The sequence below is a fragment of the Equus caballus genome, chromosome 4 (assembly GCF_041296265.1).
Source record: "Equus caballus isolate H_3958 breed thoroughbred chromosome 4, TB-T2T, whole genome shotgun sequence".
Lineage (NCBI taxonomy): Eukaryota > Metazoa > Chordata > Mammalia > Perissodactyla > Equidae > Equus > Equus caballus.
In genome coordinates, this window is record NC_091687.1 from 75,469,368 (window position 1) to 75,541,456 (window position 72,089).

General features: G+C 37.3%; 2 long non-coding RNA genes across 2 annotated transcripts in view; both read right to left on the reverse strand.

Moving 5' to 3' along the window:
- Window positions 1-9,246: 9,246 nt before the first annotated feature.
- LOC138923816 (uncharacterized) lies at window positions 9,247-31,047 on the reverse strand. Its single transcript, XR_011437960.1, has 3 exons — window positions 30,894-31,047; window positions 16,112-16,148; window positions 9,247-12,211 (listed from the first exon to the last, which is right to left on the reverse strand). It is a non-coding gene; the product is annotated as an uncharacterized lncRNA (long non-coding RNA).
- A 36,246-nt stretch (window positions 31,048-67,293) lies between these two features.
- LOC138923817 (uncharacterized) overlaps window positions 67,294-72,089 on the reverse strand; it is a 9,562-nt gene continuing 4,766 nt past the window's right edge. Inside the window, exon 2 of the long non-coding RNA XR_011437961.1 lies at window positions 67,294-72,089. This exon is cut by the window's right edge and continues 1,024 nt beyond it. This is a non-coding gene — a long non-coding RNA (uncharacterized lncRNA).

The following is a 72,089-nucleotide window of genomic DNA, read 5'->3' on the forward strand; positions in this document are numbered from 1 at the left end:
TTGACTCAATACTTGTTTTTTTCACTCTAGGTCTTGCCCTGCTACCTAATTGGCTGGAGAAGGACACTGATCAGAAACATGTCATGCCCCACCTGGGGAACTGTTTGCAAGTAAATGGTTCTGCAGGATTTAATCTTAAGAAAGCAAGTGTGTTATCCACAGGTACCAAAACTTGCTCTGAAACAGAGGGTTTTTTCCCCCTTAATTAAATTATATTTAGGATACGGATTTGTCCATCACTGAAAATCCTCTTACTATCTCAGGTAAGTTGATTTTTTAAAAAAAGTATTTTGACCAACATATTGTTAAGTAGCTATGTAAATATGTCTCTTAATTCTCTACCAATTAATGTTAAACCGATGTTCTTATCCAAAATATCTGCTTTATATCTTTCTCATTTCTCTGTAACATCATTCACCCACTAGCTAATATCACATCACATTTATTTACAAACATGTTTTAAGTACCTGCAATGTGCCCGTGACTTTTTCCGGTGCTGGAAATACACCAGTGAACAAAACAGACAACACAGACCAAAAAATCCAATAGAATTTACATGTTAGTGGGGAACATAAATGGTAAATAAATTGTGATAAGAATGAGAAAACAAAGTATGCAAAGAAAATAGATAGTTGGAGGATGCAAACTGTAAATTCTACTGACGTATAGCAGAAATGCAGAAAAGTGCACCAATTATAAATGCACGGCTCACTAAACTTTCACAATATGAACACACTTAGTAAGCATCATCAACTTCAAGAAGCAGAATGTTAGGATAATTCCAGTAGTTCCTCATGGCTACCTGCCCCAAAGGTAGCACTATCTTACATTCATTCTAAAGCTCTGCTACACTGGCAAGAGCTATATGCCATGACTCTTGGTAGGAAGAGAACATTCTATTTGAGATCCCAAGTGAGATAAGATTTTCTCACTTTATGAATGCCGTGTTGTTTTTCTCATTATATAGCAATATTAAAATTCCAATCTCCTAGCCTCTTAAGATCTCGGGACTTAACTGTTTCATAACCAGTATAAAGACTTAGTTTTAACTAAGTGCCAATGTAGTTATGTAATCACAAAATGACCCAATGGAGTAGGGACTATTTATAATTATTCCACATTTTAGAGTTGTGGGAACTGAGGATAAGTAAGTTACTTGGCCAAATTCTCAGTGTTAATAAATGGCAGAGTCAGGATTAGTACCCAAATTAGTCTGATTCTAAAGTGCAAATTCTTAACCACAAGTCTATTCTCACACTCTCCCAAAGATATCAATAATATCTGTGATGTTATTAAAACACTTTCCTCTACTTTGCCTCAATTGTTTAACTATTAAAATCATATGAAAACTTCCTCTTAGTTATTATGTTTGGATTCAGGAATAACCATTTCATACGAAAGTCGTGTATTGTATCTTTTTTAACTTTTTTTATCAATAAAGTTTACCTAGAACTAGATTCTTAAGTTTTCATGGCATACTTTATTTATATTTAAAGGTTTAAAATCAAAACTCTTTTAAAATGTGACCATCTCTTAATCTATGAATGTAGGAATTCCAAAGATTAGATTTCAATTATCAGTGGGTTTATAGCTTAAACAATCTCCTTTAATAATAAATAAACTCACACCAAGAAAAATTAAGATTTCACCTTTTTTTACTTTTTACCTAGTATTGCACTTCTAAGAGACATAACATATATTTACTCTAGTAAATAACCAAATGTCCCTATAGTTCAAGTGTAAAGTAACAGGTTGATGATGAAATAAATTTATTCTACAAGATGAAACTCTCATATTATTCCTGATCCATTAACACAGCTTTTTGTGCCTTAAATTTACACAGACTTTAAGCAAGATGAAAAGCTTATTAAAATTAATTTTTCCCTTAGGACATATTCTGGGTTTTCACACACATTGCACAAGCAAAATGGCTTTTTAAAACTCATGCTTTTTGTCATCCTAATTGTTTTACACATCTTGGCAACTTTTCACACCCTGCGTAAAATGGGGGTTCATTAGAAGTCATTAAAAGAAAATGTTTTTCTTGCAAATGCATTAGAGAATTTGCACATTATTTTATGCCATTTTCAGAAGAGATGTAAATTGTGACTAACCATGAAGTAAATAGGGTCACTTAACAATAATCTAGGAAAGAGTCTCTCAGCAACAGCATTTCAGAAATGAGAACTTGATGGGATTTGAAAATGGAACCATTATTACTGATAATAAATGTTTAATATTATATTTTTATTTGATCATTTTTAGCTCTTAACTGATTAGGTGATATTTTTATGTATTCTTAAGTATTACAAGAAGAAAATAAGTACAAGCAAAATTAATAATAAAATTACAATCAAAGATGAAGAGTGTATTCTTAGTTTGCTCTTACCTAATGACTTCTTACAGTAAGAACACAGACATGAGGGGATGGGGGTGGAGCTAAGGTAAATTTAGGAGAAATATGCAGTTTAGATGGTGCAATATCGTTGCAGGAAGAAAAAAGACAGGCATGTATTTCATCATTACCAATGCGTAAGTCATATTGATGAATAAATCTGATTTCACAGCCACTTTATGGAACATCCAGGAGTAGTGTTATTATTAGATCTTCAAGAACAACAACAAATAATCAAATAATCATTTAGATGAAACAAAGCTATGAAGAGCAAATAAAAAGCATTGTCTACCTTCGTTTCTCAGAGCAACCTGTATTTACTGAGTCATATATGATTGCACATGTGCTTAGGTCCTAAACAAATCAGTTGTTAGAACTGATACTGAACCTCTTAGTTTCAAGTTCATGTGCTCCATGCACAGCAAGCCAAACACTGAGGCATGGGTGCTTGGAGATGGAGAAAGGCCCCATTTGAGTTAGCCAAGGCGAGAAGGTGGGAGCACGGGTTCACTCAAATCCACCTCAACAAGAGCAGCAAAGAGGGGCATTTTACAGAGCTAAGGGGCTTGGCAGGAGGAGCTTCCGAGAAGTGATGGGGTCACTCCTAATAAGCCCCTGGGTAATCTGCAATGGCTGCTGGAGATCCCAACCTCCCTGAATGCATTTTCTTTCTTCTGCAAAACAAACTGACAAACTCTCGAGACCAGAGTCACCCCTCAAGTTAAACAAGAGAACAGCAAATTGACAAGATTCATCTGTGTCTGTGTTGAGAACAAGATCAAAAGGCAATCATGTTGTTATTGAATATCTATAGTAACCCTCAGGTACCCAGCTTCAGAACCACGTAGTGAAATTTACACTCTGAGTATGGCTGTCCTTTCTCCCCGATAAACTAGGCAATAAATTTGATTCCAACATATAATTGACCAATACTGACTTGATTCATTTAATGAGGAAAGGATCATCCTAACATTATTTTGATAACTACTACTGTGTATGAAAAGAGTCAAAACAGGGAAGTCACTCTGAGTCTTCATTTAGAGACAGTCTGAACCCCTCCTTTGTTGGGAGGGGGATGGTATGGATATATTTATTTGTTTGTTTATCTATTTATTTTAACTTGAAATAACTTTAGATTTATAGAAGTGTTGCAAAGATAGTACCATATAACCTTCACCCAGCTTCCCCTATTGTTGACTACAGACTTTATTCAGATTTCTCCCATTTTTCCACTGATGGTCTTTTTCTGTTGCAAGACCTAGTCCAGGTTGCCATATTGTATTTAGTCATGATATCTCCTTAGCTTCTTCTAATCTATGATAATCTCTCCATCTTTCTTTATCTTTCATGACCTTGACACTTTTGAAGAGTAATTGTCCAGTATTTTGCAGAATGCCCCTCAGTTTGAGTTTATCTGATGTTTTCTCATGATTAGATTGAGGTTATTGAATTTGAGGGAAGAGTATCACAGAGGTGATGTGCCCTTCTCATTGCATCATATGAGATCAACCCCTCCTTTTTAAATTTAATTTAATTTGGTTTCCTGGGGAAACTTATTTTTGTGGTGCAAATCTCTGGGTATGCAAGCTACAGTCATGTGCTTGGCCTTTCTTACCTGATAAGAGTAATTGAAAAAGTTGGTCATGACAATTTTGTGGATCAAACAAAATATTAACAGGGTCTAACAAATTCTGAAAATTCTTTTCAAGAACACCAGAGCCATTTTATGCTATTTTTATTGGCTACCTGGGGCTGAATTGACATCTGCGGCTTTTTTTAACTCAATTAAAAATAAATGACATCAATGACCACTGTATTCTGTCTACTATTTATAGGCTATCCAAGTTCAATGAGTATTCTCACTATGGTAGCCTCTGCATCAGGAGAAAGGTAATGATTAATTCAATATTTGCTGAAGTTAGACTACTAGATGGTGAGCATTATGTCCAAAGACACATTTGTATTCTTCTTCATTGGCTGAAATTCTGGCTTTGTTACTTTTAGTTTACATATCAGGCTTGAGTTGCATACAATTTGGTTACACTGGTAGACTTTGGGGCCAACTTTGTGGGTTCAAATTCTTGTCCCTCCTCCTAGGTGCCAAGCCACTGTCCCTTACTGCATAATTTCCTCTTCTCCTAAGGTTATAAAGATTAAGTTGAGTTAATGCCCATAAAACCCTAGAACAACAATGTGAGACACACAGTAAGTAAGCAGTAAACATTAGCTGCTATCATCATTATTCAAAGCTGCGAGGCTTTATTAGGAAATCATCTGTGTATCACATTTTAGTGTGGATAAATTAGGCATAGAACTTTTTCAGGGGAAAGAAGAATTATACAAATAAAAGTGCTCTTACATAGTTTGCCTAGCCAATTTTATGTCATCTATTATACATGTTTCTCTATATTTTGAAATTAAATGCTTAGTTCCTTGAGTTCATGTTTATTTTTCAAAATACATCCTTCTTTCAGTTCTTAGTTCCTTGAGTTCATGTTTATTTTTCAAAATACATCCTTCTTTCAGTTCTAATTTATTTTACTAACATTCACATCATGTTTAGTTTTCAGATATCAGCACTTTTGGTACCTAAACTTTCCCCATTCATATTGACTTTCAGATTCAAAAGTTGGTTTAGAAATTCCGTTGAATTTCATATTTATTTCTGGTACATAATAGCAGTTAAAACTGTTTATTTAGTATTTTTAATAATTTATTTAGTAATCTATACTGCTAATAAAAATGATAAGTCAAAACACTGTAAATAAACTCATTAAGAGTTTGCAGAATGGAATATGAAGCACTGTTTACATAAATAAACCAATAGTGACTGTGTGATCATTTTTTTATGGTCTGATTTGCCTGGTTTTGTTTGCACTTGTAGGATGACCTTCTAGGTAAGATTACTCCTCACTTCTCTGAATCAGAGGATCCCAGAGGCTGGCAAAATAACTCTATAATAAATTTGTACTTCCATGAAAATCCAGTTTCCCAATCCTCACTGGGATGAAATTATATTTGATATATGTTATAAGCACTCTTGACGAAATAAAGGAATTTCTTCTTACTCATTCACTGTGATTTCCATGACTCCCACTGACAACGATCAGAGAAATATAGAGAAGGCTGTTCTTGAAGCTCTTGCAGAAAGTGAGGAAGAGCTTTTTCAGAAGTCTCTGCCAAATCCCTCATCAAGTTTCATTGGCTCAAATTGGGTCACATGCCCATTCCTTGCTCACTGCCCAAGTGAAACCATTGCCTGGAGCTGGCATTGGTTTAGCTTTCCCTGACACTGATCAGCTGAAAGGGGAAGGATGAAAAGTGAAACCTATGAGTTCTGTTAGGAAGAAGCAAGGAGGATTGATGATAAATAGGCAATAAAAAATGGATATTATGGTAAAAAATTAGAAACATATTAAATTAAACATATATTTACATGACAGTTTATTACATGTAAAGCACTGTTATAGAAGCTGGGGTTATAAGCATGAACAAGAAAGACAGTTTCTGCCCTCATGAAATTTCGTTCTACTTTGTGGATACAGACAATCAAATTACTAATATCATTTCACTAGTTAACATGTGTAATGAAAAAACTGAAACTTGGGGCCCGCCTGGTGGCACAGCAGTTAAGTTCTTACGTTCTGCTTTGGCGGCCAGGGGTTCACCGGTTGGGATCCCAGGTGCTGACATGGCACTGCTTGGCAAGCCATGACTGTGGTAGGCGTCCCACATATAAAGTGGAGGAAGATGGGCATGGACGTTAGCTCAGGGCCAGTCTTCCTCAGCAAAAAGAGGAGGATTGGCAGCAGAGGTTAGCTCAGGGCTAATCTTCCTCAAAAAAAAAAAAAAAAGAAACTGAAACAGTGCAATTGGGTAGAATGTGTACGGAACACTTGTTTCAGGGAGGCGGCCTCTCTGAGGTGGTGATATTCTAGCTGAGACTGGAATGATGAGAAGACACAGCCAGGTGAAGACCTGAGAAAAATATGTTCCATTTCAGAGAGAATAGCAAGTGAAAAGTCATTAAGACGAGCTTGGCCTTTTCAAGTGAGAGAAGGCAGACTGGCCAAGCTGGAATATCATGAGGGAGCTAAGAGATGGGTGTCCGAGAAGTCATCAGGACTAGCACATGTGAGGCCTTCCACATCATAATGAAAAGTTTGGATTTTATTCTGCTTGGCCTCGAAAGCCACTGGGGTTGGTGTTGTGGAGAGAAAACAGAGAGGCATCCAAGGGAAGTAAAGTTTTCTGATGTGGGTCTCACAACTTCACCCGTGTGCATCTGTAGTTCCCAAATTAGCTGATCTCTTTAATCATGGGGTTTGAGCCCATTCATTTGAGTACCCCAAATATTTTCCTGCACTGAATCATGGGTCAATTTTTCACACGCAGATATTCTACAAAATGGATCACTCTCTAATTTTAGAGAACTCCCACCATTAACTTGAAGACACAATTTTACAACTGTCCCATATGGACGTTGAGCTTTATTGCAGAAGGACCGAGGTAGTCACAACACCAGGATTGGCTGGGAAGCATTCTAAATGAGCAGATTTGTCAGGGCATGTACCACAAGTCAGAAGTAACTGCTATTCACTCAACAGTCTAAACTGTCAACTCCATCCTCCTCCTGCATAAAAATAAACATTTTTCTGCACAATAAAGGCTTGTTTTAAAAGCAATAAAACAACTCAAGGGAGCATTGTTATCATGAGCTAATCACACCCTTGGGGAATTAGAGGCACTTAGCCGCACCCAGTGCCCCACAGCACCTGAGGGCTGTGATTGTCTCCTGATAACCCTGGATCTGTCAGGACTTGTTGGTTAATTAGATAATATTCAACTCGGTAAGATTGTGTTTGAAGCTTCTTTCGGAAGTTGCATAAGCAAGCACAGTTTATAAAACATACATATATACATTCACATACATATCAGCAAAAACTTGGATAATTATTATTTCCTGCAAACGAACTCAAGCTTTAAATAACTACATATATGTGTGTGTGTGTAAAAAAGTAAGAGTCCAAGAACTGAACCCCGAGGCACTACTTTAACAACGAGTAATTCTGATGAGCTGGACCCAGGAAATCTTTGGGAGAAACCTCCGAAAATTATATAGCGTAGTTTATTTCCAATCAATAAATGGTTGTGACACTTCAATTCTCCTTGTAAACTCAGTTGTCAATAGTTTTTTTAAAAAGAATTGGGACAGAATAATAAACACATATTATTAATAATAAATCCAGGCATAAATATACATATATACATGTATACATATGTATACATATAAATATAGTTTGGAAAACTTTGTCATAATAAGGCTTGTATTAGAGTGAGAGAAAAACTTGGAAATAAACTTGAATATTGACATAGTTATTTGGCAGTTCAAATTTTTTAATTAGTTTAAATATTTAAAGAAAAAATTACTTCATTTTTATTTATATCCTTGACACAAGTTACTATGCAAAATAAATGTACCCACCCATAGAATGAGTATAGAATCTATGAATATCATAAATTATGGTATTACATGACAAATGACTGAATTTTTTAATAAAAGATGATATATAACTGAAAATATTTTATAGCACTATCACTTTCACAACTACCAGAAAATTAAGAAAAATGATTCAAATGTTTTGTTTTGCTTTTCTTTGCTTTCTTATGGTAACTACATATGAACAAATTAGACGGACCTAAATAATAATCGTTCAAGGTAGAGATTAAGTTTTGAAAGCTTCATGAGTTTATAATGTAGAGTTGGAGTGGAAGAAGTTTCCCCCTACCCTTCTAGATTCTTCTGGCTGGTCTAAGCATTAAATTGATATGTCACAGATTAACAGGAGAAAATCAAATTTAATTTCGTACATATGTGGATTCCACAAGAACATGGGGGGCCCAAGGACAAATCGGGCAGTTGAGGCTTATATGCCGTCTTGAGCTAAGGAGAGGTGGGTAGTGGTTTGGGACTTCAAAGCGAGGAAGGCAATTCACATGGAGCTGGAAAAGCAGATGTTTGGTAAACGAATGTTTTCTGGGCCGTGCAGAGACAATGAGACACAGAGTAGACTCTGATCTCTAGGCCCTGCGGAGTCTTCCCCACCACACCTTACCCATATTCTTTGTAGATATCTCTGGTGATAGCTCTACTCCAGGAACAGCCCTTTTATTTAAATTCTTTTAGGCAATTAAGGGGAAAGTAACAAGAAAAACGTCCTGAGTCTTCTGTTTCTGAAAAATAATCAGCCTAAATTAATTTTCATATCAAAGAGACACACTTGGGGGTGGTAAATCTTGCTCTCCTACAGTAGTATGCTAACAAAGAATGATGGGACTTTTAGAGGACTATTAGGAATCTAGGAGAAGTAGCTAAGGATGGATAAAGGAGAGAGAAATTAGAATGAATTTCTGAGACAGAAGTATTTTTCCTCTTGACCTGGAAACAAACAAAGCAGGATTTATTGAGTCACCATTATACCAAGTGCCATTACTGCCTGATTGTATATAGGAGTCAAAATTCAAATAAGGTAGAGTCCCTGCTCTTGAGGAATTTATCTTTTTGTTGGACGCAAAATGTCTCACGCCTGAACTTAGTAGATGTTTACATAAGTCAATACAAACAGTCAAATTAGTCCAGGATGCCAATGCTCAACCATCAGAATCACCAGGGAAGCATTTATTTTTAAACACAATTCTTGGACCTGAGAAATTCTAACACAGCAGATCTGTGGAAGGAATTTGTTTTTAAGTCCCTCCAGTGACTCATATTAACAGCTCTACCTGGAAAACATTTGAATATTGTTGGGGAAATATAATTAAAAGCAAAATCTTCCCAATCCACAAAGGTAGAAGAGAAAGAAAACAATTTTATTGTTGAATAAGCATTAAACCAGAATGTGATGCGCATCACAGGCAATCCATTAAGAGATTGCAAAGACAGGAAGAAAATCACCATTTTATGGAGCCAAGCAGATACAACCCATTACATACATGTTTTCACCATAAACAAGAACAACTCCCCAAGTAAGTGAACTTGACAGCACCATCTGTCACATACAATTTACCCTAAACTCACCTGGTAATTGGGTTTATACAAAAGAAAAACAAATTTCTTCTATCTTTATGATGGGAGGCAGTTTTGCAGTTTGGAACTAGGCTCTCACCTCCCACAGAAACTGGGAGATAGGGGCACTGTCTCCCTTGACGTTTACATTCCAGAGGGATGGTTTCTGGGCCCTTGAGAAAGACATTCCTGGGTTATAAAACTGGAAGGAGACTTTAAAAAAGATTTACATACATCTCAAAGGGGCAAAGAAAGAATTTACAATTACAAGTTTACAAAGGAAAATGCTCTAAGAAATGGGCAGGGGATATATCATCCCTTATTTTTTTTTTTATTTTAATTAAGATTATGATAGATTACAACCTTGTGAGATTTCAATTATACATTATTGTTAATAATGTTGTGGGTACACCACTTCACCCTTTGTGCCCTCCCCCAACCCCCCCTTTTCCCTGGTAACCACCGATCAGTTCTATATGTTAACTTCCACCTATAAGTGGGGTCATATAGAGTTCGTCTTTCTCTGTCTGGCTTATTTTACTTAACATAATACCCTCAAGGTCCATCCATGTTGATGTGAATGGAACAATTTGGTCCTTTTTTATGGCTGAGTAGTATTCCATTGTGTATATATACCATATCTTCTTTATCCAGTGGTCAGTTTCTGGGCATTTAGGTTTGTTCCACGTCTTGGCTATTGCAAATAATGCTGCGATGAACATAGGGGTGCATGGGATTCTTGGGATTGCTGATTTCAGGTTCTTAGGATAGATACCCAGTAGTGGGATAGCTGGGTCATAGGGTATTTCTATTTTTAACTTTTTGAGAAATCTCCATACTGTTTTCCATAGTGGCTGCACTAGTTTGCATTCCCACCAACAGTGTATGGGGGTTCCTTTTTCTCCACAACCTCTCCAACATTTGTCACTTTTGGTTTTGGATATTTTTGCCAATCTAAAGGGTGTAAGGTGATATCTTAGTGTAGTTCTGATTTGCATTTCCCTGATGATTAGTGATGATGAACATCTTTTCATGTGTCTCTTGGCCATACTTATATCTTCTTTGGAGAAATGTCTGTTCATGTCGTCTGCCCATTTTTCGATCGGGTTGTTTGTTTTTTTGTTGTTAAGCTGTGTGAGTTCTTTGTATATTATGGATATTAATCCTTTGTCAGATAAGTAGCTTGTAAATATTTTTTCCCAATTAGTGGGCTGTTTTTTTGTTTCAATCTTGTTTTCCCTTGCTTTGAAGAAACTCTTTAGTCTAATGAAGTCCCATTTGTTTATTCTTTCTATTGTTTCCCTCATCTGAGGAGTTATAGTGTCCGAAAAGATTCTTTTGAAACTGATGTCAAAGAGTGTACTGCCTATATTCTCTTCTAGAAGACTTATTGTTTCAGGCCTAATATTTAGGTCTTTGATCCATTTTGAGTTTATTTTTGTGAATGGTGAAAAAGAATGATCGATTTTCATTCTTTTACATGTGGCTGTCCAATTTTCTCAACACCATTTGTTGAAGAGACTTTCTTTTCTCCATTGTAGGCCCTCAGCTCCTTTGTCGAAGATTAGCTGTCCATAGATGTGTGGTTTTATCTCTGGGCTTTCAATTCTGTTCCATTGATCTGTGGACCTGTTTTTGTACCAGTACCATGCTGTTTTGATCACTGTAGCTTTGTAGTATCTTCCCTTATTTTTAATGGGAAAAATTAAACCTCTTATTTTCAATTTGTGTTTTCCCTTAAAATATACATACCATAATCCCATCATCTAAGACGGTCTGTGAACAGGACCACCTATGAGATAATGATTATTTTTAATTACTCTCTTAAATTGAAAATTCCAAAGAGATATTAGACTTGGACAACAGAAGACTGAATATTTAAATGAATGGATGAGTGAATAAAGGAACTGAGGAATGGATGAACAAATATCCCTTCCTATAAGGGGCATTCTGTGGCAGGTGAGCTGTCCCACTTCTCTTCTGTGGACTCTTTGAGACTTCAGTCTTGGATAGAAAGGGCTTTCCAAAGCCCCTTCACCAATGAGATTCTTAGAGAGATTTAGATTGTGTTCAAGGATACATTGGTTTAAATAAAACAGGCATGTTAGAACCACTAGTGCACTCTCTTCCAATATGAGATTCTACTCACTAGGACAAACATATTTCAGTGTTTGAGGTACAACAAACTGGTAGAATTTATTGCTTTTCTAATGAGTAAAACAGAAGGTACGGCCAAGTTGGCTATAGCTGTTAGGGTCTTTCATATGGCAACAAAAATTCTAAATGACCAGAAATACAAAAGATAAATTAATCTGACATTTTTTGAAATACAGTCACACCCCACTATGTAATTACGAAGTTAACGTAATGCCTGAGAAAGTTACAATTCATATTTACTCTGTGTGGGCTCTTATTTAAAAAGAAATAACACTAAGTTAAAAACCAAACATTTTAACATACTTCAGAGAAGCTACTAAATAACCAGGTAAAACACATTTCTAAGGAGAGTGTTTTGACCCAATTGTCAAAATGACAAAAATTTTAAGCCCAATCACATTTTTTGTTTATTCATGGATTATTTACTCCTGTTTTGCTGCCTCAAAATAACACATCCACTCAATTAGGCAGTTCAATCAATTTCTTCCAAGATTGCTCTGGGAATAATCCTTCTGAATCAACTTGTGCCTTATCTTACTACTCTTCACAAAAAATTCTGGATTATTTTTCAGTGAGTTGGCTGTTTTTCTTATCTGCAAGAAGAAAAAACATTATTTTAGGGAGCAAGGAAACCCATAAATATTTTTAGGAGCAAGTGGGTCTGTTACTGGAATAGTGAGGCAAGAATATGACATCAAGCCTTCTTCGGAATCGTAATACGACAGTGATGTTAGCTATTGAATACAATTTTTGAGGCAGTCTTCCTTTTTGTATAGATTGATGTATCTAGTATAACTATTTTTCAAAGCTTTAAGAGAAGTATTTTTCAAACTATTTAATTTGCAAATTAAAATTGGCCAAACTGAAATTTATTGGAAATGTTAAAAGATAAACTGAAGCATATTAAACATTTTAAGAATTTATCTGAGCAAAAATTGATTCTAACCTGGCAGTGCCAAGCCAGAGGTGCTGAGAAGCACCCCCACAACAGGAGCTTGGGGAGGGATTTTTATAGAGAAAAGGTGGAAGCAAAGCAAAAAAGCTATTAATTGGCTAGTTGGCTGTCTATGGTTGGTTGTCCTTAGGTTTCCATTTCATAATCTTGAGACATTTACATGCTTAGAGTTTGGTTTGCTTACATAGGTCACCAAGGCATTAGAGCCACCTCAGTCTAATGGTCTCCTTGTTTAATTAATTTAGCAGAATTAGCTTATTAGTCTCTCTGGAACAAAAGAAACATCTTTATTCTATCATTTAAAACATTACTCATAATGCCTTAATATTTTTAAATGAGATTTTCTTCAAGATAGTGTGATATCTGGAATGTATTTCTTGACCACAAAGTAACTGAATAACTTAAACGTCACTGAGGGAAGGGTTATATGTTAAGCCTAGCTCCTAGCGTAGGGCTTTCTCCCTATACGCTCAGAAAATTCTTAATGAGATCAGAGGCATTCAAGAGCTTCAAGAATGCAGACTTTGAGGAATTTTTGGAAGTCTGATGAGTAAGATATCTTTAAACATTAGTTTCTTTCTTTCACAGTAGCTTCTTTGTTTTCTCCTGTAATAATAGGCATAGACAAAAATCCCAGAAGGCAATCAAGAAGTCTTCTAAAGTGATTGCATTTTCAGGCAAAGTTATCATATCCAAAAATAGACTAACTACTTTGTGGAACTTTCGCAAGTATAGGAAAGGAATTGCAATAACCTGGAATTATTAAACATACTGCCTAAAACTTTGCCTTTCTGGGTATTTGTTCATTTGCTTTATGTGGATATACCGCCTAAGTTAGAAAGAAAGCTTTGACATATACAAATAATATTCCATTGAGATTGTGGTTGGAATAACTCCCAGATGGAGATGCTCAAATCAGTAATTGTAATTATATAAAGTAAATTTTAGTTTGATCAAAGTGATACATACACAGAGTTAACAGTTCACCAATGATTAAATTCCTCATATTTACAAAAAACATCAGTTTTCTACCCAACCCTTATACCACCACCACCAGTCCTTCTCCTAAAGGCAAGATCTTTCAGTTTCCTTAGCTGTTTCTTCTGGTATTGACTTAAATATTCCTAAATAATGTATTTATGCTAGATACGCTCAATTTAACAATATTATACAATATCAATTCAACTTTCTAATTTATGATTAGTTAATTAGTTAACTCTTTTAAAGTACTATGCACCTCCCCTCATTCACTTCTGCTCCCTCCTTGCTCTCAGTATGTTTGGTTAAACAATAGGCCATGTGTACCTTGTTAGGACCATGCAACTCTTTTCAGCGCTGAGCTGACCCAAGTAATGAACTAGAATTTCTTTTTCAGAAAGACCTTTTAGTTTCTTTGTTTGCTTAGTTGTCTAGGTACTAATTAATTTTAGTGACAGGTGATGTAGCTATCACTAAGGTTTTTGGTCACTCTTTCGATAGATCTATCATACTTAACCAATATTTTTGCAAATGTTCAAACTCATCTTAGGTCCATTTATTTTCTGGGAAGCCTTTCCCTTTATACAGTCCTTTCCCTGTCAAGTTGGACTGATTCTCTCTAGCCCTGGAATAGAACTGCCATCCTAGGACTTTCCTTCTTCAGTTTTCTGCATTGGATCACCCATTTCCTAAATTCTAGGTTTTCCCTATTCTTAGTTGATTCCCATGTTTTGCTGATACTCACCCTTTATTAGGTTCCTAAGAAAAGACGTTTTGGAAATATGTCTTTCTGTCCACACACATTAGAAGGTATCTTTATTCTACTTTCATACTTGATTGATTAGTTTTGCTGGGTATTGATAGTTTGGCTGGGTATTTCTATCAAGTAGAAAACTGTCCTCAGATATTTGAAAATATTGCTCCATTGCCTTCTGATTTCCAGTGTTATTTTTGAGAGAATTCAAACTACATTCTGGTTTCCAGTTATTGTTTCGACCTGTCTTGTGTCTGTCACTTTTTGGATCTTCTCTTTATTCTTTTATTCAGAACATCTTTATGGTGTTCTTGGTGCTCTGATTTTCTTTCTGTTTTTTATTTGTTTTGCCTTGTCCTGGATTTGTTTTTATTCACTGTATTAGAAATGTGCTCTTTAGGGTTGAGGGGGATCATAGCAAGGAAGAATGAGGAGCCCCAAGGACCTAATCACTATGAATAAGACCTTCAGTCTCATCCTCCATCTTCTGTCATAGCTGATGCTTCAAATCACTGTGTTTTTCAGGAGTTCTTCAGGCAAATTCTCTTGCTTTTTTGCTTTCTCTCTCCCCCTTAGGCATTTATCTTATAACTCCCTCAATTCCACCTTAAGTTAGTTACCAATCCTCCTTCTGATTTCTACTTTTAGAAAATGTGTTGAAAATTTTCATTAATTTTTCACCTCTTCCTCCAACTTTATTTTTTCTTTTTGTCTAACACTTTACTTATCTCTTTACTGTAATTTTATTGAGGTTTGTGTATGCAGAGGAGATAAACATAAGAAGTCAGTCTATCATATTTAAGCTGATGTCCCAATTTAATTTTAAAAGACAAGAACCAATGAACTTAAAACTCCCTGACGGTAGCCTTAAGATACTTTCTATCTAGTCCCTAAATAAAGAGGGGGGGGGAGTAAAGGGGGATAGTATAGAAACTTTTAAAAGAAGAGTCTCTCTTTGGTACCTACTGCCTTTCTTTCCCACTATTCCTGTACTTCCTGTGTACACCTTTCCTGTCCTAGCAGCTATTTCCACTCAATTTCATTTATATTGCTTTTGTTTTAACCCATTTTATTGTATCTCTTTTGTTACTTCCTGGCATATATTTTTCCCTTCCCATAACTACCTCTAGTAATTTTACTTTATATTGCTTTTGTCTCAAGCAAATGTTATTGTATTTATTTAATTTTAAGAATATTGGATGGTGATCTAGTGGTTAAAATTCAGCGCTCTCACCACCATGGTCTGGGTTCCCTTCCCAGTCAGGGAACCACACCATCGTCTGTCTGTCGGTTGTTATACTATGGCAGCTGCCTGTTGCTGTGATGCTGAAAGCTAAACCACTGGTATTTCAAATACCAGCAGGATCACCCACGGTAGACAGGTTTTGAGGAGGTTTCAGACTAAGACAGACTAGGAAGAGGGATCTGGCCACCCACTTCCAAAAAAATTGGCCATGAAACCCTGTGACCAGCAGTGGAACATTGTCTGATACAGTGCCAGTAGGAGAGAGGATGGCGCTAAAAGACTGGGCAGGGTTCCACGCTGCTGTCCACAGGGTCACTAGGAATCAGAATCAACTTGATGGCACTAACAACAGAGATTATTAGAATGTGTATAATACACTTTAACAGATTTATATCCAAGAGACAAAATGAGTGATAGTTTATTTCACATTCATAAATATTTAAGTAAGCTCTTCATTTCTCTATTCCCGAATTCTGATGTCTCAGAATAAAGGACCAATGTTGTTCCTCACTTGACCAGGTGGTATAGCAATGATGAGAAAAGATATTTAAATATTTTACCAGTGAAATCTCCTTAATCAGTCTCATGCTCCTCTTCCTTTGCTCCCATCATAAAAAACAAACAAACATAAAGATCAATAAGTAGAGCTAATGTATCTTACAGCAATAAAACTGTATTTACATTTGTACTGGCATCAATCAGGTGTGATCTAGAGTATTAAGCACATTACTCACATGGAGTTTTGTGGGTTCCGATTCAACAGAACATTATTCCCACGCTGGCACCTTATGTTATTACAAAGACATTTGAGCCCAAAAGTAAATAGCTAAAATACAAAATACAACTGAATCATGTGGGCTTTTTATTGCCCAAAACTCACCATATAATAATAATAAACCCTTGTATTTATTGAATGCTTTTCTCTAAGCGACTCAAAGAACTTTCTAGACGTAGTGTCAATATGCATGTTTCACATTTACAATAAGACGAATGAGGAAAAAAGAAAATATGTAGTTTCAAAGAGTGATTTTCTTTATTAATCACCTCTTTAATAAAGAAATTATATTTTTGCAACAAAAATACTAAGTATTGTAGAAATGATTTTAAAAGTTATGGAGTGTCATCTAAACTGACATTTATATAACCAGTTGTGTTTTTAAATAACCAGCTACTAGCGTTAGTGACATGCTTTAACCAGTTGTTTGACTGAATTCAACAATCTCCCTTTTCCACTCAACCTTTTCCCACCTCTAATCACCTTAGATTTCTTGTATCTTGAACCTGGAAGACAACAGGTGGGTCTTCAACTCAAAAAATTAAAATGACACCGTTTACTCCCTATTGTGTTCCCCGGGTTATGTTGGGCATTAAAAAGGCCTAAGAATATTGGGAAGTCAAAGGTCTCCTTGATCATAAATTAGGCAATGGTTTCATATGCCTTACTAAACTCCAGCACACTACCTAACTACCACTATTCTCCCCTTAATTTTGCAGTTATTAGTATTCGAGTCAGACCCCGTGCACTTTCTAAATTTAGCAATTTGTTGCGCCCACATCCTCCAAACTATCAAAACAGCCACTTTCACTATTTGGTGTGGCAAGGATGAGTCAGTTTCCTACCGATTAAATGGCCACAATTGAAGATACTTGAACTTGAATCATCTTGTTGGGACCCCAGTGACAAGAAGCTGAGGATAGGTTTCTGGAGCTAGAGTTTTATTCTGCAAGTAGAAAGGAGTTGGACAAGGCTGATGGAGCAGCTGCAAGGCTAAGGCTCATTGCTTCCACGAGGACCAGCATCAGTCACTTCCCACCATACAGTGTTAATCAACCAACGATACCCCAGAAAGCAGCACCACCCAGCAGAGCCCTCCGACCATTTGCCCAGTTAGGAACAAGATTTTAGCCCTTTCTCCATAATCCTTCTCCCCAGTCCCAAATTTAAGAAGCTAGAATCAGAGGCAGGATAAAGGGTGAAGTAGCAAACCAATTTTCCTCCCTTTCCCTCACTCAGGTTCTATCAGGTTCTAGCTAGCAGGAGAAAAACTGGACTAAGAGTGAATGAGATTTTAATAACTTCAAATGACCGGAAAGCTATGGAAATCTGCTCAGATATTCTTAGGAGATCTGCTACCCATCAGGAAATAAGATTTAACATAGTCCTGGTTGGGGCAGTGATTGGTGAAAAAAATAAAATAATTTCATGTTATGTCCTACTGAGTTAAACATTTCAATATCCTGGTTACACAAACCTCTTCAAAGCTGTAGATAATGAGGCACACTGTAGTGATTGGTTACTGTTTTCATTAGTATTTGACTTTTAAAACTCGGAGATGTATGTTAACTTATCACAATGGCACAAGTTATGATAGGAAATGATATTGCACCAAACTACTTCTGAATATAAATCTCTAAGTGCCTATAAAAATGCCTTGATAAGTAGTTTCCAATCTTTTCAAATCATCAAATAAGTTGTTAAAGACCTCCTTAATTAATTTTCTATTTTGCATCTAAATAGTCTCCAATCCACCTATTCTCCGTTCCACCATGAGTTTATTTTTTACCATCTGAAATTTTTTTAGTTATTTATTTTTTACTTATCTATCAAAAGTCTCTTCTAAATATTACTCTTAAAATACTATCCCCTTAAAGGTGACAACGTTGTCTTTCTTGTTCACAGATATAGTCCCAGCTCTTTGCTTATAGTAGATATTCAATAAATATTTGTTGATTGACTGCATGTAAACTTTGCCCATGCATTTTATATATAAGTTCTACTAAACAAGTGATATTTCATAAATTCTAAGTGTTTCATTTCCCATTAGTTCACCAGGACTGTTACACAGAAATGACATCCTTCCAGGCCAGATTAGAGAAGATTAATAAACCTTTGCTTTATCATGGGATTAGTGTAGAATGTCCCAAGTTGGAAAAGTCTACTCAAAAGAAATGTGTGATGAACTATTGCCGCAATAAAATGAACGTGTTATATCAAAACTGTATAAGAATGCTTATAAATGCCAGATGTCCAGATGATGATAATGTTCATTTTTCTCAATTTTCACTTTGATCTGGTAAAATGAGCTCTAATCTCATGTACTATTTCTTTAGAGATTATGCTTACCATCAGAAAGAATATCAATATCAAGTAATGCATCATCATATTACTATGCTTATCAAGGACACAACAAAGATGACTTATTAATCTTTTATTTCCAACAAATTTTTAAAAACAGAATTCTTTTTTTTTTTTTTTTTTTTTTTTTTTTTTTTTTTTTTTAATTTTTTTTTTATTAATGTTATGATAGATTACAACCTTGTGAGATTTCAGTTGTACATTTTTGTTAGTCATGTTGTGGGTACACCACTTCCCCCTTTGTGCCCTCCCCCCACCCCCCCTTTTCCCTTGTAACCACCAATCAGATCTCCTTCTCAATATACTAATTTCCACCTATGAGTGGAGTCATATAGAGTTCGTCTTTCTCTGACTGACTTATTTCGCTTAACATAATACCCTCGAGGTCCATCCACATTGTTGTGAATGGGCCAATTTCGTCTTTTTTTATGGCTGAGTAGTATTCCATTGTGTATATATACCACATCTTCTTTATCCAATCATTAGTTTCTGGGCATGTAGGCTGGTTCCACGTCTTGGCTATTGTAAATAATGCTGCAATGAACATAGGGGTGCAACGGACTCTTGAGATATCTGATATCAGGTTCTTAGGATAGATACCCAGTAATGGGATGGCTGGGTCATAGGTAAAAACAGAATTCTTAACAGTCACTAGAACTGGATTTTGTCCACATTTCTCTCTAGTTTTAAATTTGGGGATTCTAAAATGTTAAGAATTTTCATGAAACTTTATATCTATCTTCTGTGTAAATCCAAAGCTGATTGATTTTCTGCATTCAAAGTGACTATGAGAATTATTAATACCACTCAAGTACTTTTATTTGACGCTTAATCTAGCTTCGTAGGGCATGCCCAATTTATAGTCAACTCTATTTTAGGGAAGAAAAGGAAAATATAAATTTTAGAACTTTGGAAAACAGTACAATTTCTAACATTCATTTTAATTAGAATGTACTAGATGGTAATATCCCTTTTACTAAAATCAAGTAAGAAAATCTCTTGACACAAATTTGAAACTTTAAACTAATCAAGATTCTAACTAGACACCAATAGCCCTGAAGGATTTATATTCACTTGTAGGATTATAAATTTGAGGGATTTGAAACCTTCTTAAAACTAGATTATATCATTCAGAAAGCGATAAATATAACTCACCATGGGGAAAAAAAAATGAATATTACAGAGTCGTTTGGAATTCTTCTGACCATTTGTCTTAACTCCCAATGGCCGCTAGATGGCGCCTAGTATTTGGCAACCATAAACCTTCTTTATTTGTAGGGTTTAAAATAACTATAGCGCCAGGTCAGTTACGACAGAGCAAAAATTAATCCTGCCACAGACATATAACACTTCCTCGTCACATAACTAAATTTAAAATGCATGTGATTTTATGGTCACACAAGAAAATATGTAGTATCTTTTTATTGTTCCCAGGTTTTCTAACTTCTGAAAGAATTGTGAGAGTTAAATTTTTCTTAAACAAGGTAGTTGATTTGCATCATTCTAAAGTAGAGATTGGGACCATTTTGCTCTCAGTACGCTTCATTCTTTAAGTATAAATTTTATTCTGCCAAGGCCAAATTAAGGTATTATTTAAAATAGATATTCTTAAATTAAAAGAGCCAGTTGTAACCAACACTACTCTTAAAGGATTTAGAGTAATAGACCCCTGTTTTATTGATTTATTAATTCTTCAACAAACATTTTTGAACCATATCTATGACAAAACCCTGTGCTGTGATAGAGGTATCTGGGTGTACTACTGTTTATCTTTCTAGAAGACTTCACTATAAAATAAGAAAGAAAAATAAGAATAAACTATTTCAATGTATATCTAATGCCTAATAAATTATCTAAGAGAATGGCAACATTCAAACGATTGTAGCTTTCCCACAATCAATGAATTCAGAATAATAAGATTTAGGGGAAGAGAAATGATTTTTAGGGTAAAACAAGAACACAGTTTTTAAAAAGTGTTAACTGTTATAAGCGAGATGTTTATCTTCATGTGGTTGTGTTTATTTTCATACTGAGGGACACTTTAGTTGTGGTATGGGCGGGGGAAGAGAGATGTCCTCTTGTCTTCGGAAACACCGCTTTCTTTTGCCTCTTCATTTTTCTTTCTTCTATATTTCCTGTCTTTCCCTCTCATTCCATTTTGCTGCTTCATTTTCTTTGCCGTCCTCTTCTCACTCAACACATTCCCTTCTCTCCTCTCTCTACACATCCCCCCAGGGTGCTGTCATCTCTTTCCACGGCTTTGGCTAACAGCATACACACTAGCAATATTTCTATGTTCTTCCGGGGTGGCTTTCTCCACTGAGCTCCAGATTGGAATATGGACTTACTGAGCATACCACCTAGATATTTGACAGGAAACTCAAAATCACCATAGCTAAAACGGAAGTTTCCGTCTCACCGTAGAACCCAGCCATCCTTTTCAATGATCCACTCACTCACCCAAGCCGGAAAGCTAGCATTTTTCTCTTACCTCTTATATCGCTAAGTTTTGTGATCTTTATCTTTTAAATATCTCCTACATCTAATCCCTTCTCTGTATCCCATTTAAACTCAGTATGGCAATGACACTTTCCCTTCCTTGGTTAGGCCATCTCTCCACTCCTCAAACCTCATCTTGGTTCTCTACTTGACCTTAAACTTGAGAGTGACTGAAATACTCACAGTTCTTCTCCTTTTTATCTTTCCTGCCTCTTTACACCGACTTTCCTTTGCCTGTCCACGGTTTTGGTTCTTTGCCTCATGAACATGTGCTCTCTTTTCAGAGTTTAGCACATCTATGACGCTTTCCCCGATAGCACCAGGTAGAGCTGGCCACGGTACCAAGTCAATACCTTAACACAATGGGTATGTGCTTTGGTTGTGTCATCAATAAAATGGGCAAATAAGGCATTTACATCATTGCATTTTTAAGAGTAATAAAATGAATAAAGTGCTTAGAAAAGTGCCTGGTATATAATAAGCATTCAATAAACGTCAGGCATTAGTTGTAATAGTATGAGTAGTAATAATACTAGTAGTAATAGCACTACTACCAGTAACACATTACAGTGCCTCCTGTATCCCAGATTCTGAACAAGGTGCTACAAATATATGTTGGGCATGTATTATTTGCATGTCTATCCTTCTTTTACCCACTAAGATCTTTGAGATTAGGAACTGCATCTCACTTAACTTCCAATAGCAAATGCCTGGCACAATGCCTGATACAGACTGGGATCTTAAATGAATTAAGAAAGGTTTGGTGGCATGTCAAATTCCCTTAACTTGATTATTTCAGTCAGCTTGTCAGGATATCAGTATCAGGACAGAATGAATTCTCTAATCTCAATAGATGAAGAAATGGGAAAAAACTATATTTTTCTATGAGACAGAATGCATAGTTTAGGATTAATATACAACCACTGTTTCATTACCTATTTGCACTATTCAGTTGGAGATTATAATATAACATGGTCTTGCTATCATGCTATAATCTCAGGACTGGTATTAAAAAAGAATCACAGCTCTGAAATTCTCTTTTGTATCCTGACACTAATGAATTCACTTGAACGTAGCATAAGTTAAAGCAGCGTCATACCAAATTCTACTTTTGCAGGGTATGTAAAAATGGGTGATGTTATGTAAGTCTTCATTATATATCAATATCTAGCTTACAAGGGTGTAAAAAACTGATACATTTCTAAGAAATTTGGATGGAAGGTATTGGTATTGCTTTAAACCAAACGTGCTAAGATTTTCAAATGTGGAGGCTATTTAACACCCTCCTCTTTTTTCCAGAAATATTAAATACAGTTGCATGACTGTTTATTAAAAACTGGAAATTTTTATTTTAATAATGTATTTTCTTATCATTTTACTTATGTATTTTTAAAACTACCTGAATGAACTTTTATTTTCAAATATATTGATGGCACTAAAAGACTACACAGTAAAAATAATGAAGTGGAACTGCAAAAAATGACTCAAGAACCAGATGTAGAAAAGTCATTGGCATTAACTCCACCATGTGAGCTTGGAGTGATACTTTTCCACTGATGCTGCCATTTGTATTGCGTTTCCTTCTTCTCTTACAGAGTCTTCATTGGTAAGTAGGAAAAATTAAAACTTGAATTGCAATATACATAGCATATATATATATGTCCAACCCATAACTGCTCTAGGCAACATAGTAAACTAAAACAATGTCTTCTCAATTCTAAAATTAAGCTAAAATTAAAATTATATATTTGATTGACCATAGAAGTCGTAAAGAAAAACAAAACACAACAGGATCATGGGGAAGACAAGAAAAATAATCCATTTATTGATGTCATGTACACAGAACCCCTTATTTTCTTGTCTTATCTAAGTAGCCTATCAAAGATACTAATGTTCTTATCACTCAAAGTGAATACGCTAAAGGAAAGCACCTGTATCACTTGCCTCCCTCATTAAGATTCACCGAAATGACTTTAAGACATACGAATGGGAAGCAAATTCATAAATGTTCCAAAAATGAGAACTTTTCATTCAACTTTTTCATCAGATAAATTTTTAACAAGGATTCATTGTTTAAATTACACAAGATTATATGTGCCTTTGTTAGTTAAAAATAATAAATGATACCATAACATTTATTTGTTTATTTTAATTTATTAGCACTAAAGCAAGAAGTTAAAAATTAATAAATTAGTATGTATTGAGTGCTCATAAAAATGTTTGAGAAGTAGAAGTAAAAGAATAATTCCACTTGAAGGAAAACATTTATTTACACTAATAATGTCATGCTCCCATCATAAAGCAGATGCTATTGCCATCAATAATGAAACTAAGAAAGGGAAAAGAAGTTATGGGTAGTTACCAGCCAGCTTCTTTAAATGTTCTAATGTAAGAAATCAATGCTCTAGTCAATTCAGAAGTGTTAGCTAACTGAAAAGGAGACGACCAGGATGACATCACTATCTTAAGAAAGAAAAAAGAAGAATGTGAGTTGTTTGAGATTATTATGTCTAACTCTAAGGTAATCGTTCTCCAATTAAATAAATTATTCATGAAAGTATTGTGATCATAGTTCTGAAAATTTGGAAAACGTAAAATAAATGTTCACAACCTACTGTGTATTATTGTCTTGTTGAATTTGTCTCCAGAATATTTTCATATGCTTATTGTGCCAGAGTAGTCTCCCAACGTTTCTTTCTTGCTAGAGGAAACCACTTTCCACAAGAGAGGCTGAAAATACCAAATGTTTGTGTTCCCAGACTCCTTGGCAGCAAGGGTATGTGACCCAGTCCTGGCCAATGAGGGCTGAGGGGTAGTCAATTAAAGAAAGGTAGTTATTTCTTCTGGGAAATATTTTATTTCCTGTTAAAATAGAGATGTGTGAAGAGGATTTGAGGTGAGAAATGTTCAGCCATTTTACGATCATGAAATGGTGGTCAAGAGAAACTGACATTGTGGAGGTATATACTTACTGATTTGAGAAATAAGAAGCATTTATAGTTTACACCACTTTTATTCAGGTATTCTGTAACTTGCAGCCAAAAACTTCATAAGTGACATACAGTTATGATCACTGTGTGTATACAATTTTGTATCTTATTCTTGTCGCATAACAATATTTCATTGTCATTTTCTTATGTGGGTACATCTCCTTAAAATTATTATGTTATGGCTGCTTACTATGACATTGTATGAATATATTACAATGAGAATTTCCACAGACTTCACAAATATTGTTGCAAATGAAATCATATTAAGACTAACAGCTGCAGTTCCAGTGTTTTTGAACCCCCACTGCTTACAGGACATTTCTGCTTTGTAAAACAGGGGTCTCTGAAGGGCTTCAGGGTTCAGAAAGTCCCCTGTAATTATAAGCAATACTTAGGGTATATTTTGTGCCTATGTGTACTTTTTCTGGGGAAATAGTCCATAGGTTTTAGCAGACTCCCAAATGGAAATCTAAGGCTAAAAAGTTTAAAAGTGAACTGTTCTCTTATTATTTAAGTCTCTTTAAAAGATAACTGACTGCTTAAAAAATAACAGCAATATTGTGTGAAGTATATAACATATATAAAAAAAATGGCAACAAAAGCACAAGAGAAATGGAAGTATATAGTTATGAGCTTCCTATACTATATCTAAAATGGCATAACATCACTTAAAGTTAATCTCTGATTAGTTAAAGATGTTTACTGCAAATTCTAATGCAGTAACCAAAGTAACAAAACAAAGACTATCAAAGGAGATAACATGCAGTCATGAAAAATACTCTGTAATCCAAAAGAAGGCAGAAAAAGAAGAAAAGAGGAACAAATAACAGATGAGAAAAAGAAAGCAAATAGTAAGATAACAGACTTTAATCTGACCATATCAACATCCAGATGAAATGAAAATAACCCACCTATCCCAATTCAGAGATAGAAGCTGTTGGATTGGATAAAAAAGCGAGACTCAACAATATGCTGCCTACAGGAAATGTGCTTTAAATATACAAACATAAATAGATTAAAAATGAAAGTATGAGAAATGTTACACCATTCAACATTAGTTTAAAAAGATAGAATAACTATGTTAATATCAGACAAAGTAGACTTTAGAGCAAAGAATGGTAATGAGGAAAAAGAAAGTTATTTCCTCATGATAAAATGGCAATTCATCAAAAGCACAAAACAATCCTAAATATTTATGTATCTAATACAGAACTCCAAAATTCATGGGGGAAAAAACCCAAGGAGACATAAACAAACTCACAATTAAATACCACACTCTCAATAATTGATAGAACAAGTAGACAGAAAATCAGTCTGGATGTAGACGACTTGAACAATTCCATCAAGCAATTTGACCTGTTTGATATTTGCAGAATATTCCACCCAACAACACTAGAAGACACATTCTTTTCAAGTGTGCATGAAGGTTTACCCAGATAGACCATAATATGGATCATAAGACAAATTTTAATAAATTTAAATGTTCTCAAGTCATGCACAGCATGTTATCTGATCACAATGGTCAGAGAACAATCATTAGCAGAAAGATCTCTTTAATGTCGCCAAAGATATGGAAGCTAGATATGTTATTTAGAAATGATACACTTCTAAATTAACTGTTAGACAAAAAAAAAAATTTTAATTAGAAAGTATTTTGAACTGAACAAAAATGTAAACACAACATGCCAAAATTTATGAGATGCTGCTAAAGCAGTAATTTACAGCACTAAAGTATTTATAGCACTAAACACAAGGGTTAGAAAAGAAGAGAGATCTCAAATCAATAACCTCAGCTTCCAGCTTAATAAACTACAAAAGAAAAGGAAATTAAAACCAAAGGAAGCAAAAGAAAAGAAATGATAAATATCATAGCAGAAATCAATGGAATGTAAAACAGAAAAACAATAGAGAAAATCAATGCAAACAAAAGTTATTCCTCCAAGAAGACCAATAAAATTGCTAAACTTCCATCCAAGCTGATCAGTGATACAACAGAAAAATCACAGATTACTGACATCGGGAATGAGAGAGGTGACATCACTACAGAATCTATAGATAGTTAAATGGTAAAGATAAATTATTATGAATATCTTTAGGCCAATACATTAGACAACTTCATCAAAACGAACCAATTCCTTAAAAGACACAAACTACCAAAACTCATTTGAAAGGAAGTATATAACCTAAATAGCCCTATAGCTATTAAAGAAACTTAATTTGTAGTTAAAAACCTTTACAGGTCCAAAGGATTTTGCTGGTGAAATCTAACAAATTTTGGGAGAAAAACATGTTGCTAACTCTAAATAAAGCTTCCAGAAAATTGAAGAGAATGGAAGACTTCCCAGTGTATTCTATGGGTTTGGCATGTCTCAAATTCTAAAATCGAGAAAAGACTTTATAAGAAGAGTAAAATCACAGCTATTATCCCTTGTGGAAATAGAGTCCTACTTCTCAACAAAATATTAGCAAATTAAATCCAGAAATATATAAAAATGATAATACGTCATTACCAACTGAGATTTATCCCAGAAATGCATGGCTGGTTTAACATTGCAAAAGTAAAAGGCTTCTCTTATCCTACAAAGCCCAGAAAATAAATCTAAAGCGTTTCTTTTTCTGACCTAAAGAGACCTTCAGACTATGGAGTCAGAATTATTTTCCCTCCTCCCCCTCAGCTCTTTGTTATTATGGACCTATTGTTCTAAGCATGGCTATATGAGATACAACTTACTATTGAATGATAACCTGCTAGGTACACTACTAGTATAATTTTATTTAATACTCACTGGAAACCTAAAAATTATGTGACTGTTATTTCACAAGAGACAAAGAAATCAGGTCCAGGAGGTTAATTAACTTAGCCACCTTCCCCGGATGTGGGTAAGAAATTAACACATCAAAAATTTTTAATCCTTTATGATTCATGAATCCATGATCTTACTATTATGTTCTAGTGAACCTCTTATAACTCCCCGGAGACATATTTTGAATATTTCTTTGCACTTTCGCCTACCATTCCTTCTGTTTGGAAAGAATTTCTCCCCTCTTTAACTTGGTAAACTTTTATTTAACCTTCAAGAAACAGCATGTCTCTGGAGAAACAGGTATTCTCAGACACTACTGGTATCAGTGTAAACTGGTACACGTGCTCGATGACAGTTTGAAAAATGCATCAAAAATCCAAATTGCATTTCTTTTTGTACCAGAAGATTCATATGTATGAATTTATTCTATAAAAAAACAAATTAAACTAGTATGTAAAGAACATATACAGAAATGTTTATTATAGCATTTATATCTTATAATGCTTTCCAGCAACATGGAAATATATAGAGGTACTAGACAAAATAAAACAGAAACATGGAAATCACAGCCAAACTTAAACAAAGAAAAAGAAAAGGACAGAATAAAAGAAAAGGAAATTTCCTAGTGCCAAAACTGAAGAGTGTCCTCAAAGCTATACCATTGTAACTGATACCATGACATGATATCAGACGTGACACAGCCCCAGGGCACTGCAGAATGAATTACTAACACTCAGTGGGAACAGGAGAGTACCCTTAAACCAGCACAGGGAGAGTAGTTGAGACCGAGTGTCCTGCAAACACGGCACAGCCTCCAAGGTGGCCTCATTCACATAAATGGGCCTTGAAAGCACAGTCTCAACAGCCAGAGAAAGTTGCAAAGTATCTTGCTGAATGCTGAATTTTAAAATTATTGAAGAAATAGAAATTATAATAAGGTAATAGGAGGATAATAAAGGCTAGAAAGAAGGAAAAAAATGATAAAGAACCAAAGATCTTCTAAAAACAAAAATACTGTCAGTGATATTAAAAACACAATAGGTGGATTAAGCCAAGTCGTGACAAAATTTCTAGCAGTCTAACAACAGATAAGAGCTTCTTAACCAGAAAAAGCACATCTACCAAAAATCTATAGCAAATTTAAGTTGGTGGTGGACAATCTACTGGGAAATATCAGTTGCAAACTTGAGCTCACAATCACAAATCACAAATCACAAATATTTGAGAAGCACCAACACCACAAAGGATGGGGCAATAAAACCAACAATCTGAATTTACACTTCAAGAAATAGAACTAATAGAATAATCAGAAGGAGACTTTAAAATAAGTAAAATTAATATTCTCAAAGAGGGTAAGACAATATAAAAAAGGAACAAACAAGAGAAGTTGCTAAATATTTTAAGAAAGAAATTAGAAGAAAATATCTTTGTATTTATATTTTATATAAAATATTTTATATTTTAAGCAAATATTGCTTAATAAATAACAACAAATATTTTCCTGAACTGAAGAGCTACAATGTGTACTCTGTTTTCTCTTTTACTCCTCTACTGCTTTTTTTTTTTTAATCAATCTCAGCTTTGTAAATTGGGAAATGAAGAGGGGAAATCATCAGATGGTAGAAGAAGTCACAGGAAAAAAGCACAAATACAACTGCCTCAGCTTTAGTGTGGAGAAAATTAAAACTAAGAGTGAATAATTTGTCCAAGATTACACAATCTCTTGGAGGCACGAGTGCTGGAAAGATGATATAAAGGGAAGAAATAAAGAGAAGGTAGTAGGGAACAGCAATCTATCACAGTCTTCTCTCTACCATCCCAGACCATTTCTAAAACTACAGGGGAATAATTTCTATAATTCTCAAGTAGGCTGAGGTCCACTTGGGGGAAAGAAGGTGATTTCCAATTTAGACAGGCATTTTGATCTTTGTTAGGTGATGGCTAAAGTGATTTGTTGATTCCCAGCTTTAAGTGTAACTTACATTGCATTGAATGATAAGTTCACTATCACTGTTCAGAATTTTTCCCAGTTCTCTCACCTCTACTCTTCGGGGTCTTATGGCAACACCTTTGCAGTGCGTATAATGTTGCGCACAGAAAATCTGAGGCAGTAAAAGTATCATCAGTGTTAAGCTTATCCCTTAAGGACTTCCTTAATCCTTACTTTGCTTTTTCTCCTTGACAGATGATGATAAGAAATGATATATTCAATGCCATACTCATAATGAAGGCCAACAGCTTACCATCAGACACCAGAGAAAATCAGTTTATATTTGAAGGCTTAGTGCCACCCCAGGGTCACAAGTGATTATAAGGTCCAAATAAAGAGGCCAAAGCTATTTTCTAACTTATGCCCAATTCTTTTCTCTGTGAGATACAAGCGTCGTTCTTTTCAAGTATTTGCACTTCCTAACCTGTGTGTTAACACATATCTGCATGTAAAACCAAACAATGATAACTTATTTTCATTTGTCTAATAATTTATTGGGTTCTAAAATACTTATTATAGCTTTTCTGACAAATTATAAACATTCTTTTTCACTACAATTCCAAATGTATTTAGGAATTATGGTTTAATCGAGCCTGTCCATCACCACAAGCCATTGGAGAGCACCCTCAGTTTCCAGCCTGTCTGAGCCTGGAAGGAAACAATGAGCAAAGGTAGGAGTAATTGTAATGAAAGGCATTCCTGGTCCTGAGTTTCTTCATGTCATCGTCTTTTGAGACAGCAAGCCTCAGTCTTCCATTTATATCCATGTGATCTTGACCAGCTCACTTTAATTTGCTAAGCCCAGGTTCCACAATTTGTAGAGTGGGTATAATGAAAATAGTACCCACTTTATGATTAGTCTATAAGGATTAAGTAAGATAATGTATGTGTAACATTTAGCTCCTGGTTTATAGAAGGAACTTAGCAAAGTTTAGATGCTACTTTATCACCACCATCATCACTGTAATTACCTTATCCCCAAGGTGTCCCCTCCAGTAACAAGATTGTGGAGCTTTCAGATACCTTCTCCTTGGCAGCCATTACAAGAACTCTGCAGAAATCTGTACCTCTCTCTGTCCACCTGATAGCCTTACGGACTCAGCTATTATTGCATGACAGATGCTGATGACACTTGACCTCATGACTTTGCCAGTCGCTGTAGGCAGAGCCTGCCAGTGTCACTCGGGTTACTGTCCCGAAGCTGCCAACACTGCTTACATTTATTTTGCACCCCACCCCCACAAGTCTCCACCAGTGGTACTCTTCTCACTAAGCTGCTCTCAGAGAAGTCTTGCTCTCTTGGTGTTTTAACAATGTTGCTGCCCTTCTGTCAGAGTCTGTCTCCCTCCTCCTGCTATAACAATGATAAATGAGAAAATGTCTTTGTAAGCACATTGCTCAGAATCTAGCAAAGGAGACGGACTTATTAACAACAGGCTATAAAACAATGTGATAAGTTTCATTTGCTATAATTTTACTTGCTTTTCCTTTCTCTCTTGCATGATGTTTATGTTTTTGTCTTTCCAGTTCCCCCCTGGTCACAGCCATAGGTCAGATCATACGCTTAGTTGTCTAATCGGCTTTCCTGTCTCCAGGGTCTCGCTCTTCTTTTTCACCTAACAAGTCACTGCTAGATTAATCTTCCCAATGGACTACATTAATCATATCAACTGCTTACTTTAGAAAAAAAATTCTGAGTCTACTTTGTTTCTTAAAGTCCCATTTTCTTGAAGAACTGGGAGAACATCTTCCGAGACCAGGATCAAAGACAATTCAGATGCACAATCATCCCGCCCACTGAGACCACTGTGTGCCAAAGAGTTGCCCAGCTCTTCTAATCTGTGCATCTCAGAATGAGCTTTGTCTCTGCTAGGAACCCTCTTGGCATTTGAGACAGTGCATTTCTTACCATCCCACCCTTACCTTATTTTTGAAATTTATAAAAGCGTTAAGGAGATGGACTCCACCATCTGCTGAATGATGCCCCTCAGCCATTGTCCAGACCAGCCGGCTCATCAGGAGAGCCTGCTCAGCTTCCAATTGAAACTTAGCTTGTGGGCACACTCCTCAAGTCACTGACTTGGAACTGAAATTAGAAGTTTCATCTTTGTAGCAAGCTCCTCCCTTCAAACATAGAGCCCACGACCTTCCAATTTCCATTTGTGCTGCTTATCAAGCTATTGTCTCTTAGCTCCAAACCCACTATTCTATACTTGGTTTTATGATGCTAATGCTTGACTCTGCAAAGCACATTTCAGCGTTTCACCTCCTTGGTGAAGGCTGCTGCATTCTGCCAATAGGAGATACTAGAGAGATTCTGTTAGGATAAAGAAGGAAGAAGAGCTTTTCTCCCTCCTGTTTTGCTCCCTGTCTGCTTCCTGTTCCTCTGAGCATCATCCTAGCAATGACTTTTCACCCTGGCAGTGGTGATTCCTTCCTGTAGAAGCAGCTGAATCTGGTTTGTAGATTTTTGAACACTTGCAAAACAGATTCACCATGACCTCCCTTCCCCACCATGAGACAACAATTCCAGCAGTATGACACCTCCTCCCCAAAGGTTTGGATCTCAGGCTCATAGGGACCCTCCTTGTAGTCTGAATTTTGACTCTATGGAACCCCTCTTCTAAGTTTTGACAATTTCAACCACTTCCTTTTTCCCCCTTTAGCAATTCATCCTGCAATTGATAGCTCAGTGACACCTTAGAGCTCTCTTTTACCTTATAGATTACCTAGTTAACAAGTGTATACCGAGTTAGCAATTCTTTATATTAAATTCCTCAGCTCAAATAACTGGCATAGTTTCTATTGCCTGACAGGACTCTGACGGATATATCATTATTAGGCTATCAGTCTGGTGATCCTTTTTTTTTTTTTTTTTTGAGGAAGATTAGCCCTGAGCCAATGTCTGCTGCCAATCCTCCTCTTTTTGCTGAGGAAGACTGGCCCTGAGCTAACATTTATGCCCATCTTCCTCTATGATGATCCTTCTTGCACCCTCCAAAGTTTTCCCTAAAATGTAGAGCTGAATGTGTATAAGGTAGGGGAGGAGTGGCAGAGGGCATAGCCTGTTTGGGAGCACCCCCCACTGTGCATCCAGTCACACCAAGCCCAAGGACAACTCTCCATTAGACAATGAAACTTAGGGAGACTACACGTGTTTTGCTGACCCTCTGCCTGTAAATTTCACCAGTGAACATGCTTTACACCTGCACCATGTTTCATTTGTGGAGTTTGTCCCATCTATGGTTGAACAAGCAGAAGCAGGTACAGTATGGGAGTCAGAGAACACATCCAGAAAATGTTTGATAAATGAGTAAATTAAAACCCATTAGTTGTTTTAAGGAGAAAAATTAAGATGTTAAATTGCTCAGATGCATTTCAGACCAATAATGCGGATGTCTATTGCTGATCATACCAGCTCCTTCTGAGAATGTTCATAGGACCAGTCCCAGATGCAGGGACACCTTCTGATAGACTCTGCACACATAAGTCAATGTGTTGGTTAGTAAACTGTTATTTCTCAGCTCCAAATGCAGCCTTCTATACTCTGCTTTGTGATGCCGGGGTTGGTATAAACACTAGCTGGGTAATACTTTTTTCTCAATATTTTGAGTCCTAACTCTACAAGATCCTTCCTCTAAGTTTTTACATCAGTAAACCCAATCTCTTTTTGTTTGTCTGCAAACCACACTCCTTCTTTGCCAGCTGGCTTCCTGTTAGGCTCTTCCAGCAGAGGACACCACAGAGAAACTGGAAGCCAAGAGGACAAGAGAAGGAAATTCCTTATTCCTGTTTGCTTGTTTCCATCAGCATCTCCACAACAACAGTTCACCCTGGCAGGGGCAGTTGGTTCTTGTTTTCCCCATACTCCCTGGAAACAGACTCTTGGAAACCCTCTGAAGAAATACTAGTATCAGTTGGCAGGTACCCTTCCTCAGAAGTCTGAATCCCAGTTCCTTGGCCAAACTCCTTTACGATCTTAAGATACCAGCACCAGCTAGACAACTCACTCTGCAGAGGTCTGAAACTCACCTCTCCAGGGTCTGTTCTCCATGTTGCTAAGATGCTATCACCAACCGAGTATCTCGCCCTTCTCAGAAGTCTGGCTCCCAGCTCTGCAAAGTTCTTTCTCTGAACTCCTGAGGTACCAGCCCAGCCGGTCAATATCTCCTCAGTATTTTGAGTCCCACCTTTTGAGGGCCCCTTCCCTAAGTGTTTAGATCCTATAAACTGAATCTCTTCCATTTTTGTCTCATGGTCCTGGACATAGAAGCTACTTCCAGTAATTACTATCTGTGTAACATCCATGTTTCCCTTCTGCCTTTCTGTCCTCCAATATTGTTTAACCAACACTCTATGTTAAAATTTCTATGTTAAATGAACTATACTAAATATTCTGTTTTCCTGACTGATATAGCCACATTCTTGATACCAAGTTATGTCACCATTATTTCCACAGCTAATTGAACAGAGGATGGACACTAGTCCCAAAGAGCTTAGGCCATAAAGTCAGATTGCCTCCCAAGGCTAACTCTTACTAGCTGTGTGAAATTGAGCGAGTTACTTAAGCTCTCTGTGCTTCTTTCCTCCATTTATTAAATAGGGATAATAATGATACCGCATTTATAAGGTTGTTATGAGTATTTAATGAATTGATATATGTAAAATTCTTAGAATAAAAATTACCAATGTGTTAGCTATTATATACCATTAAAATATTTCTTTTTAGGGGCTGGCCCCGTGGCCGAGTGGTAAAGTTCATGTGCTCCACTCCTGCGGCCCACGGTTTCGCAGGTTCGGATCCTGGGCGAGGACATGGCACAGCTCATCAGGCCATGCTGAGGCGGCATCCCACATGCCACAACTAGAAGGACCCACAACTAAAAATACAACTATGTCCTGGGGGGATTTGGGGAGAAAAAGCAGGAAAAAAATATTTCTTTTTAAAGAATATGAGTTGTATGAAAAATCACTTAATGAGTAGCAGTGTATGCAAAATAAGCAGAATGAGAGCACAGCAGAAACAAAGGAGTTGAGTAAACACTGTAGTCTGTGGTGGGTATCAAGAAGGCTGGCAGACCACCGGAACAACCATAGCATGCAGAATGAAAATGAATTCTGCTCCCCACCCTCGTGTCTCTGCACTGTCCTCTCTTCAAAGAACTTATAATCAATTATAATCCAGCTTGATGACTGCTGGAATAGAAAAATGTAGAGTTTTGATAGTTACAGAAGAAAGACTGGAGAAGATGCCCTGGAGTTATGGTGTAAAAAGGGGAACTCAGTGAAGAAAGCAGGAAGAGCATGTGCAAAGAGAGAGCTTAAGAGAGAGCACGGCATTTTAGTTTAGTGTAAATGGTTATGTGGCACCACAGGATATGCGTGGGATGTGGGAGAAAATAAAGCTGGAGGCATAGATGGATGCCAGATTACCAAGAATCATGGTTACAAAGCTAAGGAGATTGAAAACTATGGGGAGTCCTCAGTGTGGTCCCTTTCCCATTATCACAGAGAAAATACAGATGTGTTTATCACACTGCTTCATTTTCCTCCTGTGTACACAGGAAACTACATTCCCAGGTCTCCCCTTTAGAGCTGGGTGGGACAAACCAACTGGCTTCAGGCCAATAAAATGTAGGTAGAAGTGGTATATACCACTTAAAAACCCAGTGGTCTGCTGCTGGACAGGGGCAGGAAAATCTCTTGGTTTCCTATTCCAGGAAAATATCAGCAGCCACTGAGTGTAAAGAAGATAGAACACCTGACCCAGCCATCCTGCACTGATCCTAGGAGAAACCGTCTGCTGACCCAGACCCAGATGCTGGAACCATCAGAGAAAATCCTTCAAATGACTAAACTGTGATTACAGTGGGCCCACCTGGATAATCCAGGATAATCTCCTCATTTTAAAATCCTTAATTTAATTACATCAACACAATCCCTTTTGCCAAGAAATGTAACATATTTACAGGTTCCAGGGATGCGGATGGAACCTCCTGGGGCAGGAGAAGGAGGCGTTATTCTCCCTAATATACCTAGATTCTAAAATTTCAAGGAAATTATTTCTTTAATTGCATTATGATTTCCCATCTCTCTTCTTGTTTGCTCCTCTCTCTGTCTTCTCTTTTCTCTCTCTTTCCTTCCTTCCCGCCCACCCTCTCTCTTTCTGAGTCCTCTACCTCTGAAATGTCTCTCGTGATGTTCCTCTCCTTTCAGCTTCCTCTGCCTCTAGGAATCTGGTTTCTTTCTATTTGTAGGCTCCCCTACTTCATGGCTCATTTCACACCAGATGAATTCTTCTAAAACGCTGATCTACTCGACCCTCTCTCATGCTTTGCATGTGGGCATCTGCACTTCCTTCTTTTCTATTTGAAGTTCCCATCATCTCCTGGGCTATTCTTCAAAAGCCAGTGCTGACTTGACCTTGGACCAGAAAGGCCCCCTGACTTCCTAACAGAGATAACCCTCTCTCCTGTCGTCATCTCTCATTTTACCTTTTACTTATCCTCTTATTGTATGTTTAATGCTAAATATTAATTTACTTATGTATGTTTTCTTTTCTATCCTTGTGAGCATCTCGAGATCAAGAACCATCCATTATTTACCAGTGCACGGCCGGAACAAGCACAGTGCCTAACACGTAATAGGTTCTTGATAAATATCTGTTGATATCTGCATCTATTATTAGTGTGTTTTCAAGATCCATTTTTTAACATCTCTCAGTATTTGAAATTTAACCTCTAGCAAGTATCTCAGTGTGACTCTATGTCTCCGGTTTTAGAGAGTAAAACAATTCTCATATAATTAAAAAGACTTCCTTAAAAAAATATTTTCCCTGATAGTAAAATAAATTCTTTCTTTGCTCACTTTAGATAAATGTCCTGTGATCTGAAAGTTAGAGTTCTCATAATAGAATTGGATTGATTTATATATGCTGGATCCTAGTCTATTCCTCCTGGTTAAATAAACTGGCAAGCAGCTCAGGAATTTGTAGGCCAAGTGCTAAACACTTTTTCGGGAAGTTACAACCACTATTTATTTGTCTGTTTTTTACAAAGTAATTTTCTCTTCTGTTTTCAGCCTTAAGTGTTTCTGGAAATTGGGAGACACTTGCCATGAAATCAGAACATCATCAAACGGGAGAATATAGACCCTATAAAAAATGATACACAGTATCATTCCAACATTTTAAAGCAAGTGAAATATGGATAAAATAAAAACCAAGAACAGCATTGAATGGGGAAAGAGTTCAAGACATGTAGCAGAGGTAAGCAGAGAATATGTTATAAAATGGAAAGAAAAAGTCCTGTTTTGGTGGGAGCTGAGGGTTCATAAACATAAGCATTGTAGCCCCTTAAAACAAACAAACAAAAAAATAAAAGAATTAGTAGAAATCTCTAAATGTTTCCTTCTATGAATTCTTTCTTCCTGATTCATGCCCCAGTCACAGGTATATACTAAAAAAAAAAAAAAAAAAACCTTTGTTCCTCCCAACCCCCGGACCCCCCAGTGCCCATCCAAACCCACTTTGTAGGGTTTTTTCTCTGCTACTCAGAGGAAATCCTATGACATTTGGGTCACTCATGGAAAGTAAAAAGTCCTCTGATCACATCTAGTCACAAAAAGAAAGTCTCATTTCAGCAATTAAAATGTCCAGTTCATGTAAGATCAAACTTCCTAGGAAGTTAGGGCTTCTCCTCAGCCCCAGCTGGGCTGCTGTAGGTTGTTACCTGAAGGGGGAAAAAGCCTGTGGGCTCCTCCTCTATTTCCTCTCTTTCTTTGCAAGTCCTACATAGGTGGTCTGGCTTTAGAATGTGGAACAGTTGGCAAATATTGTCTTGGGGCTTTAGCCAAAACAGAGTCAGAAATAGTTCAATTTTAACATCCTGTTGCATATCCTTGGTACAACTAAAACACACGATTTTCATACAGCTTTCAACTCCACATATTGCAAATTGAGATGGAGAATTCAAGGGCAGGCACTAGAAAAACAAAGTAGGCACATTTACCCTCTTTACAGGAAATACCTAACCACACATGTCACAATCAACGGCAGTGTTTTCTAAACTTTCCCAGCTACTTACCCTGAATCACTGAGAAAGAAGACAGACCTCTGTAGGATATGAGGTCTTAGTTTAAAGAGGCATTTTTGTTTGTGATATTTCTTAACAGGGTGTATTTTACTAATTAAAGCACACAAACTTTGTATTCTGTACCATAATGCCCTGTTTATCCTAGCATAAAAATTATTAGTTTTTTCTAACATTTTCTTAAAATTGGCTCTCCAGGGATACACACCACATTTAGCCTCTAATTCCAGTTAAATCCTGGCAAAATGTCATATTTCTCAGTTTGATCATCATAAACCTGTAAAAATAATGGTATTCTTGTAATTCTAAAGGATGCTTTTGAACTTAGTTTTTCTTGTGTTACCCTTATTAATATTAATATTGATGACCATTCAAGCTGTTTTTAAGAGAGGACTTTAAATTCCTATTCAGACGGGAGCAAACATATTTCCCAAATAAATACATAGACTCTTTTAGAGACATTGATTTTTCTTTAACCTCTCCTCTTAACATATCCAATTACAGTCCCTGATTAGTCTCCAGTTTCAAGAAGCACTCAGCTTAAAATAGAAATAAGAAATATCTTTGGAAAGGGAGAGGAAACTTTAGAAATATAACTTTTGTACTCGTTCAAAAGAAAATTGGTCCTGCAAGAGAACCAAGCTAAAAGTGGTACAGAGTTGAGTGTACACTTACAAATTCATTTCATGCCAGTTGTCTGCTATTTCTGTTGTGGATTCGTTTACCCATCAGAGTTTATCTATAGTTTTTCTACCTATAATTTCCAACTATAATGGGAACGAGGGACTCCTTGAACAATTCTATAAGCTCAAAGCTGATACTCTGGTGAGACAGATACTCAAAGATAAGTGGAAAGTATTCAGCTCCATTTCAAAAAGCTAACTCCTGCCATTCCAAGATAAACAGCCCTGCAGAGCTGCCGGTGAAATTAATATCACACTGAGAAGTGAATGGCTCTATGACCTGGCTGCAAAAGGAGCCAGAGTCAGAGAGGAAGAACAAGAGAATAAGCTAGTTAGCTGGTTCTGTGTTTAAAAAGAGAAAATCCCTCAAAATCCAGGACATTAAAGCTGAAACTAGTGATATTAGTAGTTTACCAGAATGAAAAATGAACTCGAAGTCTCGAACAGTATTTTCAAAGCGTGAATCCCAAAACTGCATCAGAATCACAGGTGGAGGTGGGCATGGCCCAGCTTGTTGGAAATGCAGATTCCAAGGCTTTACGCTAGACCTACTGAATAAAAATTTGAGGGTTGAAAATTACCCCTACAAGATCCTTATTGATGCTGAAGATTGAGAACCACTGGATTAGGATCTGATAGATCAGAACTGTAAGGAGAGGGAAATTGTGAATCTGAGAGTAAAGCAAGCTCTTTCCAATAGTGCAAAACATAGGCTCACAATTTCTGAAATCCATAAACCTCTGAAAACCAAAACTCTTTTTTTTTTTGGTAATATATTTAGAGACAATTCCCAACCTGATCTAGACTTATCTGTTGGCAAAAAAGTGACCTATATTTATGGGAGATCATGTATAGCCTGTATTTATCCTACTTTGTGTGCATGTTTGGGTTTCACTCCATAGTCACTGTGCAATACCCCAAATGGGTTAGTATATAATATAAGATAGAGACACCATATTCTGAATTCAGAAACACTTTTAACCCAAAGGGTTTCAGATAAGGAAACAGGTACCTGCAGTTGTTTAAAGATTTTTCAGTTGCAAGAAAATAATTCACCTAAATGAGCCTGAACCTATAGCAAATATTAGGGGGAATATTTGTGAAAGGTAAAGGGAAGAGGGAGAAAAAGAAGTGGCAAGAGCCTTTGGGTTGCAGTGCAGTTCTGACACCTGTGAAAGCGCAGGAGGGAAGGAGGGTGGAGGAGGGGGAGCTCCAGACTGCAGAGCATCTCTGAGAGTCTCAACCAAGCCAATGTGGAGTCCCTGAACAAAAATTCCTATAAGAGGAGGCTTGCATTAGGCGGAAACGGCCTTAGCCAGGCCCTGCCCTGCTTAGTCATTGGCTGGGAGTAACCTGGGGGCTGGTACGGCCTCAACGTGAATGTGTTGGCAGATCTAAAGGTAGAGCAGCTAGTCTTATGGCAGGTTTACTTTAAGACTATCTGGGTGATGCACCTCCACGGCCCCCACAGTCCCTGACTTACCACATGGAGCAAAGCAGCCCAGTACCTGGGAGCGTCACTTAAGATTGGAATATTACAGCAAAATATATTTCCTTGTTCTGTAGACTTGTGTTATTGGGTATCTTTGTCACAGCCGTCTAATCATATTCTAGCCAATGCAGTTAACATTTTGAATTATCTTTTGCCACATATATTTGTCAAGCCATGTCTTCATCTAGAATTTGCAGAATACCATCACTATAGTTTAAAAAAACAAGTTTTTAACCTATCATAGTCATTCAGCCCCAAGGAAAAAAAGATATCAAAGGAATTGCTGGGCTCTAGATCCTCCGGAGAAACCTTGAAACATTTGGCTATCTGTTCTAATTCACAGTCTGTCCAGTCCATTGTTGCTGAGGGAAGACCGTGAAGTCAAAGCTGTCTTGGTTGACAGGGAGTAGAGCCAAATGGCCCCAGTCCTTTGTCCTGCATGGACGCCATGTTCTCTACCTCATTGAGTATCCCAGGAGGGGAGCCTGAGCTGAAAGAACCTACTGGCTGTTGCAAGCCAAGATTGGTAAAAAAAAAAAAAAGATCTTATAAAGTTTGTTACAGTCCTCCCAATCTGGACACTTTACATATCCTCAGAACCCCACCTAGTCTTTTCCTTTATAGCTAGATAATGCAGAGTTTTCCAGATAAGTCTTGTAAGATACTGATATAGGACATTGCTTGACAAGAATAGAGGGACAAATCAGGACTCTGTGCTGACTCTGACTAAGACATATAGAAAGTTTGATATGTTTTAGTAGGGTCCTTTCATAAAATAGACATTTATAGGGCCGATCATTTTGGGGGGAAACTATCTTGTTAATGGTGTTAAGGTTCAGGTCTGTTTTTCCTTGTTTCTTTGCTTTTTCAAACTAGTGATCACCTTGAAGATCAAACATAAAAAAAGCACTTAAGAACTTAAGTGTCCGCTCGTTTCCTGGTTTTCATGGGGGCTCTATGGGTTTAAGGTATAAGAAAAGATGGGGAAAAAAATGTTCACTAGTCGGTGCCCTTGCCTCAGAGTTCAATCCTAGTTGTTCTCAGAGATTTTAGCATCACACTCATTACTTATTTATATCTTCCCTCCTTTTTTCCACTTTGCAGATAATTGCTACTTAATTGATACTGCCTCTATGCAAACCTAGTCACAAGACACACTGCTAAATAGAGGAATCATTAATCGGCATGCATGTTGCAGATTTCCTTAAAAGGGTGGCTGGAATAAGCAAAGTCATTAGCAGTTGATTTGCAACAGTGCACTTATGAAAAGCTCTTTGGAGAGCACATCGACAGTCAGTATGTAACTGAGCAATTAACACAGGACTTGGGTACTTTGGGGTGTTAGCATGGGAGTAAACAGAAGCAGATGTGAGGTGTTTGTGCTGTTAGCATGCACAGTCTGTTCTGACATATGCAAATACCTCTCATGCTTACAGGACCTGCAGCCCCTATTGTAGCGTGACCTTACCAGTGAAGCCCTATGACAGAAGTGCTTCATTTGCACTAGGTGCTATTAATTATTCACAGGCCAATCCCACCTATCTTGTTATTAGAGCTTTTCAGAAAGCCAGGTGAGAAAGCGTCACAAACAAGTTGACAACACTGTGGTTCCTGGCTTGCCTGGGCTACTTGTCTCTTGCCAGAAGACTCCCTGAAAATAGAGAACAATTAAGGCCAGAGAGAGCAGAAAGGATATCAGAAGACTGATACGTGGGATCACCTGTGCAATCCAGACATGAGTCTGAATAGTTTTATCCAAAGGACTCAACGAAACCCTGTGCTGATCCAGTGGTTTCTAAATGAAGGTGGGAGAATCCTGGGCTTGCAATGGATTTGTCCATAAGAACTCAATTTACCATTTTTCCCTTCTTGGACAGGGAGCTGGAAAATTATTGCTCACTAGAACAATTAAAATTAGAAGCAAATGGCATGCCTTTCTGGCCTTGTATCTTTAAAGGACACGTCTTAGGCCTCACCTTTCATTATTACCTGCATTCTGGAAAAGAAAGCAACTTTTATGGTGTAAAATGTAATTGCTTCCATCTCACTGTCAGTAAACGCTGAGATTTCTCATCGTTAAAGAAACGTTAAGTATTTCCAAAGTCATATGTGCATCTCAGAAATGGTAACACTTCATTAAAAGGAAAACTGTAACAAGGATTATTCTAGAGCCTTTTTCCTCTATAAATGGGCAATCCACTCATGGGTAGTTTGACAAAAGACAAGTAATCGATATTGACTAATTAGGATTTTTTTTGAAACTTCTAAATTTCAATACAATATACGTTTAGGATGATGAGGGTAAACTTGCCCTCAGTTCTTGATTTTATAAAGAATATTTTCTATGATCAGGCATTGCTGGGTATATGTAGCTGTTCCAGACTTCTCATGTTTTCCTGTGATGGAGCTAGATTGGTTTAAGTGTATCACATTGGAACAAATTAATTCGAACCATTAGTACATGGTGCTATAGATACCCTAAAATTTACTCTGATCTTACACCCAAACCCTAGTTTTCCATCATCTCTTTGTATAAACACCTTATATAGAAACTGACTGAAGCTGTTAGGTATGGGGCTGAAACAATGTGTCTTAGAGTTATTTGAATTGAAATTCCATCTCCTCTGTAAAAAACACACTCACCTAAATGAAATATGAAGCAGATCCTTGCTCCTCAACTTCATTCTATAATGTAATTCTCAGATTTGAGGGGAAATAGCAAATACTAAATCTTGTGCAGAGTGTAAATCTTCATTTGCTCATAACCATAACAATATTGGCTCCATCTTTATTTGACCACAACCTACATTTTTCTAGGTTTTTAAATTACTGTCCAGAATAAAGTAGATTATTCCTTAGTTGTATTGTAAACATATGGAGTGTAATATTTAATAAAATAAATTAAAATCTGTTTCACTTATTAAAACAGTACTTAAATTTTAGGAATATAATCTATCACGTGAGAAACATTTTCCATGGAAAGGGTAAGAGGAGGAGTGAAAAGAGGAAGTAAGAAAATTAGAAAAGTGAATAAGGGTTCATGTTGTGCAACATAACTTTGCTTTGAATGTCTTTATTTTTAAACTAGCACTTGTTCCAACGTCACAGGAATTCTTAGAGGAAATGTTTATGATCTAAGTATTATGTTAGCTATGGTGAGAGGAGATCGATCTAAACATTCTGAATCCTGTAACTGGGCATTTGGTTCCTGGGCTGTGGTGGAAGGTGTAGAAAGGAAAGTGATAAGAGAAGATCTCCATGGAGGTTTCATGTTTCTGCATATTTTAGGAGCAGAGCCCTTTGGTCCAGATTATCCTTTTAAGGATGTTTGTATAGAAAACAGCCTTGGAAGACAGAGATGGTATCTCCTTCCAGAGGAAGAGACAGATGTGCTTACTGTCCAGGATAATAAAGACAATGTCTTCCTCCAGGGCATAATCAGGCATGCTTACTGCTCATTATAAAAGATTTGGGTTCCCAAGCTCAGCATTCGTCTCCTGGAGCACAACCCACTGCACGTGCAGTTATCATCTGGCCCTCTTTGGTTAGCGCTGTGAGAACTCAGGCTCAAAGACTCAACACAATATATCCTGACTTTCATGGTTGTTGCCGTGCCATGAGTAATGACATTCTTTGACTGTGACAAAGGAGTCTAGTGTCTACTGTGAGCATCCATAAAACTGTGGCAGGTTAACTTGTTAGCTCCCAAGTAGAGTAAAATCTCAGACCCTTCACAGTTCTTGACAGTTTGGTGGGGAATATGGGATTCTGACAAAGACATGCTTTCTGGAAGAGAAAAAATGAGGGATCGTAGGCAATTAAGAGTATTTGAGGGAAGTCCATAGGAATCAGTAGTAAACAAATCGACCAAATTGTATGGCCAACCTGGCAGTAAATGGTCCTCCGTCTTACTTCCTATTAATGAGGAAGCATTAGGGAGGTGGTTGTAGGTCAAGTAGCAGGAAGTAGGTTCACAGACAGATGCATAAATGGTGCCCTGGTTGTTGCTAACTCTTCTCCTAAGGTAGAAAGAGAGGATTTCTTGACAATTTGGCAGTCAGTCTCAGGTCTACCCCAATCTAACAACTGACAATTAATACTAAGAGTCATCCCGAGTAGACAGAAGTTTCCAACCCATTTCAGATGATAACTAAAGAATGTACACTACACTGGGCTGAAAGAAGGAAAATTCAAGAATAGCATGGGCAGGACCCAGGCAAATTTTAAAACGTTGGCTGATTTACTTGCACCATGAGAGGATGAGCAGCAGGGAACTTATCGCTTTGTTAAGAAAGCATGGCAACAGTTGGATAGTCTCATAGCTCAACCTCTCCTACAGTCTAGCATTCCTAATTTAGATCCATGCAGAGATGACAATAAAAGCCCATAAAGACTTTTTTTCTTTTCTTTTCGCAGTAAAACATGGCTGCTATTCCCTGAGACAGACGAACTCCCTTGAGAAACCACAGGAGAGGCATTGACTAGACTTTGGACTCTTACTGCCTTGATTGAGTTAACAATACCGATGGAGTTCACCTACTGGCGAATGATAAACTGACCCAAAGAAATTTAAATAAATTATGTAGTTAAGCCTGACACCATGGAAAACTCCCCTAGACTTCATGTTGAAACTGGGTATGAACTTAAGATATACTATTTTGATAATGGGGTAGCAAATGATGTAGATTGAGGTTGATACCTTTAGCAAAGATCACTGCTGTTGGAGTCAAGCCCAAGTCAATCAAAGGGTGCAAACCCAAGAGCAACTATCTCAAAACAATGCATCTATGGCTGCTGAATCAAAGTGCCCTCAAAACTGAAATATTCACGTAAGTGATGATGACTGTGTTACTGATATGGGCCTTTGATGGATCAATAACATTGGAATTTTGTTTGGTTGAGCCATGAACAGCTACCATGTTGCTGGAGACTTAAAGTAAATGTGCCTTAATTAATAGCATAGCTCTCCTCTCACCTTCCACATCTCCTGTTCCCTCTCTCCATCTCTAGCCTGAACTCACCTGCTTGAAAAAAGAAAGATAATTGGGGGGAAAGGCTAAAGTTTCCTTGTCCCCAAGGGGGATTGAAGTCCATACATACCCATCCTAGTAATCTGGGGAACTTTGGAGAAGGTAAGGACTCAAACTTTTACAGCTTTGTTAGGTACAGCCATTGTATATTATCCCATGGGGGGAAAGGGACACCCAATTCAACTGATGGGGTTTGGGCAAAGTTTGCAGTGCGGAAAGAAAGTTAAAGTAACTTTGTAGGTGAGACCCTTTGGGTTAATTCAATATATTGTTGTCCTAGTTTTCCTTGCTGAACATATAATAAATATTGATATTTCAAATGGTGGTATTGTGAATGTTCATAATGTCCAAGAGGATTTTTTGATCAGGAAAAGCCACATCTGGAGAAGAGCTAGTTGGACACACAAGATACTTCCTAACCCATCTCTTTCTGTCATCTCTACAGCTTGAAGCAAAGCTGTTGACTAAATGGGGCCCTGAATTCACAGATGTTCTCCTAAATATCTGGGCCTATTTCATCGAATGATTCAGCGGAGCAAAAATATGGCGGTGTTCACTGCATTGCCGTGGCTCTTCAACCTCAGTGCCAGCTATACAGAACCAAAACGACTGTGGTTGCTCCTGTCAGTGGGCAAAGCTCAAGACAGTTCTCATAGCTCTAGCCATTACTGCCCTTGATGAACCTAGTTATAGTTTTATGGATTCATGGGCTGTTACCAATGCCTCGATGTTTGGTTTGTCACTTGGAAAACTATAGTCTGGCAAATTGTAGGCCTCTTCCTGGCGGAGTGGCTACATCTGGCCTTTAACACCCTCTCATGGTTATTGATGGTGCCTCACCACCATTGATACTTTTTCAGACTATGGTGTTACTGTTCCAGTCCAATGAGCCAACTCTGGCCACTAATAGGTGTCAGGTTCTTAGCTTTCCAGTCCATTTGCAGTTTGACAATCACGCACCTTTAATCACAACAGCCAGTGAACAAGAGGTTGATAGTCAAGACTTTGGTGATCTTCCATGTACTCTACCATTCACAATTATCTGGTATTACTGAGTATTGGAACAGCCTCATAAACTCTGACTTCAGAAGCTCTGACTCTAATTCCCTCACCTCATCCTGGTCCAAACAGTTTGGTCACTGTTATGGCTTTCTACGGAAACGGATCTGCCTCCCTTGGTCACTTCCTGGATAATGATAATAATGACCAGGAAAAATGAGGAGAGCAGTATGTAGACCTATTTTGAAAATTTGGAATTCTGGGACATTCCTGGGCACGATGATTACTGGGCATTTTTCTTGTGCCTAAAAGCAACCCCAGGATGGCCTGGTTGGTACACCTTCCTTGTGGCAACCCAGCCAAAATGGGACCTAATGAATTTTAGCTTAATTCTGGTCAGCCACCTGGCTTATCTTGTTGGATTGACATGATCCTAGAACATAAGGATGTTAACCACTAAGTTGAGTGCATTGCTTGGAGAAGCTCCCTACAATGGCCAATGTGTGTCACATTAGGGGACATAATGGGTTTCAGTAAGTGTAATAAAAATAGCCATGTTCCTCTTTCACATGACCCTTTTGTATGAAAGTTCTGGATATGAGTAGGGAATGACTGGAGAAAAGGTGAAGTTATAGCTATACACAGATTTTTGTGGTGGTAGAGGGGAAACATCCCTGTCCCCTGGGGAAGGAACACCTCAGACCCTAGAAGGTATAAGACAGAGAAGGCGTTAATGATTTCTGTTTTTCAGAATCAGTCCTGCAGCTTTATTCATGAAAGAAAATGCCCTGTGTGGCTTTCTCAAGCCATTGCAAACAGCTTGAATATAATGTGATTGCTAGATCTGCCATACCCTGTCAGATGAGCCTGACCATAATTCGATTGCTCTTTTCTGGAACCTAATTGACAATTATGGTTGTGGCTCATCTACCAAGCACACAAAACATCTGTCAACACTTTGGGATATCGTGCCTTTCTTCATTGCTGTACTTATCAGTCATTCCATGGGGCAGATGAGTGCCATCTGGCTGGTGCTGTGGACAAACTTGACAGGTTGGAGGAACTGCCTGAGAACAAGATTCAATAATTCAAACAGAACTTGGAATCCTAAGGGCTGCCAGCCAGTGGCAGGCCATATTTGATTATTGTTAAACTGTGCTCCCAGTTGATGGAGGTGTTACTGATGGGGACCAACAATTGGAAACAGTAGGTTCTTTCTGCAGACACCATGTGCACCCATAGGACTATACTCTATGTTGAGGTCAGTCATTACCTTGCCTCCCTTCCAAAAATACACTGACTTGCACCTGAAGGGTGGTCGTAAGAAGAACTTTGAGTGTTCAGGGAAACACTACCGGTAGATCATTTTGTCCTCAGACAACTATGGAGATCTCTCCAAAGTGAGGTCATGAGGTCATCCTTGGTTACTTGGGGAAGTTACTGGAATTTCATTATTATGTGTACCTTGGAGGCCTCTATGATGGGAATCATCTAATTGGAAAAAAAAAATGGCATGAAATTTGTCCCTGACATCAGCTGAAGTGATTAGTGACACTTCTGGTCAGGGTTGTTATGGATGACAGATTTTGCCCTAGATTTCTTCCATGCAGCCAGATACCTGGATTGACGCCTCAGGTCTAGTGGAAAAGTCAAAACAGAGACTTAAGAAGAAAGCCACCTGGCTTTCTAAGGTGGGCCATTGTTTTATGGGATGTGTTCAGCTGGTTGGGCATGGGAAGCTAGGGACAACGGCTGAGGTCAGCCCTGGAGGTTAGCCTCATCCTGCTGCTTGAAGTCCTATTGATATCAACCTTAATTAAATTCTGTATGAGACAAATTGAAAGGATTTGATCTCGCCCTCTGTTGGTCAGATCAATCAGAGGGGCTCATGGAGTCACATACTCATGGTAAAATTTGCCAGAAGCCAAGATGGTTCAGAAACAAGGACTGTGTATTGTTGGGAGACAACTATCCATGGGTCTCTCACATTCTGCTTGTCTTGAAAAGTGAGGCATTGACTATCCTTCGTTCCAGACTACCTTCTCAAAGATGTTTGTCTAGCAAACAGCTTTGAAGGATAGAGATAGTGTTTCCATCCAGAGCAAAGAGTAAGCTTGCTTACAATCTTGGAAGATAATGTCTCTCTCCAACAAACGGAGAGCTTGATTGCTGTCCAGTATAATAAAGATAACGTCTCCCTCCAGGGCAAAGAGCGGGCTGTTTCTCATACATTTTGAAAGATCCAGGTTCAGTAACATCGGGGTTCCTTTCCTCCAGTGCAACTCTCTATATGTGCAGTTGTCATCTGACCCACTTTGCATCCACCCTGTGGGCCTGGGGCTTAGAATTTATCTTAAGGAGATAATCACATAGTATGAAAATGTGTAGGGGTATATGTAAAAGGATGGTCTTTGCAGTGTTGTTTACAATAGTAAAAATTAAAGATATTTATCATGAGGACTACTAAAATACATTGTGGTTCATATACACAATGAAAACAAGGTAACTTTGATATGAGCTGTTAAAATACACAGGTATTTTATTTGATGTGGAACTATTTCCAGTAGAATTAAGTGAGGCAATAAGTGGTAAGAGATGAGTCTGAATTGGTAGGCAGAGGTCAGATCTAAAAGGAACTTAAAAGGATATATCCAAAAACTGTATTGAAAGGAATGAGACGATCATATCTTCATTTTAGAATGAAAATTTTAGAAACATGTACAGATTATATTGAGCACAGAAAATATTTGGAATGTGCTTACAATAGTCTGGGCAAGAGATGGCAAGACACTCTAATAGAACCTAGCAGCGGGAATGGCAATGATGGCATGACTTTGAGAGACATATCAGAAGGAAAATTAACAGGATTCGATGAATCTTTGGATATCACTGTGTGAGGCAGAGAGGAAAGGAAATTGCACAAGAGAGGAAAGTGTTAAAAATGACACCCAGGTCAATTGTGATACCTTAATTGAGAGATGAAATCTGGGAGAATGAGCTGGTCTAGATTAGGTCACCAGGAAATAATGACCTTCTTTAAGAACATGCTGAACAAGCAGGTGGATATGTCCTATAGTTTTAGAGCTGAAGAGTGAGTTCTGTGCTGGAGGTATAGATTTGGGAGCTGTTGATACAAAGAAAAGATTTTAAATTATGGTACAGAATGAGATTCCCCAGAGAGAGTATATGAAATATGACAAAAATGCCAAAGACAGAAATGTAGAAAACAACATTTTTTTATGGTCAGTGAAAGAAGTTTAGATAATGAAAGCAGGGGTATTGAATCTAGAAAACGACTCTTAGAATGAATGTATTTTATTCTGAAGAACAGGGAAGACATTCCTTAGAGAAATGCAATGTCTCTTATTGGCACACATTACTTTATGTTAAATCATTGTTTCCATGGACGTTTTAAAAAGCTCAGTGAGACCACAAAACGATATACAGTAAAAAAAATGTCAATGGGGATTGTAGATTATGTATTTTTTAATTTTTAAAATACAGCACATTTCTTTTCTAATAAAAATACTAAATACAAAACTCTATAAGATCTTTCTGACTAGAATAAATGTACAGGTGACAGTGATTCTCAACATAAGTGACTGAAGGGAGACGTGATATATTTAATCTTCCTAAAAAAAGATGGCATAGATTCTTAAATGTCTTGAAACTTGTCTGACAGGAGGGGAAATCCATTGACCATGCCCATCAAGCCACGGATGAGTGCTTTTTCCTCAGCCACCCCACTTCTCCCGGCCAGATGGGAAGAGAGGGCTAAGAATGCAGATGTGTGCAACCCATCCCCATCCCAGGCATCTCAAGATCTGTTTTAATTCATCTTTAAAAATAACAGTTCTTGTCTAAAAAAGAAAAAAAAATCGTAATGGCCAGTAACAAAGAATATTCTAGAGAAGTGCCAACTGTGATGATGCCCATTTTTTGTCCTGCTAAAAAACTGAAAGAGAGTGTTGTGTTTGGTATAGGATTTCAAAGACTGTTTCTTCAATTCAAGTGTTTGGAAATGTTATGGAAAGGAGTCTTTGAAAATACAACAAAACATCAAAGAATTAATGATAAAACCTGTCCCCTCACACAGTCTGCTTTTTCATCCTCAGCCCCCTTCCACCACCACCAGCATTTTATAGAGTTGGAAATCAGAACAAAGCGGGAGAAGGGACAAACGGAGCATGAGACCTGACACGTTTGTGGAGAATGACAGGGAACGTGGTCGCCTGTGTTATGTGGAGGAAGGCTCATTATAGGAGGGTAATTAAATTATTCCTCACACGGTAAGGTAGAGGAAGCAGGGCATACTATTTCTCCGAATTATTTCATAGTCTACGAAGACTGATCCCTTCTGTGCCCTCCTGACAATTTGTGCAATGTTCCCAGATTCTCTCCTCATCAATTTTCTTCTTGGTTTTTGAAAGGGAAAAGCCCCAGTCATTTTCCAGACCTAGTTCTTTGTGCTTACTATTGCAGATTGACTTAAAAGGTGCGTGCCGTGAGACCGTACATATTAAGGACAAGGGAGGCTCACGGTGTAATCTATGCATCACAAGAAGGACTTATAAAATAAAAGGCTATTTATAGATTATGGTCTAAACTCTCATCACGTTCTTTTCCCTCCCAGAGAATCCCACTTGGATTTCTCTCCTTTTCCTCTTCCTTGCTAATTGAATCTTCCTTTTTTAATGTTGCTTTCCATTGTCTTGTCTTTGCTTTCTTTGAAGAGGAAGTGAGGTTTTTATTTTCATTTTATCCTTTTTCATCTTGTTTTCTATTGAATAGATGGTCTTTTGTTTTGTACCTCACCGCTAAGTTGGGAAATTCTCCACATCATTTATTTAATGAACTAATTACAATTCTTCTGACTTTAATTTGGTCAATTACAATTTATGTTTGGTTACCTCGAGTTCCTAGACTGACACAAATTGTGTCACTTCTCGCAGCTACAAATGCCATAGAAAATAAAAATTTGGTGTCGTTCCAATCAGTCAGCTCTCCCTTCTCCTTTTTAATTATTTATTTTATTTTTAAGGCTCAAACTTCTGTCATTATGAAGAGGGTTGTTCGTTATTCCAAAAACTGCTAAGAACAGGATTGCTACCCAAGCAGAAGAGAATCTGTTTTAAGTGTTAAGACATTTGGGTTGATTGTGGAAGAAAAAGGTACTTCCTACTTTTCCTTCCCTGGTAGAAATGATTTATTTTAGAATTCTCAGACCTGGTCCTTATTCACATTATTCTCAAAATAGAATGTAGTGACATTTATAAAAGGAGGAAAGAATTCTACTTTGTTTCTTTACACCTAAAATGCTTTAAAATTTAAACACTTCATGAAAAAAGATTGAGTGTATCTATTAAGACTAATATACTTAATTTAGTGGATTCGAGTCTGTAGAATGTTAAAACAATAAGATTAAGTGTTGAAAGAGTCATTCTAAATATTTATTTAGCCCCATCTACTGATACCACTGTAATTGGTGTTTCTCTGAGATACAAAGAAAGCAGAATTCAATTCGATTCAACAAATATTTATTAAATTACTATTATGGCCAAGACACTGTGTTAAGTACCACGTGGAATACAAATACAGGAAATACAGTCTAGTGAAGGCTGGAGTTTGGTTCTGTTTGATTCAGACAAGATTTGTTGAGCAGCTAGGTACTGTGTTAACTGTTGAGAAATAAACCACATTTTCTGCAGGCAAAGGAACTTACAGTCTGATAAACTGGGGTTGATGAATCATTAAAACTACACGCAAAATTGTGGGGGTAGGTGGTATGTGTGTGTCTATATTTATGTTCTTTTCTGAGGCAAGGGGAACTGTCTTCTGGTTTCTCAAACAGTTCAGAGACCCCCAAAGTATTAAAATTCATGTGTGCAATACAGGTAGCGTCTCAGAGCTGTACAAGAGATCCAAACAAAGGAGTCTTTCTGCCCCTGGTCCTTCCATCGCCTACGTGGTGCTTGGGACTGGGTTATGTGCTGAGATGGCCATTAACAAATCTTTTACAGGGAAAAAGAAGACAGGTCTCAGAATCAGAAGGGAATTTTAAAAGTTAGTACTAAACAGTGGAATAGTATATGTTAGAAGAGAGAAGGGAATAGTCAGTAAATCCTGAAATAGGGGCAAAAGACTGCGGGATCCCTGAAGGAAGGCAGATCTGAACGGAGCCTTGAAAGATATGTAGGGCTTAGACAATTGGAAACAGAAGGCAGTGCATGCCTGGTACAGGCAGATGGCCTAAGCAAAGCTACAGAGGAGGGAGACAGCAGGAAATGGACAGGGACAGCAGCTCCTCCAGATGCTTCCTGAATTGATAGGGTTCTGGATCCAAACTCTTTGGAGTCCAGTTGTCTTTCAACCCAGCTCCAAAAATTGTCACGCCTGCTATGTCATTGCTGGCTGGGCCAGAAAGCAGAGATTTTGTGTGCATAAATTTATATACATAAACACACACACATATACACACCCATTAGTGTCACACATATATGTGTGTGTGAATATATATATGTTATCACCACTCACACAGCTGTTTGATCACAGTTCATTAATTAATGTATTTATGAATAACCTACCTTTTGTTAAGCCTTGTGTAAGAGCTAAAGATGAAAAATAGTTCCCATCATCAAGGAACAAATATCCTTCAGGTAAAGAGGGAGAAGGGAAGTGTTGCAAAGAAAAAAGCATAAATAAAGGTAGGGAGGTAGGTAACTTCATCCACCTTCTTGGAAATGGCAAGTATTTCACTTGAATTGTTGAAAGAGGAGTACATGAAGGAATGAATTTGATGAAGTAAGACCTCATGGAAAATAATGTGTGTCCTATTCAGAAGCTTAGGTTTTAGGTATCAGAGAAGCTTTAAAAGGTTTAAAGCAGAGGAGCAATATCATTAGATTTAGATTTTAGACAATCTCTCTGGTAGCAACATGGACAGTAAGATTATAGATGAGGACAAATTTGCACAGTATTATAATAGATTAAGTGATAGAAGATGTCACATAGACAAGGAAATATTAAGAAGTAAAATGAGTGAAAATTGGTCCCTTATTAGATGTGAGAAATGAAGGAAAAGGAAGACTCTTGGATAACTATCAGGTTTAAGGTTTGGGTGACTAAATAGGTGGTGGTTCTACTTGACAAGGCAGGAAACACAAAGGAAGAGAAGGTATGAGCCAAGCTATGATCAAATTACTTGGGACAGGTTGAGTTTGAGGAAGCTAGGAATTAAGGATGTAGTAGTCAGTTTTATAAAATGAAGCTTGCAAGGTACTCCAGATCAGGTCCAGTCTGGCCCATCGCTTGTTTTTGTACATCCTGTGAGCTAAGAATAGTTTTGTCATATTTAAGTGGTTGAAAAAAATCAAAACAACAATCATGTGTTGTATGAGTTTTCTAGGACTGCCATAAAGAAGGACCACAGACTGGGGGGCTTAAACAGCAGAAATTTATTTTCTCACAGTTCTGGAGGCTGGAAGTCCAAGGTGTCTGCAAGGTGTCAGCAGGGGTGGTTCCCTCCCAGGCCTCTCTCCCTGGCTGGTAGACGGCTGTCTTCTCCTGGTGTCTCCGCATGGTCTTCCTTTTATCTCTGTCTGTCCACATTTCCTCTTCTAAATCAAACAAACAAACACAAAACAAATTTAAGACATAAGGGCACCAGTGATAGTGGATTAGGACGCACAATAATGATCTCATTTTAATTTAATTACCTGTTTCAAGAATCTATTTCCAAATACAGTCACATTCTGAAGTACTAGGAGTTAGGACTTCAACATATGAATTTAGCCATAACCTGTATTATCACGTGTGAAAGTTGCACGAAATTCAAATTCCAGTGTTTATTGCAACACAGCCATGCTCATCTGTTCGTATGTTGTCTATGTTTACATTTGTGCTACAACAGCAGCGTTGAATAGTTGTGAAAGAGAGCAAGTGGCTTGCAAAAGCTCAATTCTCTACTATCTGGCTCTTTACAGAAAAAGTTTGCTGTGCTCTACTCTAGTTAAAAAATGAGTTGATAGTTACCAGTTTAGAGCTGGTAATAGCAGTCTTGAGATTATGAAGGAAGAGAGAGTTGTGTGAAAGTAAAGAGAGCAAGGCTTGGACCGTTAGGACATGAACAGGTCAGAGAAGGAGAGGAAAAGAAGCTACCAAGGTAATGGAGACAGACTGAGCAGAGCTGTCAGAGAAAAGAAGAGCTGAACTGCGCATGCTGTGCCTCACGAAAGAGGGAGCAATGAATGGTGACAAGAAGACAGAAGGGTTCTAATGTCACAGAAGCCAGCGCTTCACGTAGGAGGAGCTGGTAAATTAAAGCAAACACTATAAAGAAGTGAGAACAGTAAGCATTAAAAGATGGTTTTTAGGGGCTGGCCCGGTGGTGTAGTGGTTAAGTTGGTGTGCTCCGCCTTGGTGGCCCAGGATTCACAGGTTTGGATCCCAGGTGCAGACCTAGCACTGCTCATCAAGCCATGCTGTGGTGGCATCCCAATAAAATAGAGGAAGATTGGCAACAGATGTTAGGTCAGGGCCACTCTTCCTCACACACACAAAAAAGGGCTTTTTGATTTATTAATGATCTAATTGCTTTAGAAATTTAATATATACAATTTAACATATTAAAACTTAATTTAATGTATATTTAATTTTATGTCAATGTAATTAATAAATATTTAATTATGATATATATTCAATATATAAATATGTATTTATATATAAATATGTATTCAAATAAATATATATGTTCACTGACGTTTTGCCTTTCATATGGTTTGCAGAATGTTTCATATAAAGAGTGGCTCTTACTAAACTTCCATATTTTGAACTGTTTCATATTTTGTGCCTTGAACAGAGATATGCAAAAGGAATGGCACTGAGAATTTTATCACTAATTTAAAAAGGGTGCTTGAATAGAAAAGTGAGCCATAATCAGGAGCCCGTGGTTTCAAAATTATGATTATATCAAAACAGATGCAACATTTCTATGCAGTAATTAATAAGACCAGTGCAAGGGACCTATATATGCATATGAGCATTACTTGTTATCAGCAAGAAATTAACTCAAACATATAGGTTCAGAGTGCAAGAGCATAGCATCTTGCAAAAGTACTAAAGAAGGGACTATTGCTAGAATTCAATACATTAAAGATAAATATATGATGAACACAGAATATGCTATTGTTTTTTCAGTGCAATTTTATTACTATTGAATTCGCTTATGCCTCTTGTGTTTACTCTTGAAAATTATTTTTCTCTATTATGATGATGAGTTTTATTTTTTGGTTATTATCTTTAAATCTGCATTTTTTTCCCAAAAAGTTTTCAACCCTTTCTACATTTCTGGGGACATTGTTTATCTATTTCTACCCAAAGTTATTTATTTTTTAGCATTTTGCTTCTTAAGAAAGAAAAACTATTTAAAAGCAAAGATGGAAAATATTCCTGAGAACACGTTCATCTGAAGTAAGTACTTTGATGCACATTCTAATATTTGTGTTGGGCTGGATTTCTAATTACTTTGTCATTTCACGAGCAATGGAACAGAGTGGTTTGCACATGAGAAATGTATTTCCATTTGAAAGACCCAACACTCTATTTAGAAATGGCTCCTGCATATCAAAGTACTGGAAATAGATTTTTAAATTAGATGATTATAATAAATAAATGCAAACGATAGCGTGCCTGGTGTTCATAGCTAACATAAGAGCATAATTATAATTGCCAAGATAAATATTTCTTCAGCCACATTCTTGTACTTAATGACTGTCTCCTTTGTAGGAAAACATTTGATTTCAAAGCAAATATTCTGGATTTCTTGAATACTTTCATATCAAGATAAATTTCCTATTTAATGCCTTGACACTAACTCTTCCTTGAGAAACAGCTTTAGCATCATCCTTTAAAATGTGTTCTCAAATAAGACTATTTCCGAGAAAATGAGATCATCACTTCTTTGGTCTCAGACAACTTTGTTAAATGGATACTACATTGATACAACTTTTAGTTGCATTTCACTTTCGGGAAAAAAAATACTCCTGGTTGTAGAGAGACCAAATAAAACAAAAAAATGTGTGGTTAAAATATTCTTAATACTGTCCTCTTCTCACTTAATTATTTAGATGTTTTGATTAACAAAATCCCATGCTTTGTAGTTCTTAGAATATGAGTATGGATGTTGATTCCGGCATACACTAAAACCCTGAAAAGAGAACAAACATTTTATGAGAACTTAGTGATCCTTCATCTGACCAAAATTTACATCCTGGGTGCTCAACTCAGACAGTACTATGGGTAGTCAAGACTGAACTCAAACTTCACTGTGGGACCTCCTAGTTGCTTCCATTTTATATTCCTAACTCATTAGGTAGAGGAGGAAATTGAAGCCCAACTTTTGCCCAAAGAGCAGATGGGAGAACAGCTGTGTAGTCTTCAGGCTACTTTCCAGTTAATCAAGAGTTAAGTCCGGAAACACTGGAAAATGAGCGTGTAGTCTTACTTTTTAGCAAGTATCTTGACCATTTGCCAGAGTTTTTCAGAAATAAAATTTATCAGTTTCTACACATATCACTCATTTCTTTTTTTCCTATTTTTTGTATAAATCATGAACAATCTAGAATTTGACCATATTTTATGTTACATATTTCTGGTTTATTTGTTTGCATGCTTTTTCTCCAACCGTACCCCGTCCCTCAACACTCTATACACACATACTACACTTACACTGCCAGGTAGCCAAGCAGAAAAAAGGCTTGTTTCCTAAGTTAGGCAATATTTTGAACTTTCCTAAAGATGTTTTCTTTCATCACTTTTTGATGAAAATACCATATGTCCCCATGGCTCGCATAATAGAAAATGTAATCATATACATCTGGGCAAGGTGAAGAATGCCAAGGCTGACCCAGGAGCCAAATTATTTTCCCTTCATCTTCCACACTTAGTTCAGGAAAAAATGTTAAAACTTAAAATAATAGGGTCTAGAAGCACTAAAATAGCTCTGTTTCATAGAATTTGGAATTGTAATTTTAAAACCTTTACAATTTTTTTAAAGCTACCAATTAAGCTGCTAAGGTTTGGAGGGGTTTTACTTCAATATAAAAACTCCCCATAATTCAATTTTCATTTGAACAGTCAAGAAATGTGTACACGGGACTTGAGTGAATTACAAGCCTGGCCATTTTTGTCTTTCTCTTTTCCATTTACTGCCTCCACCCTTTTATCTCCTCCAACCTTATCCTCTGGCCTGTTCCCCAAGTCCTTTTTGCTGCTGATAGTCTTTTCAGTTTTGATTTAATTACGTATTAATTGGGTCTCCTAAAGTCCAAATGCATTGTCACAAAATGCTAAATATAAAGGACTTGCAAGACTGTGAAAAAAGCTATTTCTCTTCCTAAGTACTTTCTGGTTATCATCTTCATCTATTAAAATCAAGTTTCTATCTATGTTGCTTATTGAATCACAGAAGAATGGCTGCATGGATTTGGAAGGTGTTTGGGATGGTGTAAACAAAATTCACTATGTAGTACCCTGGCTTATGGTGGTGATAAAGGGCATCTCAAAGAGTGGGCAGTCATCCACAGGTGGCAACTGAACGTGAAACCTTCAGAGCTGCTTGAAAAAAGAAAACAAAAGTGGTTTCAAATATGAGTCCCCAAAAGGCAGGGGTTGACGTGCAGTTGGGCCGCTTCTCTTGTGAACATCCCCATAGGTGAGCAGTAGCAGGGACTACTATATTTAAAGGTAGCTTTTGATTCCTCCAAGCAGTTTTGGAGTGTCAAGCTGGTATATGACAATAGCATATTGTAACTTTAATTTTTTTTTAAAAATCATGTATACTCTCTTTCTAAAAAGGTATAAATTGATAGCTTTACATTGTCTCACACTTTGACCAAAATATTTCTGGAGGAGAAACAATGCAAATTTAAGAGAAAAAAATCAAGACCTAAACCAAACTCAAAGTCACTCAAGACACCTCATTTGTTTGTTTTGTTTTGTTTGTTATCTACCAAGTGTCAAGTACTGTGCTAGGTATGGTAAACTGGAAGAAATAATTAAGACGCAGCCCTTGACCTCAAATAGCTCGCAGTCTTGTGAGGTATACAACTATGTTTGCCTCATGTAATGCATGACAGAAAAGAAGATTTGACAGTGCACTATGTCAATGCTGAGCAAAGCTGACTAGTCTCACCTGGGAATACAGAAAGGCTTCGTTAAGGTATCTGCCTTCGTATAGGAAATCCTGCAATTTTAACTCCAAGAAATATTTTAAAAGACAGCCACCTATGCCACTGGAAGTTTGGAAAAATTTTGGCAATACCAGACAAAACAAAAAGTCTGAATATACAAACCTTCAAATTCATATTGTTTGGACTAAAACATTAAACAGCAAATTTTTACACAGAAACTATGTGATTTACCATTTTTTCTTTCTTCTTCTCATTTCCCATCTTTTCTCCCTTTTCTTCTTCTCCAAAACTGTCCAGAGGTCTGTTCCCACAATTCCCTTGCACTGGGTCTTGATCTCCCGAACTAAAGGAAAGGGCAGGACTGTCCAGGGAGGAAGTGGACAACAATGACATTTAGGGATCGAGAGGCTAGCTGAAAAGGGAGCTTTGCAGCAGACCCTGAAAGGCCCCATGTGCTATATATGGGGGTGTGAATCCTATTTACTCTGTAGGTGGTTCATGGAAGGTCTTTAAGCAGGACATTGACAAGATCAAATCTGTATTTCAGAAATATCATTGCAACAGCACAGATAGAAGAATAATTTCATTAATGAGGAAGAGAAATAATAAGGGTCTGGAGAGCTGTTATGGAAGGATTTTATTATCCCCTTTGGCGTAAAAGGCTGTATTAATTTGCTAGGGCTGCTTTAACAAAGTACTACAAACTGAGTGGCGTAAACCTCAGAAACGTATTCCTTCAAAATTCTGGAGGTGAGAAATCAAGTTGTTGGCAGGACCAGTCCCTTCTGAGGGCTTTGAAGGAAAGATCTGATCCACGCCTCTGTTCTTGGCTTGTAGATGACTATTTTTATATTCGCATAGTATTTTCCCTGTATACATGTCTGTATCCAAATTTCCCCTTCTTAGAAGGATACCAGTCATATTAGACTAAGACCCACCCCTAATGACCTCGTTTTTAACTTGATTACCTCGGTACAGGCCATATCTCCAATAAGGTCATATTCTGAGGTACTGTGGCTTAGGACTACAACATATGAATTTTGAGGGGACATAATTCAACCCATAATAGAAGCCAATAGCTAAGGCTTAAATGATTTGAAATCACACAGTTAGTCAGGATTAAAACCTAGATCTCTTGACTCCTGGTCCAGGACTCTGTCTGCTAAACCAGAGGTAATGCTAGAAAGCACTCTGCTGCCAGCCAGCCTTGTGGTTTCAATAAGGTAGCCTCTAATGTGCTGATATCGCCCATAAGGAATCAGTTATTAGCAAAGGGGTTGACTAATGTCTTGAGAAATTTTTAAATTAGAGTACTGTTTTAGAAACCAAATTGATTTTTTAATAGAATTTAGAAAGCAGAGTTACTCCTCTTAAAGCAAACTTCATGAGGTAATTGAAAGCACTGCGCCGAGCCCTCACTCGTGCAGTGTTCCTTAGCATTGTCCAGCGGATGCTTTTAAATCCCAGGAGCACAGTTTGTGACAAAAATTAGATGGGATAGTTTGTTTTCACTGGTTAAAACTCTCCATTTTTCTTTTATGTGCAATAAGACGATAGACGCATTTTTTTTTACTTTCACAATAATGTTATAATGCTTACATCATAATATCTAAAACAAATCAAGACAAAGACTAAGTGGAGAGAATATGGAGCCTAAGTTTGGGAAGAAATCTCAAATTTGCCTTCCCTGATGCTCTGTGTCAGCTCATATGATGACTCATATAGGATTTATATGGGTGGTGCTCAGACACCATAAACCATTCAACAGATAGTTACAACCACAGATAATTCAAATCATTCATTCTACTAAATCATTGCACCATCAAATGGGAATTTGCTTAGCACTACTAAAAAGACTTCAGTACTTGAAGAGGGAGAACAATTTCGTTAGTTGTGAGAATTGTTATGCCAAGGCCATTGATCTATGTTTTTGGTGAGAGGAAAGTGTGTAATAACGTTTCCTAGTAAGTATAAGAAGGTTATACAGAGATGTCTCTCAAGGAACTTGGAAATAAGTAAAATGGACTTCTCCGTGGAAAAGTAAATTGTAACAGCAACAAGTAATGGATCAGAAAAAAGATAAGCAGTCACTAGAAAGCGACAGGATGGCTCATAGGCCATACAGTCGGGTTTCACTCTAATTCAGTTATACACACGTGTGCATGCACACACACATACACGCATGCAAACATATATACATGAACACACACGCATACATTCAAAAGGACTGTGTCCATGAGAAAGGCAGTTAGTCAGCATAGAAATAAAAAGAAAGAGTCATAGAGGCAGCTGTTAGCAGTATCAAACCTCTGCAAGGCAGAGAAAGACAGCCTTCAGCCATCAGGTATTTCCAATCTATATGGCACGGCTATCCCTCCTATGGAGATGGATGGAGGTGATGATAGCTGATGGACTTTATTGATTTCTGGCACCACTGGCAAACCTTTCACTTCATGAGAGGGGTGTGATAAGCCTCTTTAGAGTGAGGCCATTCCATATTTATTTCATTTACCTCCTTTTGTTCAGATTCTACTCTCAAATAGCATCTTCCTGATTATAATTTAGTTCCCCATGTAGCTTGACTATATAGAGAGAATATGCTAATCAAGCCAGTAGAGTATTCTAGTCCCATGTGATTGCCCTAGTTCTAATTGCAAACTGATACATTGACATTCTGGCATCTGTCCGTCAGTCTTTTATGCCTGCTAGTTATCCAAAGGAATTTCCTTCGGGTTATCTTTAGGGTAGCATTATGGCCTTCAAAGAGACAGGCAACCTAATCTGTACTTTATCTGGCTCTGTCTGGCTCTGTCTGGCTCCAGGAGGCCTTCTCTTACATGACACCATTATCACTTCCTTCTCTTTTCCTATTTATTTGTACATTGAACAGTAAGAAAGAAGTTTTCACTAGTGTGTTTCTATGCAGTTTTTCTCTCCCTCTATTCTTAAGCAAGAGAAACAAGTCTAATTGGCCTAAAGTCAACCATATGCATCATCTAAGTCAAACATTATTCCGTTGACACACATACACACAAATTGTTGCTTTTAAAAACTTAAAGATTTTACTCAATTAACACTGAATCACTTTCATTGTAAAACCAATATTGTACCCTATGAGAAATACAATTTGCATTCCATTAGTTCATATTCTTGAAATGCTTCAAATGGAAATGACTGAGTGTTAAGTATTTTAGGCTCCTGAAGTCTTCTTAATTATCATTAATACTTCATCAAGAAATGACTTCTTTTTATAGCCTAGTTTTAGAATTTCATCTATAAGTACAAAGCTTCACAATAGGTCCTTGAATCTCCATTCTCAATAATAAGTAACATTTATCTCTTTGTTTTATATGTGTTATGTGGAATTAGAGCCCCCTGTAGAGACATTAGATTAGAAATTATAAAGCCAATGTGCCATGCAGTTATTGTCCTGATATTTTCAAACCACCAACAAAGAATGGAAAAAGGGGCAGCTGGGCCCTGACCTACCATGTGGGACCACATTATGCAGCAGGGTATCTCTGTAAGAGTCCCTAACTAGACTGCCTGTGTAAAGTTAGATAAGGGGTAAGCTTAATATTGAGAAAATCTATAAATAATTATGCAGTTCACCAAGCAAGGTAACACTGCACCCTGCAGGGTCTGAATCGGATGACTCAGTGTGTGAAGAAAAATATTTGTATTTAACTGGAATTTAATTTAGTTTCACATCCTCACTATAGGTTAATCTTCCCTCAAAGTAGGTCACTAAATTGGTAGTGTTTTGAAGTGTTAATTTCTTTTGCCATGTCTATCATGCCTGTAGACCAACTTTTGTGGAATAATCTAAATCCACACTGATCCAGACTAATTTGAGGGGTTAATTCCATGGTGATCAATGAAATGGCTAAAAGGAAGACTACTGTCTAACTGTTAACAAGAGGATTTCAAGTAAAGGTCCTTCAAAACCTAATTTAATGAGAAGGGATTGATTTGTAATTAGCTCCATCATTTTTAAATGTGTGCTAAGTGTCTCTAAATAAATATTCTCTGAAATTAAATATATGTCTCACTTCTTAATTTACTTAATCAAAAAGTTGTTTTTTCTTTATGGATATTGTTCAGGAAATCCCCAGATCAACCAGGATCCAATTTTCATAACTAACGAATGGCTTTTGAGCACACAGTGGATGGTGGGCATTTACATTACATCTTCTTACAAGCAGACATTGTCATTCAGAATCAACCAGAGCTTCCTGCAGCCTTGAAAGGAATATCAACTTTTGCATCCATCAGAAGAGCAATCTTTACTGTTAATTTTATTGTTACCTTGTTAATTCCCCTCCCCCACCCCCCACACTACGCCTAGGAGTGTCTAATTATAGAGCCAGGTAATGCTATAAGAACTTCTGGTGGTTGGTAGAGATGTTTCTAATCCAACCAAGAAATGTCCTCTGAAACGCTTAAGCTCTTAAATTAACCTGATAACTCATGCTTCATGTGAGCCGGTAAATATCCCAGTTCATTTTGGCAATCCAAGGAGATTTTTTATAAACTGGTAAAGGTTAAGAGATGCAGCTCAGGTTTCTGGGACAGTATTTGACATACACTGACCTTACCCAAGGAAAAGCTATTCTTTCCTAGAATCTCGAGGCAAAAGCATGATTCATTCCATAGCATTAGACTGTGTACATACAGTACAGAAAAAGATGTTGGGGAGAGACAGCTAGTGTTTATTGAACAGCTGTTTTATAGCCAGCAAGTGATAGGCGCTTTACACAAGTAGGCTTATATCATACTCATTAAGAACCTACAAGATAGATAGTGTCGATTTATCACATTCATTCAACAAATAAAGAAAATATAGCTGATAACACTGTACTGTATAGTTGAAATTTGCCAAGAGAATGGAATTTACATGTTCTCGCCAAAAAAAAGAGGTAAATATGTGAGGTGATGGATGTGTTAATTAATGGGATCGGGGAGATCCTTCCGCATGTACATATATATATCGAATCACTTTAAGTATCTTACAATTTTCTTTGCTAATTAAAGCTCAATAAAGCTGAAATTAAAAAAACGAACGAAAGGAAAACAGAGAGAAAAATCAACTTGGCTCTAGAAGAGACATCTGAGCCAGGCTGTTTACGCTGTGCAGCCTCCAGCATACCCGGCATCAACTAGTTATGGCTGCAGTCTTTCAAAACCTTCTGTCTTGAAGAGTTAACACGCCCTTTAGTTAACAGACCAAAAGAGGAGAGAGGAAGTTATACAAGATTAGTTGAGATAATAGCTATCCCTTTACATGTTTTCAAAGTAAATTTTCTAGTAGGTCCCATTGTGGATCACCATAATTTGATGTATTTCATGTGGATGAGATTTGATGTAGCTCGTGTGCATCGATGATTAATTACACTATTTTTAAACGAAAATTTGAATCTCAGATTATTTTGTATTCTCTTCATCATAAACAGTACGGTTACAGGTGTGCCTGATGCTAACTATATTATGTGTGCTTGTGTAGGTGTCAATCTAGGGAAAACTCTAAAAAACATTTTGACTATATTATTAATATAACCACTTAGGACACTTAAGACCACTCAGGCAACATAGTTTCATAACCACAGATCTAGCACTAAATTAGATTGGAACCAAAAGAAAGTCAAGTCAGTAATCATGGGATTAATACCACAGAGTTACCTTGCTTGATCTTGTTCTAAAAATAGTCTAATTTACATCTCAAGTTACAAAGTGAGGCTTTCATTATTAAAAAAAAGAAAAAAGACTTTTCGCTTATGAAATACTTCTCCTTTTGTAATATGCTAATATTCAGGTACAGGTTAAATTAATAGTCTGTTTGTCACTTCACCTCTGCAGTGATATGGTTAATCCAGGGAGCAGTGTTGTGAACTGTTATATTGCACATGGCCACAAGTAACCTAGTTGTCCACTCCTTGGGCATCCCCAAGCCTCAGGCCTCCAGCATTCTGGAAATACTCTTTGGTGTGGCCCTTAAATAAAAATGGTTTTATCCCCCTTCCTAGAGAAGAAACTTCGATGTCCCTATAGATATGGAGATTCTTCATGGGATTAAATGTTTCTCCACGTTACTTTTTAATTTTCAGCTTCCTGAAGTTCTCTATCTCTGCTCTATGTCCCACTTTTTGTGCATGACATTCCTATTTTATTTCATATTTCATCAAAGTAATTACTTACTTCCCGGAGTCCTACCAGCAAAAGGTTGTGACCTGGATAAATTCTTCTATAACCTGGGAGAAGTTAAAATATTTCTAACAGTGACTCAAGCTCTAGAAGCAAAAAAGGAAAAAGACTGATAAATTTGACTACATAAAAATAAATTTTTATTTGGTACAGCAAGACACACACAAACAACACAGCCAAATAAAAAGACAAATGAAAAGCTAGGACAAATATCTTAGCAATTTATGTCACCAAGAATTAATCTTTAAATATAAAGGGCTTCTAAAAATAGAGAAGAAAATAATCAATAACACAATAGGAAAATGGAAAAGAGATATGAATAGCAAAATCACAGAAAAAGAAAGAAATGCATGTGATTCGAATATACAAAAAGATACTCAATATCACGCATAATAAGATAAATTAAAATCCATTGAGATACAGTTTCTCATCTAATAGATTGACAAATTTCAAAATTATGTTGTCTGCTAGTGATGTAAAATCTAGCCTGCTACTGATATAAAGGACACATAATCCATTTTCATAAACATATAAATTTACAAGAAAAAAGAAAGAGTGCGTGATGGAAAGGAAAGCTTTGGAGTAAGCAAAAATTTAAGTTGTACGTCAATCAATTGCAAAATTTGGACCTTATTTGGATCTCAATTTGAAAAACAGTTAAAAACATTTATGAGACAATCAGGAAAATCTGAACACTGACTAGAATGACTATGAAAAGAAATTGGTAAAATTTATGTGTGATGATGGTATTGTGGGTGTTTTTATTGTCGTTATATTTTAAAGAAAGACATTGAAATATTCATGGATAAAATGATATGATATTTGGCTTTTGCTTCAAAACAATCTAGGGCAGGCAAGCAGCAGAGGATGAGGTGGTATTTATAAAACAAAATTGACTATAAGTTGATCATTGTTTAAGTTAGATGATAACTTAATTAGATTAATCTCTACCTTTTTATGTTGTTGAAATTTTCCATAATAAAAAGTTTCTAAGGGGCCCAAGCGCTGCCTAGTGGTTAAGTTTGTGTGCTCCACTTCGGTGGCCCGGGGTTTGCTGGTTCAGATGCTGGGTGTGGATCCACATGCCGCTCATCAAGCCGTGTTGTGTCAGCATCCCACATAGAAGAAATAGAATGACCTACAAGTATGACATACAACTCTGTACTGGGGCTTTGGAGAGTGGGAAAAAAAAAAAAACAGAGGGGCTGGCCCCGTGGTGCAGCATTGAAGTTCGCATGTTCCACTTCCATGGCCAGGGCTTTGCTGGTTTGGATCCTGGGTGTGGACCTACACATCACTTGTCAAACCATGCTGTGGCAGGAGTCCCACATTTAAAGTAGAGGAAGATGGGCATGGATGTTAGCTCAGGGCCAGTCTTCCTCAGAAAAAAGATGAGGATTGTCAGCAGATGTTAGCTCAGGGCTGATCTTCCTCAAAAAAAAAAAAAAGAGGAAGATTTAATGGCAACAGATGTTAGCTTAGGGCCAATCTTCCACATCAAAAAACACACACAAAAAAGATTTTTAAAAGTGTCAAAGCAATATATGTTAAATATAATTGTCTGTCTAAAGATCACTTTACTATAGTGAAAATCAAAATATTTTTAATTGTGATTAAAAAAAGGCCATGTCTGTACCAAACTCTGAAAGTCTGAACACAAAGACAAGGTTAATTTTTTCAGAATTGCATAATAAACAATTTCTAACTCAAGAACAGACACCCTTATTCTTTCACATCCCCCAGCCATTTCCCATCACTAAGACACTCTCCCTAGGTCCTTTCTTCTCGTCCTCTTCTTCACTCTTTTCCTTCCTTACTCTCTGTTTACTTTACTCTGGGCCCCACCAACCCTTCTTTCATGCTTTAATTTTTTAAAATTATTTTTTTTTATTTTTTATTTCTCTTTCTTCTCCCCAAAGCCCCCACACACATAGTTGTGTATTTTAGTTGTGGGTCCTTCTAGTTGTGGCATGTGGGACGCCACCTTAGCATGGCTTGATGAGCGGTGCCATGTCCACACCCAGGATCCAAACCATGGAGACCCTGGGCTGCCGAAGCAGAGCACGTGAACTTAACCACTTGGCCACAGGGCAGGGCCCTTTAAAAAAAATCACTTTAAACTGTTTCCACCATTTCTTTTCCTCAGTTTTCCCCAAAGTCCTTATTGAGTCATTATAACGATACAATTTTCAATCTACTAAAATTTTTGTGTGACTTTATAGTTAACTTTAATGATCTGTGGTAACTTTTTGGTACTGTGAAGAATTATTCATAACTGCCGTATCGAAAGTCATTCATCAGTTTCAACAAATGTTTATTGAGTTCCAAACAATGCATTAGTTCCTGACAATTCTGAGGTATCACTTCTTTCACCCATGTCCCTAAGGACCTCTGGCAGAGTCCCATTTCTTTCCGAGGGTGCACAGCTATAAAATGCAACTCCCGTTTCCCCTGCAGCTTCCATAGTTCAGATCAAGAAGACGACATTGATTCTTCTCTATGTTTATTTGGTGCATAAAACCCTAACTCTTCTGGAATTGCCATATCTCAGAGAAGTACACCATTTACTTCTGGGGAGCTGTTAATTTATGCTAGGCTTGAACAAAAGTTTTTATGTTGATTTTGGAAGAAAAGTAAAATGTGTTCAAGGAAAGATCCCCAAACCCAAATGCAAACTTACGCACCAAATTATTGCTTAGTTTAAATGCAGGGGAATGACATCCTTGGAAAGGCTAACTATAGACAGCTCAGTCATTTTTAGAAGAAGCCAGAAACAGCATCATAACTTTTGGGGATGGTCAATAAAGAATTTGCTTCAGTGATGTCATGTGTGCAATATAAGGTCCCCTGATAAGTCTGGGAACCCATTTTTACTGCAGTGCAAGGAAGATCTTTTAACCATATTCCCCTTAGTTGATTAGTTATCAAATTCAGTACTGTAATTGAATGTGAAATAGGAAAACAAAACTAATTCCTTTTTCCTAGAAGCAAGTTCTTTTTGAGAAATAGCACACCATTTAGCTAGTTGGTTTGGAAAGGACTCAGTAACTTTTTATTTGAGCCCTCTCAAATACAATAGCGACATTATTCCCTATGGTTTAGATTCTTTCCTAGTTCCTCTTACTCTGAAATTTCTGATTTAATGCAAAAGCTCATGTCACACATTTTAGTCCTGAGGGAAATTACTGTGACCTGTTTTTTTACTTTCTTCAGGGAGTTTATTTTTCTCTACCTTCCCCTTCCCCCAATTGTTGGCTATTTCTTACCAGCTACTCTCATCTAAATCCTTGTTCTGGCACGGCATGCCAGCTCTCTACTGAGGATGCATCTAATCTTGGCCCCTGTCTGTCATTTGGCCTTTTTAAAATGGTCCCAGTTAAACGTGTTGTGTAATAAAAATAAATAGGTTTGCCTCCCTGAGTGCTATGACTCACCCTCATTAAAGCCGCCGCTGCCTTAAACGACGCTGATTTTACCTTCCTCTTTAGAGTAGAAAAGCTAACACATGTGTACCTTCCAAGAGAATTAGAGACAGAAGATTCTTGTATTTCAGTTAATCCACATTTATGGATCACATACTATATGCATGAATCAGGAACGTGTGACCAAACTGCATAAAGGGAAAAAAATCCACCAACTATTTCATCCCAGCATATTTAGATTTAATATCGACAATCTGAAATCCACAAATCTTTCAAGAGTTGGTATCTCAGGAATTCCTTCAGCTGTGCATTCTTGGCTTTTACAACCCAGAACAGAATGTCTATTTCAGTTGCCTTTGCTTTCCTGTGGTCAGGTTCTCCCATCGCACCTGCATGCCTCTCCAAGCTTCTGCTGCTTCTTTGACAAAGAGTCCTGGGTGCTGGGTACACTTCTGCATGGGTTTTTTTCCTCCTATGTCCAGATTTCTGTCAACAGTGTATGAGCTATGCTTTCGTTTTTTAAATTATAAATTATTAAGCACTAGCTGGCCAATATTAAACAGCTACCTCTATTGGTTTGTTCGGGTCTTTCTGAGTAACTTATTTTGTAAAGGAATGAACATGAATCTGGGGGAGGGAAAGGCTATAAGAAATTTGATTTCAATCATTTGTTTTATGTATTCCTAGGATATGTTATACAGTTCATCCTAGTAAATTTTCAAATACATTATTAATATATAATACACAGATAAGCCAAAAAAAAAAAAGTGCCTGTATTGCTAAAAGTCAATGTTAATTAAGACACATATTACTCTTTTCTTTGAAAAAGCAGATTTTTTTTCAACTCATCATAAACAAAGCAACTTATTCGTAGTTTTCTACCTGGTGTTCGAATAAATGTGCCCGCCTTAAAACCAGGAGTCCCTGGGTCACTGCTGTACGGGCATATCATTTGTTTAAGCAGTACGCAGTAATACCAGCCTGTCGTCTGCCAGTGGCTACACGTCAAGGCCGTTTGACATCGATAGTCCTTTCTAAAAGGAGAGCAGAGAGGCTGACTGACACTTTGCATCAGTGGCCAAGTTCACACACTTAGAGGGCAAAATTATAGGACATTAAACACGCACACCAGAAAGTAGATTAAAAAAAGGAAACTCCGAATCCTAGCTTTACATGTTAAAAGTCAGAATTCTTTAGTAGAAAGTTCTCCTTGTGGGTCAGTGATTCTCTCTGTCAACTTATTTGCCTCTTAAAAGCACTGTTCCTTTAAAACATAAAGTTAAAATAAAATTTAAGGTGCGCTATTACCACATATTTTGCATAATAATAGCTCCCTCACTGGGTAGAGAATTGGTCAAGGTTCTAGCATAGTTTCTCAAACTGGCTTCCTAGGGTCTCTAGAAAACTAGAATTAATTTTTGTTTTTATCCTTAATTCATTAAACTTCCATAAATCTTGTTTTAAGAGTGGTAGCAAGTGTGGGCAATGGCTGAGTGGGGAAATACACATTTTGAAATGTGCAAAGTACAGGTCTATTCCACGTGATTATGATAACCCCAGGCATAAAGAACGCAAACTCTTGTGATGGAGACTTAGCCACAGGAGGGTTACAAGATCTTCTCTCAGTTTCCATGAAGAGTTCTAGACTGATAAAAGATTTAATTCTGAACACCTAGCCCAGGATCTTGCCCAGTGAAGACCATTCAATACATTGTCTCACGGCAAATACGAATTGAGCCTTCTCTAGTTCCACTCTGCCTTTTTTTTTTTTTGAGGAAGATTAGCCCTGAGCTAACTGCTGCCAATCCTCCTCTGTTTGCTGAGGAAGACTGGCCCTGAGCTAACATCTGTGCCCATCTTCCTCTACTTTATGTGTGGGATGCCTACCACAGCATGGCATGCCAAGCGGTGCCACATCTGCACCCAGTATCCGAACCCGGGAACCCCTGGCTGCCGAATTGGAACATGCACACTTAACTGCTGCGCCACTGGGCCGGCCCCTCTGCTGTACCTTAAGCATTGAGATGAATAAGACACGATTTCTGTCCTTTAGCAGTTGACAGTATAGAGAAGAACAGAGGCAAATAAATAGAGATTGTCATTAATGAGGCGTGAGAGGGCATGGAGGAGCTTGTCTCCCTGATTGTAATACCTGCAGAGACTATAGTTTATTGTGGTAAGTGCCATTCATTCATTCAAAATATATTTATTGAGCACCTACTGTGTGTCAGACTAGCAGTGAACAAAACAGACAAGTTTTCATAGAGTTTACATTATATTGAGTGGGAGGGAAAATAAATAACCAAGTATGTAATATGATGTCAGGATAATGGTAAGTGCAATGAAGATATTAGAAAGCCTGGAAAGAAGAAAGAGAGTAACAGGAAAGTTCTTTGTTAGATAGGGTCTTTTGGGGAAGGCTTTTCAAAGAGGAAAGTTTTGAGCAGATATTAGAACGAAGTAAGGAAGCAAGTCATGCCGGTATACGCAGAAGAGCATTTCAAGCTGCAACAACAGCAAGTGCAAAGGTCCTGGTACAGGAGCATATTTGGCATGTGTCAAAATGTCAAGAAGGCAATGTGACTGGGACAGAGGGAGGAATAAGAAGACTGGAAGGAAATGAACTAGGAGAGTCAGCCAATAGCTAGATTATGTAAAATCTTGTACAAATCATAGTAAGGACCCTGGATTTTGTTCTGAGTGGGATGGGATGCCTATGGGAAGTTCTGAGCAACGAAACAATAGGACACAATTTTATTGCATTTTCTCCAGACTTGGTTGGGGCTGGTGGGTTAGATTGGGGAAGATTTCTGGAGATGGAGGAGTCTGAGTTTCCTCTGGAAAGACACATAAGAGTTAGCCAGGGTGAATAAGTTCAGCTGGGTTTCAGGGAGTGGGGAACAGGGTAGAAATGCGTGGCGGGCAGAGGGAGCGGTGTGTGTAAAGTCTGGGGACAGGAGTGATGAGGGTGTCTTGACTGGGCTGTTTTACCCAGTCGACTGTACCAGAGGCACTGTGCCAAGGGCCATGAGCTTTCAAAGGCTGGTAAAAATGTTTGAGACCTAAAGATAAAAAGGGAAAATTTTAAAGCCAAATCAATTAATAATTGATTATATTCAATTGTGGTTAAAAATAGAATGTAGACTCCACAAAAGTAGGAACTGATCTGTTTTGTTCACTGAGGAATTTTAGTACCTAAAATAGGGACTGCCCTGTAGTAGCCATCTAATAAGTATTAAACACATGAAAGAACTTAATCCAGTTTACAAAATGTGGCATTGTGTCAACCAATCAACTACAACTCTGCTCAAATTTTATATAGTTACTTGTAAATAATTTTTCACGTGGCATGTAGGTTTACTATAATATGTGTGATAAGATTTAGATCTCGAAAAAGAATTATTCCCAAGGCTTGTGAGAGTCTTTAAAAGAGTTTGTGGGGGCCGGCCCCGTGGCCTAGTGGTTAAGTTCGCACGCTCCGCTGCAGGCGGCCCCGTGTTTCGTTGGTTCGAATCCTGGGCGCAGACATGGCACTGCTCATCAAACCACGCTGAGGTAGCATCCCACATGCCACAACTAGAAGGACCCACAACGAAGAATATACAACTGTGTACCGGGGGGCTTTGGGGAGAAAAAGGAAAAAAAAAAATCTTTAAAAAAAGAAAAGAGTTTGTGTTCTGGAAACCAGCATGTAGTTAGAGGGTATGGCATGAACAGGTGAAATAGTGAGAAATGAATCTGGAGATGTCAGCAGGAGCCAGGTTTCGGAGGGCTTTGGAATGCCATGATGAGAAGCATCAAATTCACCCTGGAGGGAATATGGAGCCATTAAAAAGTATTAGGAATGGATGTCCGAGTCACATGTTAAAAGGGGAACTCTGGTTTTCATTTTGATCATGGAGTTGATTAAGATAAGACTGTAGTAATTGACTGAAGACAAGATAGGAGGTGGTTTTCTCAATCTGAGGGTGAAATGAAGATGGACTGAACTATAAGGTCATGCCCATGGGAATAATGAGAAAGGAATTGACTTAAGTCTATTAAGGAGATAATATTAGTAGGAATTGGTAGCTAATTAGTTGTAGAAGTAAAGAGATAAAGAAGGAAAGCATTATGAATGACTCTCAGGTTTGTAGCTGCACTGCTAGTGGACGATAGTGACTCTCCCAGAAAGGAGTAGTAATGGAGAAAATGTTTATTGAATTAACCAACTGATTGATTGATTAATGAAAAGAAGTTTCTAGTCCATCTCCAAAATTTATCATCAATTAGGCCTTGGGTAAATTACATCTCATTTCTCTCATCTATTAAATAAGGGCTATTGAATCTATTCAACCTGTTCCACAGAGTTGGTTTGAAGTCAAATATAACAATATATTTTCTAATTTTGAAAATATTTAACAATTTATACATAAAATATTACATAAGTTATAAGGCATAATTTTAAAAATGGGCCTTTTTAAAACCACCATAAATATATTTTTAAAAGGATATTATAGGTCCCAGCCCCATGGGTGAGTGGTTAAGTTCGTGCCCTCCACTTTGGTTGCCCAGGATTTCACCAGTCTGGATCCTGGGCACGGACCTAGCACCACTCATCAAGCCATGTCGAGGCAGCGTCCCACACAGCACAACTAGAAAGACCTACAGCTAGAACATACAAGTATTTACTGGGAGGATTTTGGGAAAAGAAGAAGAGAAAAAAAATAAAAGAAAACCAAAGAAAAAGAAGATTGACAACAGATGGTAGCTCAGGGTCAATCTTTAAAAATTAATTGATTAATTAAATTAAATTAAATTAAAGGATATTACAAATACTGTTGAATCAGTGTGCTTGTCTCCATCTCATTCTCAGCAATAATCACTATCATGAATTTTGTTTAATATTTCCTTACTTAAAAAGGTAGTTTTATTTATATATGCTTGTATCCCCAGACAAGATATAGCAAAGTTTTTCTTGTTTTTGAGCCTTATTAAAGTGGTATTATATATTCTTGTGCACCTTGCTTTTATT